Here is a 72,089-nt window from a genome sequence, read left to right on the forward strand (position 1 = left end):
TGATTTCTCCTTTCCTCAGTGTTTTCTACTTTTCTATGTTACTGTCAATTTGCTCTTCATGCTCTGGATTCATTCCTTCTATGCCACCTCTTCCTCCTGGGAAGATGAGATAAACAGAGTATTAATGGGGAAATATGCAACTCTGCAAGAGAATTCTAAAATTTGCATATAAAAGATGACATTATAAAATGGTATTCCAAAGAATAGGAGAAGGGTGTTGGTAAGATTTCTCAACTACTAGTTATTTGAGACAGCATCACATTCTAGGAGAGATAAAAGAAATGGTGCCTCCTCTGTAAATAAGAGTAACTGAGAAAAAGGACTCTATCAATAAAATGCTGTGATGGGCTGGGGAGAAAATGGGGGGCAAAATCCTGATAATTGCCCTGTACCTCATTTTCCTCCCTGTACTTTTTGCCACATGTGAACCAATTTCTTCATTTCTTCTTTGGTTATTCGCTTTCACTTGCTTAGACTGGATACCATGATTTCACACACGTAAACCTTTCCAAATGTTCATTGGATAATAACAAAACAAGAAAGTCAGGAAATGTGTATGGGTCTATGAAGAAAAATAATATTGATTTAAGGGTAATAGTTACACAGTAGTCTGCCTAAGACTACAACAGCCATGATTAATGACAACTTCTCTAGAAAAGGTCTAAATCAATCACGTGTGATCATGCCAGAGTGTTCCGTAAGTTTTGGCTTCTGTCCTTTGGAATACATGTGTATGTTACATTCTTCCAGAGAATTTGGAATGGGGTAATAGCAGCTCAATTATTACAAGCCCTTTGAACGTTCTGGACCCTTGATATCAAGGTGTTTTCTTGGGTCTGATTTTATGGGCAAATAGAAGAGACGTTAGCTCAATGCCCTTAGGAAGAAGGCTATATATCAATATATCTTTAACTACACTTGTATCTCTCATCTATCCATCCACCTTGTCAGACCAAGACCAACTCAAGTAGCCAAGCTCACCCTAATAGCCCATTAGCCCAGTTAGTTAATAAGGACTAGATGGTTCCCAGAAAAGATGGAGTATGACTAAAATATGCAGGGTGCGTGGAGAACTATTACCACTAGCTGACAGGGTTTGCTTCTCTGTGAAGCTAAGGGAAATCAAAAACTCCATGACTTACGGAGTTAATCTTTTGACCTCTCAGCCTTCTCAGAGGCCTCTTCCCACCTGTGAATGAGCTTTAATAACTCACACACATACACATACACACACCACACATTATGTCCTTTACTACTGAGCAGTCAGACTAAAGGCAGCAGGAGGAGATTCCTGTCTAGTACACTGTTAAACTGATAAAATAATAATATCTTGTGATTGAGTTTGATACTGTTGTCAAAGAATATTCCATAGTGCCCACCCAAGTGTCTTGAGTGTTTTATGGGTGGAAAGTCAATGGAGAGATCAATACTGACAGGGAAGCTCAAAAACATTTGAGGTGAGTGGAGATTGTTTTCATGGAGCAGGAATAATGACCACTGACCTTCATGCCCAAGAAAATTGACTACAAAGGCATCTCTGCTACAAGAAAAAGAAGAAACAGTACATTTCTAGGCACTGGCATGGATCGTATCCAGGTGGGCCTCTTGCAATGAGCAGTGGTCTCTAGGTGTACTTGGGCTGCAGCGTTATCCTTACATTGTGCTCACTGTGTCCGTAACATCCAGCCTGTCACTGCCTACATTTGATCAATAATTCAGTGTGTACACTGGTGTGACCTAGGCTACTTTGGAATCCACTCTTAAACCATTATCAACATAGCCTTGAAAAAAGTGTTTTTGAATTCAGCTAAACTCTATGACTGCATTTAGCAAACTTAGGGGACTACACTGACTGCAGCCTGCTTATATATAAATTAAGTTGTATTGGATCAAGCCTCTCCCATTTGCTTCTGTATTTTTCTGTGGCTGTTTTCATACTACCATAGAAGAGTTTAGCATTTGCAACAGTGATTTTATGGTCCTCAAAACCTAAAAGATTTACTGTCTTGACCTTTAATGAAAATGTTTGCTGATCCCTGTTCTTTTATTAGATGAGAAGATGTCACAGATTTGTAACAGAATTGGTTCTCAGCTGCCTTTGTGTTAGAAAGACCGTTATACCTGTGATGGATATGTTTCTTAAAAATTAATTTAATACACAAATGAGGAGGTAAAAAAAAAATCACCTTTACCCTGAAGAATACCAGTGACCTTCTGAAACAATCTATCTTCCAACCAGTTTCTTCAGGGCTCCCTTGACATCTTTGTTTCTCAGAGTATAGATGGTGGGGTTCAGTGTGGGAGTGATGACATAGCCAAAGATTTGTAGTGGTGTTACCAGCACCTCACTCAAAGAGGGCTGGGTATAGATGAGGGCACAGGGCACAAAGAACAGCGTGACCACTGAGAGGTGGGAGGCACAGGTAGAGGCTGCCTTGCGCCTCCCTTCCGCAGACTGCATCTTTATGACTGCAAGGACAATACGGACGTAGGAAACAAGGATGAGCAGGAAACATGTCATGGGTATAACGCCGATGTTGGTGAAGCTCACTGTCTCAATGATGACGGTATTCCCACAGGCCAGTTTGACCACAGGGAAGATGTCACAAAAGAAATAGTCTACTTCGTTAGACCCACAGTATGGCAGTTGGAAAGTCAGCGTAGTTAGAATCGTGGCATGAAAAGAGCTGGTGAACCAGGTACCAGCAGCCAGCAGGGCACACACCCGGTGGTTCATGATGACGGTGTAACGCAGTGGGTGGCAGATGGCAGCAAATCGGTCATATGCCATCACCGTGTAGAGCAGGCACTCAGTGCTGCCTAGGAAGTGGTAGAAAAAGACCTGACACATGCAACCACCCATGGAGATGACTTGGTTCCTCACCAGCAGGTTAGCCAACATCTTTGGGATACTCACAGAAGAGAAACTGATGTCCAGCACAGAGAGGTTACAAAGAAAGAAATACATAGGAGTGTGGAGGTGAGAATCAGACACCACAGCGACAAGGATGAGCAGGTTTCCTAGCAGAGTGCAGAGGTAGAAGATCACGAAAACAGCAAAGAGCACAGTTTCCCATCCCTCTGTGTGGGGGATGCCCAACAGGATGAACTCTGTAACCAAAGTCTGGTTCTTTATCGCCATGGAAGTAGATTTTGTCCTGGAAAGGAGGAAAAATGAGAGCAAGTTAATTAATCAAGGCATGAAATTCCATTGCTTGCCACCAATATATTGACAAAAACTAAGAAAATCATGCACTGTACCAACGAAAGAAGAATGTTTACTGTGGCTCAGACTGTAGGAGCAGCGTGCACCCCAGAGGGAGGTGCAGTCTCTGGGGTGAAGACTGAGTTCAGGCAACTTGACTGTTATATGCACAGATAGTACTTTACCATTATCTCATAGAGAAGCGCAAATTACAAACGGAGTAGAATATTGTGATCTGGGGAAGGAGGAAAAACTCCCTGTGAGGACAATGAATAGAGAATAGGAAAGAGAGCAATTAGGCACATTTATAGTTCGCATAGAATTTTCATAGACATTTTCTAGGTAAGCCTTAATGGGTTCCTATATGATAGACACAGCAATCCCCTCTTATCTTCAGTTTCTCTTTCAGGTTCAGTTACTCTTGGTCAGCCACAGTCCAGAAGCCTAAGATCCTCCTGATGTATTTTCAGAGTTGAACAGCCACTTCACTCACCTACTTCATCTCACCACATAAGCATTTTGTCATCCCCCATTATTAGAAGAAGAATTTGGGTACAGTACATAAGATATTTTGAGAGAGAGAGATGTTTGTTTTTATATTTGGATTTCTTCATAAACATCCTTGCCAAGCTGTCTTGAGTTCCTCCCTAATAATTCTTGTACTAATTCCAGTCTTTTTGTCTTTACTGTTAAACCCTCCAACCAGTTATACAATGAACAATATTTCTATCACACTCCTTCCTCTATTTTGCCAATGTCCTCAAGCATTTCATAGACTTTTAGAAAACACTGAGAATGCTGTGATCTGACATGGAAGTATTTCATATGTAAAACCATAAGGATGCTCTCTTAATTGGAGAGGTTGGAAGCTAGGGGGTCTTGAGCATACTGCCCAAGGCAGTCTAAAAATTCAATGCAATCCTCATTAAAACACCAAAGGCATCTTTCACTGAACTAGAGCAAATAATCCTAAAATTTGCATGGAACCCCCCCAAAAAAGACAAATAATCCAGCAATCTTGAAAAAGAAGAACAAAGCTGCAGGTATCATGCTCCCTAATTTCAAACTATACTACAAAGCTATCATAATCAAAATAGTATGGTATCCACACAGGAACAAACTCACAAACCAATGGGACAGAACAGAGAGCCCAGAAAGAAGCTCACACCTGTGTGGCCAACTAATATTTGGCCAAGAAGGCAAGAATACACAATGGGGAAAAGATGGTCTCTTCAGTGGATGTGTTGGGAAAACTGGGCAGCTACATACAAAAAGAACTAAACTGCGTCACTGTCTTACACCATACCCAAAAATAGACTCAAAATGGATTAGAGACCTAAATATAAGACATAAAACTGTAAAGCTCCTAGAAGAAAACATAGGCAGTAAACTCTTGAATGTCAACATTAGCAGCTTTTTTCTGGATATGTGTCCAAGATGTCTAATGCCACAGTATTTCTGGATGCTGCCAAAGACCTGGCTTCTGACTTGTTTATGTTGGAGTGCTGATGGTACTTGACATTATCTAAGCACCTGGGAACAAGTCAGAACAAAAACAGATACATGGGCTGGCAGTTGCCAAGAGCCTCATTCTCCTTTTACTATGGGAAAATTTCCACAGCTCACAGCTTCTCTCAGTGGAAAGAAACAGTTGGAAAGAGCTTTCAACAACCCAACTTTTCTGGGGAATGCCCGACAAACTGGCTTCAGTCTCATGTGTCTCTGATAGGCAGATACCAACACAGAGAATCAAGGAAAATGAAGAATCGACCAGAGATATTCCAAACAAAGAAACAGGATAATTATGGAGAAACTGAAACAAAGACAATAGAGTTATATGATTTACCTAATGTAGAATTCAAAGTAACTGTCACAGAGCGACTTACCAAGGCCAAGAACAAAATGTATAAACGAAATGAGAATTTCAACAGAGATGGAAAATACGAAAAAAATACCAAACAGAAATCATAAAGCTGAAGAACATTGTAATTGAACTGCAAAATATATGGGAAGGAGTTCGTGACTGATTATATTAAACAGAAAAATGTCGGCAAAGACATGTCATTGGAAATAATTCAAACTGAGGGAAAAAAGTAAAAGAACAAATAATTAATGCAAATTAAATATATATAACATATACTGTTCTAATTATAGCATTAGAGGTATACATATGATATAGTTATAAAACAATTAATGTTTCCTATTGGGCTTTTGAGAGAAGTCTTCACAAAGGAGGAAGTTCCGGGGTCCGCACTGTAAAATGTCCTATAGGAAGGAATAAATTTTTGGATTGTAATCAGTGGTGCAAAATTATGAGCTTCGTATTTGAGATAAATTATTTTGCTAGCAATCTGTAGGGTTTTACTGGGTTTTAATGTGTAGTCCAGGGCTAGAGAGAGAGATAAGAATCTAAAACAACCCCCCAGGTAATGGAGGAATAAATGATGAATTCACATGAAGTAGAAATATCTTAGTAAGTAATAAAAAGACAAGGTGGATAGTAGTGTCATTAAACAAGATACAGAATTAAGTGAATTATAGAATGAACATTTAGTTTTTTCAAGGTAAATAATAAGACTGCTTTTGTATCTGTTGACTTTGAAAAGCCGATGGACAAACCACCGGTAATGCCAAAAAGTAGTTGGATGCATGACTCTCAATCGCAAAAAAGTTCTAGGCTAGACACATAACTTAAAAAGATGGAAGATTACTCCTTGAATTTATGAAGAAAGAAAAATTCTGAAAACAGAACACAAGGAAAGAACTGGGAGCATTTGCAAAATCTGGGAAGTTTGGAGTCTCTCCTTCCCTCCTTTTCTTCACCATTCCCTAGAATGCGCTCAGTGCACTGTTAAAATTACCAGATTTAAATAAATAAAAGTAACTAATACTTATTCAGACTCACTCTGAGCTAGAAAGACACTATCCTAAGCCCTCTGTGTGCATTAATATATTTAGTCCTCCAAAGTACCATCTGTAGTGGATATTACTATTATTCCCAATAGTATTTCTGGAGCTAAACAGAGAACTTGTGAGGTCTTGGGCTATGTGTGTGTCACAGGATTACATTTAGTCTATTTTGAGACACAATTCAGGTTTTTAGAGTCTCAGTCCCAATTCCATGTTAGAGTCAAGGAGAGCCTCATACAGTGCTGTGGCTGCAGTTTTATAGGATGAATCAAACACTAAACTTGACATGAAAAAGACTGTAAGGATGAGTATTTGCTTCAGGTATGAAAGTATTGAAGAGAATCCCAGAAAATGACACCTTGAACAATGCTAGTCATGTGAATGATGATTGAGGGATGCGAACACTATAAATGTGTCAAGATGGTGATTTTAAATGTCTTCATTAAGCAAGTACCCAAATCCATGAAAACAAGTATGCCATGGGATACGGAATGGTCCAGGAGCCCAAATCGTAAGGTTCCAGTGGGTAGTCCTATGGCACAACTCCTTAACTACAGATGCGTCTTTACCATTATTAGATAAAAGAGGGCCAGAAAAACAGACTTATATATTGGAGCTAATGCAAAATAACTCTTAGATGATTAAATCTGGAAGGAAACAAAAAGATGATCTCAGTTTATGCTTCAACTATTGTAGGAGGAGATGAAGGTCAAGAGAGAGGAAACTTGCCCCATACCACAGATGCAGGATCAGAACTTAGGTTCAAGCTATGCTATAGTAATTCTGAATCCATTCTACCTAATCCCTTGACATCACTTTTATCATTTTGTGGAGAGGAAGAAACACACACAGACACACATACCCACACATTTTTCTGGGTAAAGTTCTAATAGTATTGTTGTGTTCTTAAAAAGGTTCACAACTATTGAAATGGGGAAGAATAACTACTCAACAGAGTAAACTAGTAAAGTAATACATGATACCTACAATTGAGCAAGTTAACACTAAGGTAAACAAATTTCTGTTTATTTGCTATAAAAAATAGTGAAAATTTGTAATTAGTCCACTTAGAGCAAATGGTGAAAGAAAAAACAGAGTATGGAAGAGATGCAGCAGAGAGAGCAGAGAGGAAAGAGATAGGAAAAGATAAAGGAAAAGAGGGAGAACACAAAATATGTAATAAAGTGTAGACTTAACACCGTCATGTGAACAGTGTCCTGGTCCAAGTCAAATGCAGGCTTATTCACTTCTGTTCTTCTGGTACCACTATGGAGGTGTTTCTGTGTCAGTTGATTAAGAATGGATTCTGCAGCCTGGCTTGGTCTTGGGGGTCTTTAGACTTGTGGCATTTTTATGTTTCTGCCCTTGAGCTAGTCAAAGTCTGTGCAAATCAGCTCCCAGCATGGACCCCATCATTACCTGCTCCTTTCTGCAGGCTCTAAAGCCTCCCTCAAGAGTGTGTATCAGAGGCTTAAATAGTTGGCATCACAGAAGGACCAGATTCCCTGAGGTCTACTTTGAGTCTCTAAGTTAATGTCATTTTTTTCTCACTAATTAGTTTGGAGAAACTAGTAGTTTTTTTTAAAGAAATGGTTATAACCAATTGATCCTTGTACACAAGATGATGAAACTATTGCCAAAGACTATTCTGAAGAGCTACCACATCCTTGGAGAACATTTAACTTATTATCTCTAAAAAGCAAAGAGACAGTGCTACTTAAAAAGGTTTCATTCCTGACATTAACAAAACTCTCAATGGCTGATTCTTCCCCAAACTAATTACAGAGTTTGTGATTGTTGCATGAGAGCCAGAGAGTAAGATTTTAAATCGTAATATATGGTTTCAAATCCTGACCATGCAGGATTTGAGAATGAGCCAGTTACGTAAATTGTCTGATGCTCACCGAATTAACCTATCCATAAAACTGAAATGATAATACCTCTAACATTACATTTTAATGAATTTTAAATGAGATACTATGTGTGCAAAGCAGTTTTAACAATGTAAATATCTGTAAATATGAAGTATCAACACCACTTTGATTATTTTTATTTAGTAAATACTATTAAAAACCTTAAGTACTATGGCTGGTATAATAACTTGGTGACATTTCGACTGTCAGCCTTTTTTATTAACATGTTTATTGACATGCAATTCAGTGATTTTTAGGGAGATTAACAGTTTTGTGACCGATACCACAATGCAGTTTTAGAACTTTTCCATCACTTCAGAAAGATCCTTCATCCCCATTTGTAGTCATTGCCTGTTCCCATCCACAGCTGCAGGAATCCACTAATCTACTTGTCAGTCCTTGCAGATTTGTCTTTTCCAGATAGTTCATGTAAGTAAAATCATTTACTATATAGCCTTTTGTGTCTGGCTTTTTTCATTAATAATTTCAGTGCTATAATGTTTTCAAAGTTCATCCATGTCATGGCATCTATCAGTATTATTTCATTCCTTCATGATCAAATAATATTCCACTGTATAGATATATGACATTTTGTTTATCTATTCACTAGTTTATGGAGAAATGGGTTGTTTCTACTTTGGGCTCTTATTAATAATACTGCTATGAAAATTTATGTATAATTTTTCAGTTAACCTGGATATATACCCTGAGGTGAAATGCTGGATCTAGGCTATTGGTATTTCAACTTGAGTTATACTCAAAAGGGAAAAAAATTCATACTGACATACGTTTTCCTATGTGTTACCTTATCTCAAAAATAAAACTAGTTATGAGCTCTTGCTTACAACCCCTCTGCAGTAGTAAAACAAAAATGAACTACAGAAAGATTCCTATAGAACCAATAACATTCTAATAGCATTAATGTGATCAAATGGTTTATGCTGTTTTTCTGAAACCAAATAACTGATACTGAATTTAATCAAAGAAATATATTTATATTTGTGAATCATGTGTATTTCAGTTTGATTCTATAGTTCAAGATATATTCAGCTGTCATTTGAATTATCCTTTTTCCTTGATGTCATCTTACTTTTAAAAAAATGACATTTTGACCTTACAATATATTATTTTTACCAGTAACTTAATTACATTTTAAAGGAATGATAACATTTAAATTTTGAACGTGAGTCATCACTTCAAAGTGTACTCCAGTTTCTGATGGGGAATTCTGCAAGGGCAAATGGTATTGGACGTCATTGTGGGGCCACAGAGGAGCAGGTTTAATCCCAGAAGATGCTGAGATAGACACAGATGACCAAGTGCCATCACAGGATGTTATACACATCAGGAGGCCAAGGGAAGGTGTGTCAAAGTAGACAAGTGGACATTCCTTTTCACCAATGCCATAGTGTTATGTAAATTCCAGAGCTTAGAATCAGCTCTGCAGAAATGAAAAATGAGAGCAGAAAGTTCAAAATTGAATGGGTTTCCTACTTGAATGTAACAACTTTGTGACTTGAATATGACAAATGTAACTTGAATCTCATTGACCTGAATTTCAGTAGAATACTGTTTGCTATCATTTGGTATAATGGAAGCTCAAGATAAAAGTAAGCTAAGTTATGGGGGGATAAAGGAAGTTACATCTTGCATGTCAGAGTTTGTGGCAAATGAACAATAATTTATCCACTCTATATTCTTTTACTGTGTTTGAAATCACCATCAATTGAAGCTCCTCATGAGATAACACAGTGACATCAGTTGCACATATTTATCAAGGTGTGAGTGAAGAGCCTGAGGGTATGAGGGCTGGGAGTAGAATTATGGGTGGAAGATAATAGACCTGATTGCATTTAATGGACTTTGAAAATTCTTAGACCACTATGTTATTTTACCTGCAACTTTTTCACTGAGCTAAAGTTTATACCTCATTTCATAGGACTCAGAAGCCAGCTTTGGCCTGTGGTTGACTCACAGGGGCCTCTCTTGAAGGTCTCCATGGAAACCAAATGCAGACAGAAAGTAGAGCCAGAGACCGCCTACCAATTTTAAGCCTTGTGTTTCTTTTTCCTTAGATTCTGACAAAAGAGCCAATGCTTTTGATATGGCTTATGCCAAATGAATATAAAGGTATGTTATATGATGTTATGCTACAAACATTTTAAATACTACAAAAATACTGTTAATAGTATAAAATAAAAAATGCATATTATTTTACATGTGTACATATTATATATACATACACATACATATATATTATATATAATACAACATTATATATAATAACATATGCTATTGTCTAAATAAGATATATTATAAATACATAATATTTCATTTATAAATTGCTGATATATTTTTAATAGCATTTTTCTAATTTTCTTGACATTTCTGTGCCTTAGCTTCCCCTATTTTCCTCTAATGACCATCCCATTCCCAAATTTTCAAATCCTGTGAGACAAAAAGGCTCAGTTCACATGTTCTTTCCTCCTACAGGCTCACCCTGATATTCCCAGATCAAATTAACCTCTCATTTGAATGCACTTCATGTATTAAGTATATATTTTTTGACAGGTAATACATCATTTGTTTCATAGTTAATTATGTAAAGACCTCTGTCTGACTAATTTTCATTCCCCATAGCCACTAGCTGACTTAGTCGCCTCAAGAAATGTTTGCTAAATTAATACGTCAATTAATTAAAATAGGAAGAAAATGAGTTCAGCTTCCAATCCCTCAATGGAGAACAGAACTGCTAATGTAGCATCTCATCTCCATGCATTCTTCTAGTAACATAGGCCTCTTTTCTTATTTTTTAAGAGAGTTGTTTATGTAAGGGATATTTGAGGTACCTGCCAGATCAAAGTTTCTATTTAATAATCATGATATAAAAATAATGTATGATTATGGTACATGTAGACTGGCATGTTTTATGGGCCTCATCTACATCTTTTCCACTAGTTTTGGTCACCATTGGCTTCCAAGTAGTGGCCTGAGCTCTGTAAGTAATGAAACCAGCAGAACACTGAGGGTCTGACTCCATAAGGGTATCGCTTACAAGAGGCTATCCAGTTCAGTATTATAAATAGCGATGGACTTCCAACTATGCTAAAGCCTGTTCTGAACCACAGCAGGGAAAATAAAGATGGGGTTAACAGTACAACATATACGTCATACAGTGCCTGTTCTCAGGGACTTTGCAGTCTGTGAGATGGACAAGTACAAAGTGAATAGCAAAAACTTATTCAAAAGCAGACCAGATCAGTAGAAGATTTAAATCTCAAAGTAAATACCAATCCATTGCTTTAAGTGAAGTGACACTGGATCGCAGCGTAGCTCGCTTTGTTCTTACTTGTCCCGTGCTATTTTATGTACGCTGTTTGGCCTCTCTGAGGCCTGTTGTTTCCTCACATACAAAGTGAGATCCTTGCTTTATATGCTATTTAAGGTCTCGTCCATCTAAAAGGACATAAGAATTTATCTCTTTGTTTTGATAGAGATGGTTTGTTTATTGGGGACCCTGAAGGATTTTTACGGTATTTAGTTAAAAACAACAGAATTCATTTTTTTGGTATGGTCATCCCCATTCATTACAGTGTGTGTGTGTTGCTTTGTGTGTAGTTAAGGTAATTAAAAATATTCCTCAAAATAAGAATGTGAAGTATTTGGAAATTTTAGATTTCAAAATTGAGGGTGGGGGAATATGAAATATGATAAATCTTCACTGTAGGCAACTCTGGAAAGAATGAGCAAGTATCTGGTTAATTTAAGCCATGAGAACTGTCACAGTTGATAAATTGAGCCTTCTGCATTCCCTTTGCAAATTCATTCTGAATCTCAAATTGCTAACCCTGGCCCTGCTACTCAGTCTAACTGCCTTGTTTTAGTTATGCTTTTCACCACGTGCTGGGCAAAGCCAGCTCTGAGCACTGAAATATGATTGACATTTTCCACTGACAAATCTTTGGGAGTGATAAGATCCCACACTCAGAGTATATAGTCATTTGAAACCTTGACATTAAAAGCTCCATGTTTTCACCAGTCTCTTAAGGCTATTTAATTGCACTATAACTGGCAGGTAGCATCTTTATTATAAACTTTCACTGGAAAGGTAATATCATGGGACTTCTCTCTTCTTCAATTCAATGTTTTAGTAAGAATTGGCCCCATCTTGGAAATGCTAGAAAAACTGATGTGAATGAAATTGTGCATGAACATGTGTGTGGAAAAGGGGCTGTGTGTTAATATGTGTGTGTATCTGCATACACACACACAGGTGTGTTACGTTCACACTTAGTTTTTCTCTGGAATAATAATCACAGAGAGAAATCCAGACCATAAACACTTTAACAAGCCTTCTTGAGCTTCATAAACCAATTCCCAATCTTATTAATCCACTTTGCCCCATTACACAACTCACAAGCGGGAAACAAGAATTTGAGGGCGAAAAAGCCATGTCATAATGAGCATAAGAAACATCTCATAGGATGAATACCTTTGAGATTAATTAACTAAGAAGTTTTCTTCTCAATAACTCCTTTACAGAAATCTTATTCTTTGATGAAGTGGTAAGAGAAGTTTTGTAAATGTGTTTCTTATCTGAAGTTTTCCATGACCTACTTTGAAAAAAAAAGTCTGAATTTCAGTGATGTTGATAGGAATGAGCATAGAAAGAACATGCTATTCTCAGTAGCGTAAATCATGCATTTTACATGATAAGCATTGGGGATTGCTGGGCTTGCAAGTGTTTTAGTTTACTAAGGCTAGCCTAACAAAATATCACAAACTACATGACTTAAACAACAAAAACTTATTTCCTCACAGTTCCAGAAGCTAAAAGTCTAAGATCAAGGTGCCAAATGACTGGTTTTCATTGAGGGGACAAGGGACAGATGAAACGTCCCAACACCGTCCATAATCAGACAGACCATCTCAACTATCAGGGTCTGATTTCAGGCCAGATTTTAACAAACCTTTGTACCTCTCTCATGCCCATCCAGGTAAGGTTGTATGATAAATGAAACTTCCACTTTATTCCTAATTGCTGCACCCATTCTTGAAAATGGGTGTCTCGATCACTTCAGTTACCTGAGGTTGGCCGTAGGCTGCAAAGAGACAACTAGGCCTCTTCTGGTCTAAAAGTCCAGCAGCTGTGTCCACACAAGTCATGGCATATCAGTACTCTTCTAATATGGGCAGAGGTCTGATACAGACTATCTACCACCTGACAAGGGGTATCAGCCCGTTAGCTATTGTCCCAGGTTGCTGGGAGACTCAGTGTAAATCCCTTTTAGAGCACACAACACACTCCTGCCAGGCTTTGCTGACTTCTTCAAAGGTTAAAGGCAGGCAAAACCATCAAGGCCCACATTGTCTTTTGTCTTGCATGCAGCAAGTGTCAGTGTAACCACTGGGACACACCAGAGGCAGGCTTCCCTTCTAACCAGTGTACCTGGGCCAATTTATCTGCTTCATCATTCCCTGGCCATGCCAGTGACAAATGGCCTGTCACGTGATATACTGTTTTAGTCTGGCCAGAGGCCCATAAGTCTTGTCACAACTCTTGCCCCCAAAGGGGTCAGTGACCAACCAACCAGTTGGCATATTACCATGTCAGTAACCACAGAGTCAAGCCCAAACAGATGGCCCAGCTGTTAGTGCAGATAACTAGTAGGGAGGACCCCTCGGTGATTATGAGCCACACTGCCCGCAACTCTGTCCATTGACTGCTCTTCCCCTCACCATCTTCCATCCATATTGTTTGAGTCTGAGGACAGAAAGCTACAGCCCTCTATCTCAGGAGCTGTCCATGGCTGAAGCCATCTGTAAACCATGCATCTTCGGGGATAGGGGTTCTTCCCTCCCAGTAACGGCTCTCTGTTACTAGTGGTTTTAAGGCAGGTTCCTCCTGCCTATCACTGGTGTATGTCACTGGCTCCAGAAAGCGTTGGAGTTCTCTGCTCAAGGGGCTAGTGGATAAGGTAGTACACTGCTGTCGGTGTGTGTGTCCCACTTGGTCAGTGTAGGTGTCTGTGCTGTGCCACTCTGCAGTTTTTGGGTCCAAGCTAATACCCACGCTGTAATGGGATTGTTGTTTGTCACATTTATTGGAGCCACTCGGGTAATGGGCTCCATAAAGCCATCAAGTTATAGTACACGGCTGCTAATTGTTTCTCTATTATGGTCCTGTAACTCTGCTCCTTTCCAAAGTTGTGACCAGAATCCAATAGGTTGGCAGGTTCATTGAAGCCACAGCCAGAGGCTGCTGCCATAACCATCTTTGGTCACATGGACATCCAGCTCACAGGACCTTGATGGATTTACCACACTCAAGGCCTGCACAGCCTTGACTGCCTGTTTTGCACCAGTAAAAGCAAATGCACATGTCGCATCCTAGTCCCACCTGATGCCTTTTTGCACCAAATAGTATAGGGGCTTTAGAATTTGTACCAACTATGGGATAAACACTCTCCAGTAGCCTAAAAGACCCAAAAACTCTTACAATTGTGTTACAGTCACAGGGGTAGGAAAGGCCTGGATTTTATCTATGACTGCTTCTGGTATAACTTTAGTCTTACCCAACAAAACAACTCCCAAGAATTTGACTGACAAACCAGGTCTGTAAACACCACCACATAACTATCCTTGTCCTCCTCCACCAGTGAACTGTCTGCAGCTTCCGGGGCTGACGGCAGCTCTCTTGCGGCTATGCGGAGTGCCACCACCTTGGCCTCCAACATCCCCTTACCTTCTCCCCAGCGTCTTGCGTCATGCATTCTCATGCTAACTTTTCTTGTGCTTCTTGCAGAAGTGCATCCTTCTCACTATAGCCTTCCTCAATACTATGAGGAAAAGCCAGCCCACAGTTCCCACCACCATACAGTCACTCCATTTCTTCAAGAATTCCCTAATTTTGTGGAGGACCTCCTTAACTGCCTTAGGCATGCCCTCCACTTCCCCCCAGTCCTGGGAAAAGGCCTACACCTCTAGGAGGATTGCCACCTTTGACCACATGCCCACTGGGGGCTATCTGAGTATCCCCCAACCCATATGGAAGCCTGCAGTATCCCCCATCCATGGGGGTAACCTACGCCAGGTTTTCAGTCTGGGGCGAATCCTGCCAGCTACACCAGCTGTAATGCAGGAGCCCAGCTCCTGGCAGGTTCACAGTGGATTCAGCAAGACTGAGAAATGACAATGGAGCATTGGAAAGAGGGTTCATACCAAACTTTATTATTGCAGCAGCAGGTTGAGTGCTGAAATCACATCCACATCTGCGATTTGTTCACAAGTGACCAGCGGTCACCCTTTTATTACAGCATAGACAATAATGGCTCATTGCCAGCATGTTTGTAAGCATGTATCTGCAAAATGGGCCAAGTATTATATAAGCATGAGACAGCGTTGCATCTGAGTAGTGGGTACAGGCATGAGACAGCATAGTGTGTGTGCAGTGGGTCAGGTGAGCATCCTGGCAATAGTGTCTCCATTTCCCCTATGAGGGGTAATAACAAGCATTTACTTCCTAGTGTTTCTGTGAAAATAAAACAAGGTAGGAATGCAACGGACCCAGCACAGTGCTCAGCACATGAGACTATAAATCTCTGCTGACCACGACAAAACTTTACACTTTCATGGTACCTTCACCAAACACTTCCTGCGTGTAGCTTCAGTTTATTCTTTCCATCTTCAGTTATAACTTCATAAGTCTTTCTGTTTGATTCTTTAATCTAAGTCATATTCAACCTAACATAACCCTTAATCTTATGTTTTTGCTTCTTTTAAATTGCTTTGATTATTTCTTAATTTCCAGTAGTAGTTGAAAGCAGCAACAGCAGATTTTCTGATATTTTCTGAGAACTTAGTATCTTATTTACTTTTTTTGGGCAAATTAGGGATAGGGTATTTAAAAAAATTTTTTTCTTTTGCTTTTCCTTTATAATCTTTGCTTATACCTGCTTACATCTTGGTGGCTACGGCCGAAGCCCAAATATGTGTTAGGTTGAGATAATTTTTGTAATTCCAGTATTGATTCCCTTACCCATTACCTTTGAGGGACCATATAGTCAAGGATTGAGCACTTTGGTGACTTCATACAAAGGAAAATTAATTTTCTTACTGGGAGGAAACTGGCCCAGGAAACAAAGCCTCATCCAATTTTTGTCTAAATCCAAAATATTATATAAGTATAAATTAAGTATAGAATGAGTATTTTATAATAAATTAAAATGCTTCCTTTTGCACAACACTAACATTTACCAGGTGTTTATTCTATAAATGTATTTATTATTATAAATGCAGTGCTTAGCCCTGCACTAAGCCCTTTACATGGACAACGTCATTTAATCTTCACAGGGACCCTCTCAGCTGGGTACTTTTGTCCTTTGCATAATGCCTTTGAAGAGAGAGTGCTCAGAGAGTGTGCCCACCACCACATGAACGACAAGTAGCCAAGGAGGAATCTAAACTCTGATCCGTCTGGCTGCAAAGCCTAGCACACTCTTGAACACTGTTCTCTGTCTCTTCAATATTCTTGAAGAACTATTTCCAAAGAAAAATCTTTAAACTGAACATTGCTTTTCTATTGCATTTTCTTTGACTCAAAGATGTACATTTCTTAGGATACAGAGAAGAGGAGAAGATAACATGCTTATCAAATCTCTATTATGTTCAAGATACAGTGTTAGGTGCTCTCAAGAAACATCTAAGTCAATCTTCACAATTCAGTTAAGTAGGTTTAAATATCTCCATTTTAACAATTAAAATATAGTAATATAAGTTTGTTAAGTAACTTGTTAAAAGTCATAAAGTGCATACATGTCAAAATCAAATTCAAACCATATATCTGTCTGATTTTACTTCTCTCAGCATAAACTATTACTATTATTCTCAAAGTAGAAAAGGGATCTGTTCCTAGCAAATGCTTTATAATATTTAACAACTATAGACTGATGACTATCAACAAAATGTCATTAGAAGTCACACTTTCATTTATTCATTCAACAAACAAAGCACTGGACAATGCTGAAATGTAAGTACCCAACTGTCCCCTTTTTTCTACTTCTCTGCACCTATTTAACTGTTACTCTTGAGAGTCTCTTTGCCAATTTTGTTTTCACATGATGAACTGATGCTTTATGTCATGAAATGAAATAGATATATAAGAAATAATAAGAACTTAATGTGTTTGAGATAAGGAAATTCACAAAGAAAATAACTGTTCAGCTTCAGTTTTGAAGGATGAGTGTAAGTTTTCTAGCAAAGGAGTCAGGGAAGGGCATACCAAGAGGAAACAATAAAATTTATAAAGGTACAAAACTATGAATGAATATGATCTAAATGTAATGTTTTTTGAAATCGTCTTTATCCTCTGTAGGATTAATAATTGGTCTTCATTTTACTAGTCCACTTTACATATTTCCATAAAATTTTTGTTACATTTTATTTTAATCATGTGTACATCTCCCTCTCATGCTTAACTATGAGCTTCTTAAGAATTGGACTCATGGATATTCACAACTCCAGGGCCTAGTATAGCAATTACTCAATAAATATGTTTATTAAGATAGCAGGGCAACAAGTGAATAAAAAATGCAAAGAGGCACCTTTAGGGAATGGTAACACGGTTAGCTGTATAGCAGCGTGTGAGAGAGATGCATGTGTTGCTGGGTCAACACATGGCTTTGAGAAGATGAAAGAGGGAGTTTGGGTCTGATTGTTAATTCCACAGATACTATGGTAAGTTATTAAGTTATTTAAATTCAGCCAATAAGTAACAATCATTGAAGATCCTATAGAAGCAGAGTTGTATCATTTTGAAGCGGTAGTTCACGTTTTGGAAAGATACTAGTGCAAGAAGTGAATGAATTATGACCATAGTATTTCTTAGGACTTCTGTCTGCATCCCCTGAGCCCACTCCAGAGGTCACCTTCAGAGAGGGTCCTTATGTCCTGAGGGCTCTGCATATTGTTTGCCTGGGAGTAGTCTCTGACCAGGGAAGTTTTTTCAGTCTACATATGTGGGACATGCCAGAAATGTCTGATAATTAATGCTCTCATGAGCATCTACCAACCAGTGTGGGACAGGAGTTGGCATAAAAATGTTTCCTTTGTAGCTCAGTGGGACAACGTGGGGTTGTTAAACACCATTTTTCAGAGGATCCCTGGTGCAAATGGGCACTAGTTCCACGTAGTGGTGAATCATCACTTGCTTAACTGACTGCCCTTTCCCTGTCTCACCTTCCCACTCCTTTATCCCACTTCCTGGCATCATCTTCTAAATACATTGCTTTTACCCAAAACCTTGTCTCAGTTTTTCCTTTGGGACAAATCCAAACTAAACAAGAATTTCCATTTTCTTTTTTCCCTAGTTAAAGGCTGATGATGGTACCTCTGTGTCATATCTACACATGTTGATAAGTATGAAGAATCCATGGAGACAGTGGGGCTACTTAAAAGAAAAGAGTTCTTACATTCTGGAAATTCATATTTATTTATCAATAAAATAACAACAGAAAATAACTGCTCATATATTCAGACTGTGGAATACTATGCTTTGGTGGCCATGAATTAATTTCAGACACATTCAATGACATAAATGTAAAAATGAAGGGCATTTAACTGAAAAAATGAAATTTCAGAAGAATTAAATTAATATAAAGTCCGAAAACTTGCCATATAGTGTTTAGTGACACAAATGTGAAGTCAAACTTAGAGAAAAACAAGGGAATAATAACCACATATCCAAGAGAGTGATGATGTCTACAGAGTGGAGGGTAGGGAATTGTGCAGAGGTCTACTCAGACCGTCCAGCGCACTGACATTGCTCTCTTCCTTAAAACAAGGTGGACCCAGGTGGTCATTGTATCACAGCTCTTTATACTTTACATATTTTTATTAATATTATTTTCTAATCGCTTACTACTTCATAAAAAACACACATCAGGACTTTGAAGAATGCTTGCTGATGTTGTCATTGTAGAGTATTATTGAAACGAGCATTAAAATTATATTTTTAAACAACAGAATATAAAATAAAGGGATGATAAATCGTACAGTAGATTGTTTCTCAACAGTTTACCATTCCCGTAATCACAGGAATTATTGTACCTCCTACCCTAAGTGAACTAGCAAAATGTAAATAATGTCATTCCCTTAGCTTGAGCAGTTATTTTTTAAAGGTGAAGTCAGTATTCCTGAGCCAAAAAAAATGCAAATCAAATGTTGCAAACATTAATTCCTGCCTACTTATTCATTCATTTCAATCAATTTGATTTAGAACAAATCAGCAGGGTGCTGGGGAGAGAAAGGAATGCTCCAAACAGGCGTGTATTCCTGGGAATACTCCCTTCACAGTCCCCCCCCTATGTGAGTAGCCATTATTTCAGCTCCACTGTTAACGTCTGTGTCAGAGTTTTCCACATTAGATACCCACATCATTTTTCTCTCTTGGGCAGCTGTAGGTAAAATAAAATACTCGGGTAAAATTCAGAACAGGTGCTGGTTATGTAACACATTTAGGGAGGAGCAGTGCCTGGAGATGACAATGGATGTTACAAAAGTGTTGGGATGAACAGAGACGCCTTCATGGGAACTAGAATCCACCTGGAGTCGGGTCTTGGGTGTCATGCCTAGACCATGCCTGAACCCTGTGTTCCAGGAAATGCTGTTGCCATAGCCCACTCTGCTCAAAGCACACTCTGAACCTCTGCTTCAATATTTTTGTTCTTCTCTGGCCTCCATGGTCTTGAGCCTTGAGTCTCTGTCTTTGCTCAGCCACTGCAGAGTAAATATTCTGCTACATGATCTACCTGGTTTGGAATTTCTCTGATTGACATTTTTTTCTCAAATTCTTCTTACATTTCCCTTTAATGAGAATCCAGAAAAGTTTTCTTCCACCATCAAACCCAACCTGGGCCTCCACACTGGAGGCTGGGCTTCACATTCCAGGTTCCTGCTGAGATCAAAAAAGAGCTCAGACACTACCTGGAGACATGAGACCTGCCAGCATCTCTCAGAACCCCTGGGACAGGGGATCAGTTATTTAAATATCAATTTCAGGATTGAGGTCCATTTATTTAAGGAGATAGAGATATAGACTTCTTTTGTGCAAAGCATTCCTCCAATCCAGGAATGCTCCCAGGAGCTGAGTTGGAGGGAGAACCTGAAAACAGGTCAAATAATTTTTGTTTTTCCTGAAAGAGCATTCGCTCATAGAAGGCAAAGATTACGAGGTACCCATCCAGGGAATTGTCTCTCACAACCAATCCCCTAAACACAAAACAAGAGTGTAAAACGTGTTTCATGTGGTTTCTTTATTTGGGAAGAGGGGGGATACAAAGAAACAAAAATCGCTTCCAAACTTCAGCACCTCTTCTGTGAGGTCCCTCCCCAAGCCCAGAAAAATATACTGCAGAGAAATTTTCCTGCTTTATTTCAAATCTTGATCACAGTCTTTATCACAGGCTGTCCTAGTCAGCTCTGTATCTGTTTATTTTCTCCAGCAACTATGATTTAATTCAGGGGGGATCATGTCTGTTCCCCTCGGCATTCCCAGCTCTGAAACAAAGATTCCTCAGATGACATCCCAGTGAATGAAAATGAAAGGGAATTGGATCCTGTCTTTTATCCTTACAAACTGTTCTGTTTTTACCATCTGAACGGCAACAACCAGGCAAAATTGAGGGACAGGAAGAGCTCCTTAAATGGACTCACAGAGGCTTGGGGAGGGCTTGGGATATATGAAATTTGAAATGATTTCAGATATATTTCTACCTTGCTCTTTAGGCTCTTGTTGACTGAGAAGCAAGGGAGAAACAGCACTGAGAGTTTGTAGGGGCCCCAGAGGGGTGATGAGGGCAGTGTTGGCCTCTGCACCAGGAGCCTGGCTGGCTCACTTGCGGCCGGGGGTGCAGACCCTGGGAGCTCCCGTGCTGGTCTGGCCTGGCAGCCTCCTCGGCTGCTCTCTGTTTCTGAGAAGTACAGACAGGAGAAAATAACTGGTCTCTGCCTCTGCCCCCTCCTCTTCCATCGCCTTCTCTCCATTGTTCAGCGTCCTTTGCTCTCTCCATCACTGCTAGAATAAACCTCACAGCAACTATGTGTCCTAGTGTTCTCAAAGAATTCAGTACATCAAAACAATAGTTGATAGGACATCTTTCATTCTTAACACATTTCAGCCAAAAAATATAGAAATTTAAGAATGGGAACCAAAGCCAAACCCTTTCTGTAAACAGAGAAGTCAAAGTCACACGCAGCAGTGACAGCTGGGGACCAGCATCGCCTGCCTGGTTGTACTGAGCAGTAGAAAGCCAAGTCTATAGTTTCTACCTGCAGTGCGGTCACCTCTCTGTGGATTCTCCCATCTGCCTTTCCCATGTTCTCAAACAACTGCTGCATTCTATAACCTGCTTCCAGGTCCAAACCCAACAGGCCTTCATAGGTGGGATGGCACCCCAGTACCTCAGCTTCACTCATAGAGATCTGCTTCAGGTCTCAGCCAGAAGTCCTTCTTGTTACACAACTTCTTCATGTATCTTAGGGTGCTACTTGAAGTCTTGGGAATGCACCTCTCCAGTTTTTTTTTTCTAATAACTCCTAGACCAATAAAATGAGGGTTTATGCAAAGCAGGCATTTGAGGGAAAATCATTGCAGCTAAGGTGAAGAAGTACCAGGGAGAGGGGGAGAAGTAGAAGAGGAGACATAAGAGGATGAAGAAAATAAATATTGGAAGGCAGAAGGTCCAGATTGTACCTACCGGGGAGACCTACCGCCTTCCCTCAGCAGCAGTTCAACATCCTCAAGGAAGCACGGGTCCCAGATTCAGAAAACCAGCCCTAGAGTTTTCACTCTGCCATTCAGTCCTTACATGTCCTTCAACAAGTCACATTAATGCTTCAAATATAAGTCCCCACATTGTAAAATGGAGATAATCATAATACCTGCACTTTCCAATTAAAAAATATCTCTGCAAACCACACAGGAATGTTTTATAAGCTATGCAGGGAGGGTGAAATGTTAGCTACTGTCCTTTCTCCACAGCTGCTCAGGGAGGAAGCCCACCTGATGCAGGACCTTCCTCAGAGATGATTTTACCTCCTTATTCCTGAGGCTGTAGATCAAGGGGTTCAGCATGGGAGTGACAAGGTTGTTCAGGATCTGAACAGTTGCATCCAGCCAGGGGCTTGGGGTTGGCCTTAGGTAAATGAGGACCACTGGCATATAAAAAAGCAAGATGGCAGTGAGGTGGGCACTGCAGGTGGAGAAGGCATGGCGTCGGCCCTCTGCAGAGCGGATCTGCAGGATGGAGTAGATGATGCGGCTGTAAGAGGTGAGGATGAGAAGGAAGCAGCTGAGGGGCATGAGGCCCACACTGATGAACCCCACCATCTCCAGGGCTGAGGTGTCTGCACACGCCAGCTTCAGCATCACCGGGATGTCACAGAAGAAATAGTCCACCTCATTGGGGCCACAGTAAGGCAACTGGAAGGTGAGGGTGGTTAGAAAGGTGGCCTGAATACAACCGAAAAAGGAGGTTCCCACGGCCAGGAGGGCACACACCCTGTGGCTCATGATTATCGTGTAGCGTAGAGGGTAACATATGGCAACAAAGCGGTCATAGGCCATCACCGTGTACAGGAAGCACTCAGTGCAGCCCAGGAAGTGGTAGAAGAAGAGCTGGGACACGCAGCCTGCATAGGAGATGGCTCGGCTCTTCCCCGCGAGGTAGAAGAGCATCTTGGGGGAACTCACGGAAGGGAAAAATATGTCGCACACAGACAGTTTGCACAGGAAGATGTACATGGGAGTGTGAAGCCGGGTGGAAGAGACGATTGCCAGCAGGATGAGCAGGTTCCCCATAAGAGTGAAGATGTAGAAGGACAGAAACAGGATGAAGAGCGTGGTCTGCAGTCCCTCTGTGTGCGGGATGCCCAGCAGGATGAATTCAGCCACGACTGAGCGATTCCTCATACCTGTGGGAAAGTCAGACTTCAAAAGGGACCCCAGAGACCAATGTGCAAACACCAAAATCAAATTATCAAGTTTTTGGCTGGTGAGCACTTTGGCTATGTTTTTAACAGGTAACAGCTAGCCTTCTTGTGAATTTATATAATAATGTCTGGTACAAAGAAATGCCTATGGCAGAGCCATTCTCCATCCAGCTGCTGGAGGGAATGTTTGATGAGTCTGACGGCTGTCATGACAAGATCAGAAGTTCAGAGATACATCCAAAACAGTCTCATGTTAAGTTAAACACCTTTCAACAGTTAGTGAAATCATAGATTTACTCTCTTTATTAGCCATATTTATATTTGAAACTCTCACAATAGCTTCGAATAACAAACTCCCATTATTCCTTCTCCTCTGAAAAATATCAGGAGGGGAAAAAAACCTCATCTTAGAAATCAGACCACTTAATTTGAATCCTGGCTTTGCAACTTGTTAGCTGCAGTAGTTAAAACAACTTATACAACATCTTCCATAGATAGAGTATCATTGTCCACAAAATGAAAGTCACATAACAGCAATAATATTAACAACAAAAAATACCCTGGTATCACAGTAAAGCTCCTGAAGTGCCTGTGGAAGTATCTGGCAAAGACATAAATCCTGATGAGAAGCGTTCCTGTGTATGATGCATCTTCAATTTACTTTTTAAAGTGCTTTCCTATATAATGTTGGTCTCCCAAAATTATTTGCAAATAAATATTTTACCAAATGATGTTTTTGAATACACTTAGATTATTTCCTCTTCAGAGTACATCTTTCCAGACATGGGAGGTCTCCTGTCTCCAGTCTGTCAGGAGGTGCTGCTCTGGGTCTTCTCGTCCCTTTAACCTCTTCTGACTCTGAAATATTAAGCAAGAGAAATAAGAGCTGCAAAGAAAACCTCAAATTTAGGTTACTGTGACAGAGGGAAGTACAGTAGCCCACAGGGCAGAAAGTCAAAGAGCAGCTCTAAGGAGTAAAGTTAAGCAATTCAAGAGCAGGGTATATGCCTGGAAGACCTCTTCCTCTTGTTACTTACTTTAATAATCATAATGATAATACATAGACACATGTATATATAGATACCATTTAACGAATATGTACTGTGTTCCAAAGACTGGGCTCAAACCTTCAAAAAATGTTCCTTTTTAAAAATAAGCCTGTAAGAAGAAACTATTATTACTATTTCCATCTATAGATCAGGAAACAAACATAGAAAATGAAACATGTGGCCCAACATTTCAAAGGCAGAATGTGACAGAGCCAATACTCAGACCTGTTTAGCTCTTCTGTCCATGTCCTCGGCTCGCCACTGCTTTCCGAGACAGTCTGTTCCACTGCGAGGCAATGATACCCCTCTGGATGGGTTCACATCCTGATTTTACCCTAAAATGGGAAAAGTCTTCTTGCCTTACTTATTCCGGGCCATTTCCAGGCTTGACTTTAGAGAACGCCCAGTTAATGTCTAATTGAGTTTTAGAGATCAGACAACAGGCTTTCTCCATCCTTTTGACACTGATGCTTAGTATCAACTCCAGTATAAGAGCTGTCAAGTTATAGAGCCACATTCAGCATGGGGATTCTCATCATAGACTATGGCAAGTGTCTAAAGGGGATAACCAAGCCAAAATGAGTCACTCATGTACCACCTTAGAATCAGGCATAATGAAGATGGCAGAGGGAGAAGCAGTGACACCCTCGGGGAGCAATGCTGGCAAAGACCTGCTCCTTGTTACTATTCTAGCCGCACCTGGATTGTGTCTCTGGGCAATGCCAATTTCTGTGAGCTGGCACCCATCTCCCTAGGCCACCAAAGGCTCTCAGAGGTCTATGGTCCTTGCCCATGATCAGACACCATAATACTCTATAATCCTGCTTGAGTTTTGAAGGAAACCCCAAGGACCCAGAAGGTCCCTGCGTGTGAATCCATCAGCATGTGACGGAAGAGGCTAACAGTGACACATGGGTAGCAGTTTGAACACACATATAATCCACCTGAGAACACAGCCACATCTTCCAAAGTGTTGTGACAATACCTCACAGTTAGTGTTTCTGAGCAGAGCACAGAGTGCTCCAGCCAAAGGAGCTTCGATTCTGCTTTTATAAACAATGGAGTCTCCCAGGGTTTGTACAATCAGGATCTGTGCACACTCACTCTCCCAGGCTTATTTTCTTGGAAACTTTCTCAGATGCCCTAAGCCCCACCTGGGACTCAGATGATAGCTCTGAGGGGGCACTTAGCACATTGACATTCATCACCCAGCTATGAAATAATAGCAGCAAGAGCATCAGAAAAGGATGCTCTAAAGTGGAAATATCTGCATTGCTCCAAAATTACTGACAGTAGAATGGGCTCCAATTCTAACTTTAGATAACCTGTAATGCTATCCCTTTTTTTGGTTGCCTTATATACCTTCAAGCCTTTTTGCTTGTGATACCATATATCCATTGTTTTTTAATTATCCATACATCCATGTGGCTATATAGTTATCTCCAATAAACAGTACTATTCAAGACAGAAACTTAATCTGTTGGTAATCATTTATTATGCAGCTACTATTATTACATGTCCTTCAGGTCGGTACTCCTAAGGAGAGATGGTCCATAACCTGGGCACATTTGCAGGAGGACGACCAGTATAAATAAAGGGGCAGGTTGTACACCTTCTCAAAAGAAAATGATTAACTGAATAATTAATCAATTAACTCAAAGTAAGCATTTTATCACAAGTTATTGTATGCTAAATTTTTTAATTCATTATGATAATCTCCAAAAGAAACCTTTAAAGTAGGTGGTATTCTTTGACATACAAAGAAACTGGAAAAGAGATGAAATAACTTCAGGATTACACAAATAACAAATGGCTGAGTTAAGGCTTTAAATTTCAAAGCCAAGGCTTCCAAGCACTAAGGTGGATGAACTCGAGAGAGTTGAGTTTTGCATGAAGAGAGAAACAGAGAAATAAGGTAGTCTTCAAATGCTGGCAGGGCTGGTAGACAGACTTGAGGCGTGGCGGCTCAGGGACCATGGGGTGATGTGATAGAAAGATAGATTTATTTTCAATGTGGAAAGAAAGTGTTCAATTACTAGAAAATGTACACTGGTGAAATAAGTAATCTTATGATGTAGTTAGCTTCTTGCCACTGGATGTATTCAAGAAGGTATAAAGAGAATCATCTTTTAGATGTGTCATTAAGGATAGTCTCAATTTGAATGAATAACTTGAGCTAAAGTTCTTACTAATTCTGAAATTATTTGATTTTATTTATATGGTAAAACTTTTCAATGATACTGACCTAACACCGTGAAAGTGGAGCTTTAATGATATCTAATTCTATGCTAATCCCTACATAAAAGAAACTATGAATATGAATATGATTATAGTGGTTACAAAAGTAACTATAGTAATGCCAAGACTGTTGTGAAAACAGTTTTAAAAGAGGAGAAACGCAGGCAATGGTGGGAGTCCCAATGGTACTCAGACAGTGTCTCACAAGATGAGTATCCTGTTGAGATGACTTAGTGAATAAGCTGTAGTTTTAATAACAGTCATTATTTATTGTGCATTTGCTATATACTGGAATTGTTCTGAGTCCCCTATATCTACTGTCTTTCAATTCACACTAGAAATCTATCAGGCAGATAGCATTATTTCCCTTATTTCTAGTAGGAAATCTTCAAAGAGTTTAAGCAACTTAACAGAGATAATAGAGTTGGTTAATTGTTTCTACCCAGAAAGGAAAGAGGATAAGAATTACAGCAGATTTCTTGCCAAAAACTATACAAGCAAGAATATTTAAACTGTTGAAATATCTAAAATACAGGATATAAAATTCTATATCCAGTAAACTTATCCTTCAAAAGTGGAGAAATAAAGACTTTCCCAAATGAAAATTAAAGACCTGTTATCCAAGAAATGTTAAAAGTAATTCTCTAGGAAAAAGAAAATGATACAGGTCAGAAATTCAGATTGACATAAAGAAAGGAAGAGTGTTGGAGAAGAAATAAGTGAAAGTGAAATAATCTTTCTTAATTGATCTAAAAGATAACTTTTCAAATTAATCACAAAGCATTAGATAATTATAACATACGGTAAGAGAAATGAATGGTAGCAATGCCACAATGGATGGGAGGATAGAATTAGGAAAACTGTCATAAGGTACTGGTACTACACAGAAAGTGGTATAGTGTTATTTGAAGATGGACTTAAGGTTAGGTTTAAATGTAAATAGTTAATTATTCTAATATTACAAAAATTAAGAACCACAATTATTATATTAAGAGTGGAGATAAAATAACACCACATAAAATGCTTAATTAAAATCAGAGAAGACAAAATGAGGGAAAGATTAAAAATAATAAAGTTAGACATGGTAGATATAAATTCAATATAAATCCAATATATTAACAATTACTTTAAATGATATGAGCACATCAATTAAAAGATACTGTCTGAGTGGATAAAAAAATATATGTTGTCTATAAGAAATCTACTTTAAATATAAAGATTCAAATAGGTCAAAAGTAAAGAGATGGAGAAATTTATACCATGCTAACACTTATCAAAAGAAAGCTGGAGTGGCTATATTCATTTCAGATGAAGTAGATTTCAGAACAAGGAAAAATATCAGAGATAAAGGCAAATATTACATAATGATAAGAGAGTCAGTTCTCCAAGAAGATATAATCATCCTAAATGTGTGTGCACCTAACAAGAGAGCATCAAAATATGTAATGCCAGAACTTAAAGGACTGAAAGGGGAAATACAATACATGGAGTTAGCTCTTTGCATGGAGTTTTTCTTAGTTTTCTTCTGGTTGACCAGATATGAGCAGATGAACTATTTTTAAGAAAGCAATGAGTTGGGAGAACAGCAGCACATGCTAAATGATCCCCAGGGTGACTATGTTGGAATTGGGGAAAACAGGTGATAGGTTTCATTAATAAGTCCAGGTGGCCCAGAGTACACCGCACTGAAGGCACTGGGCTGTTTGAGTGGGAGAATCGAGAGGCATTGCTACCTGCCGTCCTACTTGTGACCGAGTCTGCAGCAGCCAGGACACAACTGCAGGGTGAAAACAACCAGAGGGAGATGGAAGCAGCTTCCCTCCCGGGCTCCTTGCCCAGATCATCAGCTCCTGAGAGCACAGATGGCTGCTTTGTATGTTTTTAAAACATGGAGCACCAGCCGTGAAAGTGGGCTTCAGTGATGTGTCGAAACATGCTGCTGGTTATGGAGACCAACACTTGTTTAGGTTTGAGGGATGTACAATTGGCACAATATTTTCTTTCATGAGCTCAGACAGAAACACAAAACCATGCAGCTTTAAAACTGTCGTTGGGTTTGTATTTTAAGAGGCAAAAGTAAAAATTGTTGTTGTTATTGTTTGTGTTACTTTTTGCTTTAGAAGTCCCCATGCCCTAGCATAGTCTGGAAGCTGAAGGGTGAGAAAAAGGGAGATGAACAATAAATATAATGTGATCCACATAATAAATGCAAAGGGTCACCTTTCTGTGGGCAGAGGGCAGTTCTACAAGTTTCATGGTCCTTAGGAAGCTGTCTCTTCTGCCATTACATTGAGAGGGCCAGTCTACATGGCAGACCTGGATACAAGCCTATTTCATGAAAAGATTAAGCCCTCACTTCTCAAATTGCAATGTGCATAAGAATTACCTGGAGACCATGTTGAAAAGCAGACTTTGACACAGCAGTCCTTGGAGTTTTCTAAACCCCTGCATTTCTAACAAGCTTCCAGGAGATAACAGAGCTCTACTCTACAGGGCACACAGCCATAAGCAAATTTGAAAGACAGTTCGGGCACCTCAGTCGCCACTACGCAAGTCAGGCAAGTCTTCCAGATGCCAGTGTCCTCAGCGGTTTAACAGAGCTCAGATCCAGGTCCTCTACCTGAGTGAACACATGCGGAGGGCCCTGCTCAGAATCTTTGGATATTCAAGATGAAAGTGATGGTGAGTTCTAGTTTAGTCCCTTGTTCTACAGATGGGGATACTAAACTCATTTCATCTGTCCATCATCACATGACTATTTTAGTGAATTGTCAGAATTTTCTGACCACTGCCCTTTATTTGCCTCATATAAAACAGAAAAACCAGCCTATGCCAGGAGGTGTGGGCAGAACACAGTATGAACAGTGGAGGCATCAGGAAAGATGGAAGAAAAAACAAGGATTAAAATTTTTTTTAAATGCCAGTTCAGTAAATAAATCTGTAATAGATCAGATACAAGAAAGTGCAATGTATAGATAGTCAATTTAACATTGATACAATAGTATTTTAGGAGACAATACATCAAATAGGGTCATTTCCAGTAGGAGAGAGTATGTGGGACGTAAGGGTTCAGATGTAATCACAGGAGCTCGTTGCTTCGTCATGGGGTAGTGACCCAGGTTCAGGTCTTAGGCAAAGTTGCCTTTAAACCCACATTTTCCTTCATTTTACTAGATCAGAAACTGACTTAGGGGCCTCAAGGTTTCATGCTAGGACTAAGATATCATTATCGCCCTCTTACTAAGAGTTTTAAGATTACAGGGAAATCTCTCTCTCTCTCTCTCCCAAGTATGAGTCAACCCAAAACCCCTTAGGCAGGAGAGGAAAGACCTGTAGAATTGGCTAGTAAAGCCCCGGAGAGCCAGTCAAGAAGGTCCCCAACAGTGCCAGCTCTCATAGCGGATCCCTCAAATCTCTCTTTGTGGTCTTGGGGTTATATTGATCCCGATTTTGGCTGTCAACCTCTCCTCCAACTCTTCATCCTATCTAAGAATAGATAATTGCATAGTTCACCAGTCTGGTCCTGAGAAGTATATCAGATCAAAAGTGAAGCAGTGACTCTACAGCATCTTACTACACTGATGGAACAGTGACTGCAATGGGGTATATTGTGGGGACTTGATGATGTGGGGACTAGATGATGGGGACTTGATGATGAACCACAATGTTGCTCATCTAATTGTAGATTAATGATACCAAAAAAAATGTGAATAGGCAGTTATAAGGCAGAGGATTCTTTGATTCAGGCATATTCCCTAACATTAATGTTGCAACCTTTAGTCTGAAGTCCTTGTCACCTGTTTAGCATGTTGCTTATCACTCTGGAGAACCTGGGAGGAACAGTACTGCCTGTGAACGCTTTGAAATCCTCCAAGAAAGGGAGCACGTCTGGGAGCCCTGACACCCGGCTGCACGACGTGCTGGGAGAGGAGCATCGTATCCGAAGGGAGTCCGGGACAGAGCAGCTCGGAGGTGTGGGCACCCTTTACTTCTGTGACAAGCTGATGGGATTGGTGGAAACAGGAAACACGTCGCAGCAGAAGGCAGGGGGAAGGGGAGGTCGGGAGCAAAGGACAGGCACTTGTGAGTGTGGACAGTGTGTTCAAAGGGTGAAGACGGCAGGGTCCACCGATGACTTGAGGAAATCAGTGGCTGCCTTCACAAGCAGATGTACGATGGAGCCTGTTACGGGGAAAAAACAGAATTGGAGCTGAGATACAGTGGAGAGTGCAAACGCTCTTCTCCCAGGCTCCCCTAAACTTCCCTGGTCATCTCCCCTGAGTCCTGCTTTTATCTTCCCTCAACTCCCTGACTTTTCCATTCTCCTGCCCAGATTCCCCTTAATCTCCTCTGGCCCCAGAAATACTCAGCAGCCATGAGATAATCGACACCAAAGGGGTAAGTGCTCAAGTCCACTCTTGCCCTCAGCATGGTACTGAGACAAGGAGGAGGATGGGTGCCACTTCATGTCCTTCTCCCAATTCACACTTCCGACCCATGCCCCCTTTCCCTCTTTACTCCTCTCCCCATCCCCAAGGATGAGACTGCACCCACATCCTGCCAAGGAAGGAACTAGCTGGGAGACCAACAAGGGGCTGCACCAGGAGGGATGGCAAAGGGGCTCCGGGGACCCTGTCCTTGGCCACCCTTTATCAGGCCTGAAGGCTTCATGCTTGGGAAGATGGCTAGCTTCTCAAGGAGGGAGGGAGATGGGTCTTGGGATCACATTCTTACCTGTGTGGCTGTGAATCCAGGCCACAGCCTTCCTTTCCAGAAGCTCCCACTCACACTTCACGTCCTTACCGTTGGCGTGCAGCCAGAGCACCGCCAGGACCGTGGCCCAGCTTGAGGAATCCACACTCTGTACAATGGAAAGAGCCACCTGACGCCTCTAGGCTGGGGTATGAAGTCCCTCAAGGGCTGCAAAGACTTTGCTCTCTCCTCACTTACAATCCTCCCAAGTGCTGCTAAATAGGACCACCTGGTCTCTCTTTACCTCATCTACTATGTGCAAGGCAGAGGGCCAGGCCCTGCACCTCAGGGCAATAATCCATCAACTCTTAGGGTAGAAAGGTTTTAAATCCAGTGTAACCACCAGGACAGTGCTTAAAACTCCTAAAAGACTCCCAACAAGGATTACCCCTGTGACAAGAGAAACACATGCATAGCTGCTTGATATTTTAGAAAGTATCTTCACGTTTTTTTTTTAAATTTGAACCCTTATGAAAACAAACAAACAAGAATAAGGAATTATCAATAACCACATTTTTAAGAGAGAAAACTGATTCCAACAAAAGTAAAATGATTTGCCCAAAGTTAGCTTTCTAGAAAATGATTAAAATGGGACTGGAGGCCAACATTCTGATTCGAGTCATAGGTCTCATGACACTCAACAGGAAGTCTCCACCATAGGACAGGAAACAATCTCCTGTGAGTTTTCACCCACACTCCCAACTTCAGTTTTTAGTGTCAACAGATCAAGAGAAATTCCTCCTTTATATCATGACCTTAAAATTTGGAAACAGCTATCATGTGTTGAGTAGTCTTTTTTTAGACCAAAATTCTCAGTTCCTTTACTTCTTTCTCAAGAGGACTTTTTATGTCAAAGCAGTAAAAATTACCATGTGCTCGTTCTCCTAGTCTAGAAAAAAACACCACAGTGATTTTTTTTTAAATCTCCTTATCTGGTCATATCTGGAGATGAATGTACTTATGAAATTCCATGGCCACAGCCCCCAAATACATAATACAGACAACTTAGTACTGTTGCCATCCACTAATCATGTTTCAAATATGCTGATTCATATTGCTTGCGATCATCTAAGAATCTCTGATTTTCACGTACAACAACTCTTAAATCATTTTGTATCTGTTTTCTGTACCTGAGATTTTAGAATCAAACACCATATTTTTATTTCTAAGTTGTTTTTATTGTTTTTTCGGGAAAATTTCAAGTCATTGCTCAAGGTCTTTGGGGTTTCTGATTTTCTTGCCTAATACTCCCAGTTCTTTCCTACACAAATGGGAAAGCCTTGGTCTGCATCTTCATCTAAATTTTTATTGAAAATAGGGACTTCCAGAGAATTCAGAGGCAGGAGGATCTAAAAATCTCTTTCAAGTTTGAGTAAATTCATTATTTGGTGCGGTGGGTTTTCAACTTGTTTGTATTCAGTGTATATACTGATCATTAAAAAAAAAAAAATTCAAATTCCTTACTGAAATTCAGAAACACCGTGGCTCTTGACTCCCCTGACTTTATTGGCCCAGCTGCCATGTCAGAGAAGGACATATTAGTCTGACATGTCTTATTCTCAGAAACCAACTTAGAACTTCATGATTGTTGTATCTTCTTTCAATTGTTTATAAATAAATCATCTTTTAAATTCTTTGTTCTAGAACAGTGTTCTTTGATAGAAATATAATGCAAGAAGTACATGCAAGTTTCAATGTCCTGGTAGCCATATGTTAAAATGTAAAAATAAAGAGATACAATTATTTTACTAATAATTTGTCTAGCCTAATAATTCAAAGTATCATATTAGCATGTCATCAAATAAAAATAATTATTGATGAAATATTTTACATCTTTTAAAATATTTAAATTGTCTTTGAAATCAGTATGCATCTCACAATTAGAGCATACACCAATTCAATTCAAAGATCAGCTTCTCATTTGTACGAGCCACATTTCAAGTACTCGACCACCATATGTGACTAGTGGATATTACATTGGATGGTGCAGTTATCAGATATCTGAAGTTTATTTAAGCACCTTCCACATTTTGAAAATTCAGCATGGCACCTGTCCTTCAGGCTTTGGTATCTGTCTCACATGTAATCATTTCTCAATTTGAAGACTTATTTAAGCTGCCTTGAAATTCTGGAATATCATTTGTTCTCACCAGCTTTCTTGAACACATTCGAAATAACTAGTTCATCCCTATTAATACTTCACCTAAACTGACTTTGGTGAAATTTTGCTAATTTCTGGCCTCTTCCTTTAGTATGGATAGGAGCAATAATGTTGAGTTCTGAAGATAGACAGTCCTAGATTTGCATCCAGCACTGACTGCCACCCCCAAAAAACATACCCAATCATTTTTCTTCTCTGAATCTCACCTCAACAGGGATTGCAGCCAGTATGTTTTCCACACTCATACCTAGGACCACAGCCAGACCTTCGTTCAGATCCCAGGAACCATCTGCCCTTTGGAGGGAAATCAGCTGCACAAGATGATTATCTCCGAAGACTTTGGGGAAGAAATAAAGAGAGAGGATAGGAAATCATGGAGCTTCTGGCCCCTAAGCATACCTGAGAGAGACAGGCCTGAATTCAGAGACAGGCTGTATAGGAAGAATGCAGGCCAAGCAGATGCTACCAACATCCCCACTGCAGTCCCTCCCCCAGGTGACTGGCATTTTCTCTGTGACAATGTAGGCCACCCTGAGGGATATACTGACCCTAGCTTCACATAAAAATCCAGCAACAAGTGAAAGATATGGGGTACTATAGGACCCACGTGACAGTGTTACTTCAACTCTGACGCAGTCCTTAAAACGGGCCTCAAAAATTTAGGAATTAAAAAGTTCTAGATAAATAAAGCTTGAATTTTAATTATCAAAAATATCAAAGGGAAGGAGATATAAATAAAGCAGTCAGCAGTCTACCTCAAAGGAGAAGACTAGTGTCTAGTGTCTAATCCTGACGGTATGACAATCGCTTTTTAAAGACCACACTTTTCACAGACAGTAGGTCCCATCTGGTTACCTATCATACAGGATGATGTGCTAAGAGCAATTAAGAAAGGAATAGGCAAGAAAAAGTGTAACTAGAAAAACAGTGCTACTCTAATGAGAAAAACAATCTAAGGCTCTGAATTTCAAGTCTTAGGTTGATCTCAGCTGTGCTAACTCTGAAAATGCAACCGTTATTTAACCAATGGGAATCTACAGCCTCCGCTGTGAATCAGAGACAACAATGCCTAATGCAGGGAAAGAATGTAAAGTACCCAGAAGACCCCTAAATGACTCCCTAATAGTAGTTAGTAATTCCTAATCAATTCAAAAACTCCAGCAGCATAACACTGCTGGGTAATTTCCTTCTACTTTGGTAAGGGGATTCATGCAAAGCTCCGAGTGGAGATATTCTCAATTCCTGGGATCTGGGACATACAGACGCACACACAGAACCTGCACCATGGGCAACAGTTAGAAGGCTCTCATGACAACCCTATGAGGTCAGTAGTCGTGCAGCTGAGGGAACTGAGGCTCTGGAAGTGAATTAATTTGCCCAAAACCCCAGAGGATTTAGGAGAATACAGACATCTGAGTCCACTGTAGACCTCGAAGTCCTTGCTCTAACTGGCAGCCTGAGGAGAAAGAATAAGTAGAGTACGTGGCAAAGGAGATGCTTAAACAACTTAACAATTGTGCACCACAAACTCTTGCTACAAAAATTGGACAGACTAGAAAGAAGTTGTCTTTAGCCTACTTTAGTACAGAAGGCACCCCTGAATGGTGAAATGTGTTTTGACCCGGTTTCTCACATACACGAGAAAGCCCACTGCTTGGAATACAGGGCAATGACCTGAGAATGCCCTTTGGTGACAGAGAGAAAGCCATCAGACAGCATCAGGAGGATCTTTCTTCAAATCCAACCTGTGAAAGGCTGATGAATACAAGAGAGGCCCAAACAGCGGGAGCAGAGCTCTGCAGGAGGAGGCGCCAGCCCCTAGCAAGGTGTGTGTGCTGAGGTGCAAAGGGGGTTTGTTTAACTAGAGCTCAACCCAAACTCCCCTGGGATAGATCTCAGGCTCCTTTGCCGTGGACTAATGAAGCTGATCCGACCCTGGTAAATATAGGGACTGGATAAATCCCACCTTCTGCTTGGCATCTGTCAAAGAGATTACCTCCTGGGTAAAGAAAGGCACAAGACAACAGAGGGTTGAAGATTAGTTCTTCAGTCCCCATAGATCAGAGAACTGAGGCCCTCGCACCTGTATGGTGAGCTTCCAAGCTGGTCCTGTTGGTGGGAGAATCAGCCCTTTCCATCTCAGGAGAGGTCTTATTGGGAGACTTGCATTTCTTCTTTGAGCTATGACCAAGAGCTTGGGGTTCGCATAGTCCTATATGTGTGACAGATAAATACTGGTGAGAAAAAATTACTGGTGAGAAAAAAATCCCTGAAAAGATACTCACCTAGAGAGTACAAGCCCTTGTCAATCATGGATCTAGAAGAATCATGACTCTGTTGGTATGACATGTCCAAGCGATGTATGCTCCTTGTGGGCCGAGATGCAGGACAGTAGGACGAGGCCTTTGCATGAGCTGAAAAACACCAGCAGAGACACTGACAGTGAGCTTCCCTCTGCTCTCTGCTACAGGCAAAGGGCCCTGACAATTTAGAAAACACACCCTCTCATCCATGTTAGCCTCAGTCACCATCTTTACTATGAATTTTTGCTTCTCCCACGAGCCCATCTGCACATACTCTCACCCTCTGATCCCTTTCTACCATGTCCTCTGGAACCCTTGATCCGTGACAATGGTCTTCTCTGCATCTTAAATTTCATTACAGCAGGCTTCTCCCAGTTACTCATCTTAACTTAAAACTAATGTTTCCTTGCATAAACCTGTTCTCCGTCTATCCTCAAATGGTGGTTTCTCAAGGTACCATATCCCAAGCACCCATATTTGGGAGGGGGATTGGCAGCATCTTCAATTCCAATATCCAGACCATTACACCACCACCCTCACCTGGCTTACCAACCTCATATCCTCACTGCTGTCAACCTCCAACCACTCTGTCACCTTTCCTTAGTCACTAAAGTATCTGAAAGCTCAATTCCAGACTTCATTACAAGGCCTGCCATCATCTTGACAGATTTCAGTACCATGTAGATAACCTATCCAACACCCTAATTCAAAGCTTCTTGACCTCCTCCAGTTAAATGCCTACAGCCTCCATTTTACTTGAGCCACTCCCTCCCAAGCCAGGATCTTGTTACCAAGCAGAACTGTTGCACCTGTACAAAACAAACAAACAAAAAAAAGACAACTGCTTTTTTAATACAATAACTAATTTTTCCAGGTTTCTTACTCAGAGATTTCTATTCCACTTGCTCTTTTGACCTTATCTGGATTTTTGTCTCCTCTGCTTTTCTTCTAATACATCAATTTCCTTCTCTTTACTTTCTTCTCTAACCTAAATCTAAGGCCCCACACTCTATCACTCTCTTACCAATATTGCCAATTCCATGGTCCTAATTCCCCTTCCCGCACACCCAGCTGGCAAAACCTCAAAACTGAGCCAGCACCCTTCACTCTACTCCCCTCTTCCTCCTGCCAAGTTGCTGAGTACTGAAGAAATGACTCGTGCAAACTGTGATTCCCCTTTGTAGTTTGGTGCCACTAAAAAAGTCAAGGGATTGAAACTACCCAGACCCTCAACACTCCTTGGCAAATGCTCTATTTCTCCCTGGGCATTTCACTCTCCAACTGTCCTTATTGCTACTTGAAACCCTTCCTCAAATTCTCTCTTTTACCACTTCTAGGCTCATGCTCATTCTCATCTTGCTGTCTCCCTCATTGAAATTATAGAAAAACTATCAGAGACCCCAAAACCTTGCTTCTCAGCCACTGAATTAAAATCGAATCCCATCACCTTTCCTCCACCTCCTGGGAACAGTGGGAGAATATCTAATACTTGTCCTTTCACAGGCTAGTCTCTTCCTGCCCGTGGTCTCATCCTCTCTCCATCCTCACCCTTCTCAGTTCACGACCCTTTTTTCACTCCAGTATTGTCAACTTTCTCTACTGGCACTTTCCTTTTAACCTGACAACATCCTCAAATCTCTCCCTTTCTGAAATTTCAAGAGATAACAACCCACAAAAAAACCCTCTACTCCACAACCTCTTCTAGAGATGCCATCTTTATCCCTTCCCATTTTCAGCTTAACGTTTATAAAAAGTGTCTATACCTGCTGTCCTTCATTTCCCGCCTCTCATTTACTCTTTAACATTTTAATTTGCGATATGGATTCTTTCTTGATCTAACCCAATGAAATTGTTCTTGGTTACATTAACAAGGATGTCTTTGGTGTTAACCCAGTAGTCCCCTCCCAGTATTTTTACTTCTCTGCAGTATCTGATATTTCATAATTCCCTTGGTATCTCACAGTTTCCTTTTCCCTTTTTTTAAAAAATATGCATCCACTTCTTTCCTTCCTACTTTACCCCTTTTCATTCAGGTTTGGGGAATCCTCTGCTATCCATCCCTAAATACTAGGTATGCCTCAGAGTCCTCTCATCATTTTCATCTCACTATACACCTACCCTATGAATAACTCACCCATTCTTATGGCTTTAGTCATTACCTAGATGCTGAATATTGCCAAATGTGTATCTTCACCCCTGACCTCACTTCTGAATACCAAAGCCATCTATCTCCCTTTCTGCTGGACACCTTCATATGGCTGTGCCATAAAGATTTCAAGTTTGAAATGCTCAAAAATAATTCAACATTTTTACCCCCTAAACTTGTTGCTATTCTTTAGTTACTCTATTTAAATAAAGAGTACGATCATCCACCCACATGCACAAACAAAAATCTAGGTGGACCTTGAAGCCTGCCTCTAGAGTTGACATCATACATTCCGCTCCAGCTACACAATCCCGACACGAGAATTTTTCCGCCTGATGAGTCAGGTGCCCCTGGACTGGCTCCTAGAGAACCTTGTTGATGGCAAACCTCAAGTCCCTAATATCTGTAACAGGCCTGTGTGACTTACATCTGAGACAGTCCCAGCCATCAGCACCCATTCCTTAAACTACCAGGTTGTTCATCAGCCATCTGGGTAATTATTAACCATCTAATCATTAGCCATCAAAGGATAAATCAGCTTCAGATTGAGACAGTGTGACTCCTCAGTGTTTATGTGCATTTTCCATTTTAGTTTTCTGTGTTTTCCATTTAGTTTTCCTTTTTTTTTCCCTTGGACTATTTTAAATCTTGCCCATGGGATACAGTCTAGTTGCCTGGGACTGAAAAGTTTAACACCAGTCAGAAATCCTAGATGTGGGGGAACAAGGAAAAAAATGCAACTCAAAGACCTTTTATAAACTCTTCCTTTAAATTATGTGTTCAGATACCCAGGGTACCTTACTTTGTCTGAGCTTAAATGGGGTTAAACTCACCACTTCCAAAGGATTGTGCCATCACAGCAGTAGTGCTGAACAGAACTGGCCTTGGAATATCCCGATGGGCCAGGGGCCCCTGGACTGGCTGGTTGAGCTCCTTGTTGATGGCGATGAAAGCTGTGTGGGAGCTTATGACTCCACACTCGAGGCTGACATCCAGCACATCTTTTTTATCCTTTGCTGGGGTCTTCTGGAAGCCCACGTCCTTGGTCTGGAGGAATGACTTGGCAGCAAGGCGGTGAATGGTAAGGCTGAAAGACAAAACCTCCTGTGACTTAGGGAAAAGCACACATGTACCAATTACTCAGGGCCCTCAGAAGGTAGGATGGCAAATGGGAAGAAAATGCTGGAGAGGGGGAGAGACAGGACTTGAGTGGGTTAGAAAGGAAAAGGGACTGTCAGGAAATAAATGAGCCCAAAATTAAGAGAAGAAAACCAACCCCCAAGGATGGCAGAGAAGAAAAAAGAAAAGGAAAGGCTAAGGATAAGGAAAAAATGGAGGAAGGGAGGAAGGAAGAAAATAGCAAAGGAAAATTGAATTCTCTTACTTGTCATCAAGCTTAGGTTGTAGAGGAAATGTCACCTTATTCTCAAAACTCTTGCCCTGGAGTGTGTACTTGAGGCAAACTTCTCCTGTTGCCTCTGCAGACTACAAATTAAAGAAAAGCAAAAATGATGGAAAGCAGAGGTTACTGAGAAAGGTCAGGATGGGGGCAGCAACCCAACCCAACACGTGATAATTTCTAACTAGGAGCCAGGTAGCTCAGGAGAGCAGAGACTTGAATGCGGGAGAAGAGGGTAGGCGGGCTCCTCCGAGCATGGGTGATCTCTTGATGAGACTCAACCAGCTTTAACTCTGCTCTGAACAGAACGTACCTCAGGGAGGGAGCTGCTCGCACTAGAGGTACAAACAACAACAGGAACTCACCGGCATCACCCCAGTCAGCTGGGCATAGATGATCAGTCTCTGGCTCCTAAAGATGACGGTTTGTTCTGGGGAAAGCATTGTAGCAGACAAGCCAGGAGGCAAATCCCATCTCAGAGAAACGTCGTCTACCACAGGCTGTAGAGAATGTTTCAGGGCCCTAAGGGCCTATGGTCGGAAAGAGAACAGAATACATACAAAAAATAATAATGGCAACAATAACCGCTATTAACTGAATATTTATTAGGCACCAGGTGCTCTGCAAAACAATATATATTATGCCTATTCCTTTGCAGACCCGGAGACGGGCATTACTGCTCTTGCTTAACACGTGAGGAAGAGAAAGCCAAGAGATTTAATAGCGAATGTGAAGGAAGGAAACGTCTGGGAAAGGAGACCCTGGGGAAGTAGGAATTAGATAAGAGATGGCGCCACTGGGGATGAAGGACTTAGAAATAAAACCAGAGGTGGAGGCTGCCTTCCCTCCTGCATGCTGATCAATTGGAGTTGAGATTTACCCCCTCTGCCAACCTACCAAACACATTGCAATTGCTCCTTCTCATTTCCTTTGTATCATTTGCATGGAGGACAGGTTATAGTACCAAAGAGTACAGCCTACAGTTTCAATCGTGGCAGTTAAAATTCTTCATTTCTCTGCTTCTAGTCTTGAAGGCCCTAAGCTCTTCCACCATCTTGTTTCTGGGCTTCCAACTACTGGATGTGCGACTTCTCCAGAAACCACTGGGGGGGCCCCTCTTACATAAGACCAACACTAGCCCCACCAAGTTTACAGCCAGAGGCTGTGGGTTTTAGAAAATGAATCCTGATAGCCTGTGGCTGCGTCTACCCTTGCAGCCGCGTCCCCCCCCTGCTCCACACTTATTCTGGATCACCCCTCACCTTGGACTGCATCCTCTCCTTGCCTGTGATGAATTCTGAAGTGCCCCTTGCTACCCGGGCAATGCCTTTTATTAGGCTGGTGGAGGCTCCTTCTCCAATCCCAAATGAAAAACATCTGTGATTGAACAAGAATAAGAGGTTAGAGACAGGCACTAAAGAGTGAAATTATGAAACTAATGCATAATGGTCAAAAATACATAGTCTACTTCTTAACTCAAAGACAGTAACTACCATTTATTAACCATATTGTATTTATCAGGAGGTCGAACACCTTAAATTAATGATGCAACTTGATCATTAAAAGACTCCTCAGAGGCAAGCTTATGCTTCATTTTGCAGATAAGGTACCGAGGCCCAAAAAATTTAACAAATCTTGTCCAAGATCACACATATATAAATGGTAAGATGGCATTTGAGCACAAGTGTATCTGACTGCAAGATTCCCCCTGGCAAACCATTATATATTATGCTGATTCTAAAAGCAGAAAAAAACAAAATAATACTACATACTCCTCAGTTATCTTAATAATCAAGCCAAAGAATTGGTTAATCAGAAAATGGGAGAGTTAGGAAATAATATACTATCAGCAGTGCTTGGCTAACATCGTTCTGGAACCACAAGTGCCCTGGCATGGCTGGTCTTAGGGTGGGCAAGAGCCCCTCCTGTTCTTCTGGCTGGAGAATCGCCCCCTGCCCTAGGCCATGAGCACCAAGTTGCTTTTTCATCACAATTTGGCTTCCCCAACAGAACTGCCTATAAACAGAGAATAACGTGTTGGCAACACTAATACAAGCATTTATAGAAGGCACAACAAAGATAGTTTCCATTGTAAACTAACACACAAGCTTATGTCTTCTGAACTGGGTTAGTGTGAGTCATTATCCCCAGATCTAGTGACATCAGCATCAGAATCAATGCTCTAAACTTATCGGGCTAGGAACCAGATCTCTAATTGGGGCGACCTAAGTGTGACAGTGCTCCCTGGAGCCCTTAGCCTGCCAACATCTTGATATTATCACCTTTAAATGACCAACAATACCTTTAGACTGTGGCTTATGCTCTTCATGGCTTATAAAGGGCTTTAATGAATGTGTTTAAGTGTTTTTATGTATAAAATTAAAGCTAAACAATATTATCGATAGCTTACTATATGTCCAGAATCTACTTAAGTGCTTCATGCAGATAATAAGGATAATGAATTACAATAATGGCAAACATTTGTATAGCACTTCTTTTATGTCAAGCACATTTCCTAATGCTTTACCCTCACAGTAAACCTACAAGTAATACTACTCTCTCCCTTTTCAAGTGAGGAAACTGAGGCTTAGAGCATTTAATTTAGTTGATTTGTCCAAACAGCTGGCAAGCAGGAGAACTGAAACCTAAATACAGGATATCTGACTGAAAGTGTAACACCCTGGAAGGTTCTGCTCACAGCAAGGCTAGAGTAAATTGTTTCAAGCTGGTAGAGAACTAGAAAAGTGGTATACAAAATTTTTAATAATCTCTTTGGAAACATCAATATGCTACGAAGACAATAAGAATCTGTGTGCAGAGAAGTGGGACAGGAGATAAGTCAGGAGAGATGAGCCTGCCATCTGGGTATCCCTTTACCCCTTGAAGCAAATGCCAAGGACAGATGGATGGCTAAAACGTGGAAAAGTCAAGCAGTTTCACTTCGGGTTTTCCAAAGAAAAGTTGCCCTTGTAGACACCTTAGGTTTTTTAATACAATGATGAAGAACTACACCCTAGAGGTAGAGGTGAATCAGAAGTAAGTCAGCCATCAAATGACTGATGCTCATTATAACTGGACTAAGATTATCTGCTGTGGTCAGCAACCTGCCAGAAGCAAAAAGTAAATCCTCACAGAGGGAAAAATAACATCATCCATGGGCTCCAAGTATTTGTATAATTTTTCATAAAAAATATCTGACCACTGACAAACAGGAGGTCCCCAAATACTAGAATATTATATAACATGCCTTTGAGTAACATAGGTTTTAAAGAAAAATAAAACATAATGATAATTAGACAATATTCTCAACTGGATACCAATGGAAAATGACATATCGAAATTTAGGATTCAGCTGCTGATATGCCTACATTATCAGTTCTAAATACATATGTTAGAAAAGAAGAAAGAAGTCTAAAGGTCAGCCATGTGGGCCTCCACCTCCAGATGTTAGAAGAACAGAAAAGAAATCCAAAGAAGTTAAAGTAAAGAAAATAATAAGCATAGGCACAGACATCATCAGTGGAGAATCACATGATCGGGAGGGGTGACAACTCAGAAGTGCTGGTGTTTTGAAAAGATTATTAAAATTGAAAAACGTTTAGGGCCAGGAAAAAATAGAGAAAGTCCAAATAACCAACAAGAGGAATGAAAAAGTAAGACTATCAACAAGTCCTACAAAATGTAATGACATAATAAGGCAACATCAGAGACAGGCTAATGCAAAGAAATTTGAAAATTTGTGTGAAACATACAGACTCCCATAAAAAGCAAGAACATATAAAAATAGGAATAGTTCTATTTCAATTAAAGAGATTTAAAAACCTTCCCCCAGAGAATGTCTCCTGGCAATGTCTAGTAAACATCTAAGAAAGAAAATCAGATTATAGAACACAGACAAGGCTTCTCTACACATTTTATGATGTCATCGTAGTGTTGATATCAAAACCTGACAAGAATATTAAAAAAGAAAATAGTCATGAAAACAAATTTAAAAATCCTAAACAAATATTTGCCAGCTGACTACAAAAATACATGAAAAAGGTTAATAGATCACAACTAACTTGGGTTTATTTCAGAAATGCAAAGTTAGTCTGACATTTAACAATAGTCATAATTCACACATTGAAAAAACAAGGGATAAAATTATAGACTCAACTCAATGCACATATAAAGTGTATTTAATGAAATTCAACAACAGCTCATTATTAAAAAAAGAAAGAGAAAATAATGTTCGAAACATAAGCCAAAGGAAATTTCCTTAATCTGATCAAGAGTATCTACGAAAACAAAAACAAAAAGCCCTACAGCAAATAATCACAGTTATTGGCACAGTGTTGAACACCTTCCTTCTGAGGTCCAAAAAAAGATGTGGATGCCAACCATGACCATTTTTTTTCAGGTTTATACTAGACTTCCTTTCCAGGGCTTTACAGAAGGAATACAAATAAAGACATAAGGGTTGGAAAGGAAAAATTAAAACTGACATTATTTGCAGACATGATTACCCATAGACAATCTAAAAGAATCTACAAATATACCATTTGAATTCATCGAAAGCTGGCAAGGTCATTGATGACAAGGTTAATATAAATTTAAAGAGCTATTGTAATCAATTTCTATAGAAATAAACATCCAAAAAATAAAATGTTTAAAAAATAATACTTAAAGTACCATCAAACACCTAGAGGAAAATATCGAATGAAAAATGCATGAAGACCAATACACAGAGAATTATAAACCATTATGAAGACATTTTGTGTGCATTGTTAGGTTAAGGAAATGATTAAACTCACTGATTTTTGTGGGAAACCAGGTTTCTCACCATGAAGGAAAAAAGAGACAGATATGAGTAAAGATTTAGGTTGCTATCTTGGAAGTCGGGTTATCAGGAAAAATGTGTGTATTTTTAAACATCTGAGAGTTCTGTCTGCTGAAATGCCTAGAATTAATAACAGCCCAGTAGTAAAGAGTTACACCAAACAATTCAAATACTGACTTTGATTTATCATTTTTCTAAAAAGAACAAGGCTCCTTGTAGAAATGGTTAACTACAAGGATGGGAAAGAACAGATAAGCCTGAAACATTTTTTTTTTGTAAGAAAGAAAGGAAATATTCATAAACCAAAGAGACATGAAAAGACATAGGAGCACGTTAAAAGGAGCTTGCATTGGCCAAATCCGGAAATTTTGAGAATCTAAATCAATAATGAGAATAATGCATCTTAAAAAGTTGAAAAATAACGAATGAATCCAAAAGTATTTTGATACATCAAAATCAAGAGAGGGAAGGGAGGAAGGGAAAGTTCTTTACAGTAGGATGCCAGCCAATATAGAAAAGTTGACAGAATTTAAAAATCACTATTTTGTAACCACTGACAGTAATAACATATGGATAATAACCATCAGTGAATGTTGAAACTACTGGCAAATTGTTTGTTAAGAACAAGACGTTTACGAATATTCCAAGTTATCTGTCAGATACCACCTTTAACTAAGTGGTCAAATTTACTACCAAGCACATTACTTTGGAAAATCGCTTCCAAAAATATTTAATATTCATCTAAACATGAATTTAAATGGCCCAACATAAATTGAGATTCTACAAGAATAACTAGCTAGTACCCTTTCATCTATTATGCGTCATTTCGGTGTCATGAAAGAATGAAAAGTTAAGAAACTACCCCTGATTAAAGGAGACTCAAGAGAGGACAATGAAATAAAATACTTGTTTTTGGATTTCCTCTAAAACAAAAACAGAAAAAAATAAAAAACTATAAAGGATATTATTAGGAAAATGGATAAGATGGCCTCTTTTTAGTATCAACTCAACATTAAATATCCTGAATTTAGTAGTTTTATTGTGGTTATTTATCAGACTGTCCTTGTTCTTAGAAAATGAATGCATAATTACTTGCATCTGAAGTGTCACATCTGTGGGCTGGTCTCAAATATTCCAGACAAAAAAAATTATAGGAGAAGCAAACATGGTAAAATGTTGATAATTGTGGACCTGGGTGAGGGGCAGATGAGTGTCTATTCTATTCTGTTTTTGCAACTTCTCTAGAGGTTTAAATTTTTTAATTAAAATACTGGAAACACACATCTAGAAAAATCAAGAAAGACCTAAATAAATGGAAGGATTGGCTATGTAAACAGATTGGAATACTCAACATAGTAAATGCTAAATTCTCCCAAAACTGATTTATAAAGTCAATGTACTTTTAGTCAATATGCCAAGAGTTACCCTTTTTTTGTAAAATTGATAAGCTAATTCTAAAATATAAACACAGTCAAGAATAACTAAGGGAATCCTGAAAAACAACAAAGTTGAGGAATTAGTCTATTGGAAATTAAGACTTATCAGAAATATGGTGTAGTTCTGGCACATGTCTAGATACAGAGACCAAGGGAATGGAATACAGGATACAGAAACAATCTACACGTGTGTAGATGCTTATCTGTGACAAGAATGACATTGTACATTGGTGAGGAAAGGACAAACTTTGCAATAAATGGTACAGCACCAATTTGGTATCCACAGGAAAAGAAATGAAACCTGACCCCTACAACATACTAGCAAAGTGCTTATATCTAGACCACAGAATGAACTACAGGTCAGTAGAAAAAGAAAATCTAATAGAAAAAAAAATAGGAGAGACGTGAAGGTATATTACAGAAGAGGACATCCAAGTGCCAGTAAACATGAAAAGATGCTCAACTTCATTAGTCAGCAGGAAAATGCAAATTGAAATCATAATTAGATGCCACACCCACCCACAAAGTTAACTAAAATTTAAAAAGACAACAAATGCCAAATTTTGGATAAGGAATGTTGCAGTTGGAACCCTCATACAATACTGCTGTGAATTAAATCAAAACTTGGAAACTGTTTGGCATTCCCAATAGATTCCACAATTACAGCAACTCAAAGAAATGTATATGTGTATGAAAACAAATATGTATACATGCACATATAGGTACACACATGTGTGTGCAAAAAAAAATGTACAAGAATGGAAGCATTATTTTTAACAGCCAAACTCCACCAGCAGTAGAATCAAACAATAAATTACAGTCTAATCATCATACAGAATACTACACACCAATGAAAATTAACCACAGCTCCATGCCAAATATATATGAATCTCAGCATACTGCTGAGGGAAAGAAGCAAGATACACAGAAACAAAAACATATTGTATAGCCCCTTTATTTTCATTCAAAAACAAGAAAAAATAATCCATAGTGTTCTATGTCAGAAAAGCTATTTTCCTTTAGTGAGGAAAAGGTAGATAGTGGTTAAAAATGGCATGTGATGGAAAAGGTAGAGATGGAGAGGTACTGGTGATACTCTAGTCCATGACCTGTGTGGTGGTTACACATGTGTGTTCACCCTGATAATTCATCCAGCTGTATGTTTATGATTAGCATTGTTTCTTGAATGTTTTACTTTGATAAATACATTTATAGAAAAAAATAATAATATCTTACTATTCAGTTTTTACCTTCATTATGATTTACAGAGTATAAGGGACAATGATCTTGCTGTATTGTTATTTAGAAAATTAATTTTATCTTAGTAGAGAGGGGAAAATGACAGAAAAAATTTGTCAGTTGGTAAGACCAAAATTCTTGAATTAGTCTGTCTTCTGAGAGGTATATCAACAATGTCATCACCTGGATTACAAGTGGCACTGGATTACATATGGCACTCCTTGGGTCAGTCATCCAAAAATCACATTATCTTCTTACCTGTGCCTCAGACCGTTGCTCTTAACTTCTTTAATTACACTAAATGTGTCTGTAACTTCACCATCTGTGAAGACAAAAAGCTGCAGAAAGAAGAAAGACATTCATCAAGTCTCTGTGAAGTTCGTTTTTAAGACACCAGAATCTACCCTTAAAAAACCCAGTTATCAGCCACTCGGATGCCTTGAGACAGGCAGGAGATCCTTATTAATATTCTGTCACCTGCACCGTGTTCTTACATGATTTGCTCAGAAACCTGGAAATGTTCATCGCTTCCTCCTACGAGTTTCATCTAAGGCTTCTGTGGCACGCCACAAAAAAGTTTCCATTGTCCACAGTCAAGGAAGAGGAATTCTAGTAAATGCACGTCATCTTTTTCTCTTTATTATAGAAGATGCAAATTATATATCATATTTCAACAATCCTACAGTGAAGCTCAAGGTTATGAATTCTTGAACGGAGATTTGATTCTCTGTCTCCTGTTAGATCTGTTCCAACTCTTACCTGCAGGGGGTGGCCTGGGATGGAAGGACCCCTATAAATGGTCTGGAGTGGTGTCAGGATTTCCGTTCCGCCTAGGTCGGCCCGCATAAGCTTAACCCTCCTCAGTGCCTCCTCCATGGTGTGCTGACTGTACTGCACACTATTGCTGAGAAAAACAGACACACCCAGTGACCTGATAGCCACTTGACTTTGTCCCGTACTGAGACCCTGAACTGAGACACTCTTGTTGTCAACAATCTCACCGAAAATCCCTAGTGCCAAAGTCAATTCTGCATTAACCTTTTTAACAATCTAGTCCATTCTTTAATTCTCCTTTTGGACTCTATGGCCTTTCTAGAAACTTACGGAAAGAACGCCTCATAAGAAGATCCAAATCCATAGACATTGAAATAACAGCCTACAGGCAAACTCTTCAGCAGTAAAATCAGCGTTTCCTGAAGGAAGCGAGCACAAGGAGACAGTGAGAGAGACCCTGCCACACGCAGACCCTGCCAGTCTAACTCGAGGATGTGCGCCCTCACCCCTTCCCACCTCCAGGTCCCCATATTCCAAGGCCAGCTTCAGAGTGGTCATGTTAGCCGCAGGGTCGGTCAGACGGGGAACGGACCCAGAGTTCCCAGTGGAACCTAATTTAAGCATGAGATTCATCCTCACTTGAGCATGTGACCAGGAAAAGGAAGGAGCTGGTTTTACCTTGGCTGCATCTATGCGCAGCTGAGATCTATCCTCTTGACTCATGGGGCACTGCATGCTTCCTGAGCGGTCCATGAGGAAGACGAATTCCCCGCAGGTAACTGGTGGCTGAGCTTCCGGGATGTTCGGGTAGAAACTCACCATTGCAGAAGGATCTCCCATCAAACTACCTACTCAGAAAGGATAAGATGAAAAGGAAATCAACAATACTAAAGACCAAGAATCAACTACAGCCAGTTACATGGGGAACTGAGAAAACCTGCATCTAAAACACTGTTTGGTCTTAACTGAATCTGATCTTATCTATATCTGGGGTCAAAGGGTTCGAGGTAAGTTATAAACACATTAAAGATAAAGAAACAGAACAGAAGAAAGAACGTAGAGGTTACCGGGCATAAGCAACAACTGAAATACTTATAATTGGGTGCTAGTTTCCCAGCAGCTAGGCAAATGAGTGAAATACACGAAGGTAAAATGTTCCATCGTTGGCCAGAAATTTTAAAGCTAGTTTATTTGCCGAGAGACCCTCTCTTCATATCTAATCGATGGGAAATTTGTAACATGGGTCCTTGTTTAAGTCTCTAATTACAGCTCTGGAAAAAGGATGCTCCTGTGGACAATTCTTATGGTGACAATTTATAAGAGCACAGAGTGTGACTCTTGCATGAAGGAAAATCCATCTGCTTTGGAACATCCATCAGTATAAAGCACTTACTGATATTTTCCAGAACAAAGAAAGAAGCCCAGAGATATGTGCTGGACCCTAACAGTATCATCCAAACAATAATGTGGAGGAGATCACAGGATTCTAGCCTATGTCACCATTCTGTCAAAGCCATAGCTGTGGCTGTATTCTGAGAAGCTTGTAAAATCAACTTAGGAATTGAAATGTGAGTATTGAGACAGAGATGAAATGAGAATGGCTGAGTTATATCAACTCTAGTTTTACAGTTCAGAGACTATAAAAGGTCATAGAACTAAATTCCAATATCCTATTTTAATGAAGTGATTCCAGGATTATAGGTCCAAATTCTTGGTAACCTTGGGATTCTTTAAGACCACACGACCTACGAAGTTTAATCTCTTACCCATGGGATACCCCAATAATCAAACTTGCTTCCAATTAAAATGACTGTGACTTGGCAAGTATTTAATAGAACACTGACTAAAAAATAACTTCTACAGAGATCTCTGGATATAAGGTAGAAGAGCATGGTTTTTTTAAATTTGTTTTGTTTTTTAATAAGTGAGGTACATCCCTTTTCATTCTGAGAGACAATTATTGTGGGACTGGCATCGTACTGATAAGTCGGAAAGGTTGTCATGAGAATGAAATGAATTAAATGTCTAAACTGCTTAGAACAGTGCCAGATATGTTGTAGGCACTAAGTATTATGTATTGTAATTCTTTTTCCTGGCTCAAATTACTTTCACCTCCAGGAGTCTCTGCTTCCTTGCTTTTAAACGAGGCATTTAAAGCCCTAGCACCTCTACTTCTAGCCTCAAATTTCCTTATCTGAAGAATCCAGGTAGAAATACCTACTCACGATGATTTTAAGGGTTAAGTGACACAATGTTTTTAAGGAACTCAATCTAGGGTTCAACTTGAATGAAACTCTCAATAATTTTATGAAATCACTTAAGATTTTTGTTTTTATACTATTTTTATTAAAAATCATGTTCTTAATAGAGTAAGTACATTCCAAGTTTTTAAAAAACATACGTTGTATTTTCATCATGTAGTGGTATGCGTCCTTGACAGAACTCTTAACATTTTTAGTGAGTGCAGCCTGCCAGTTGTCATTTGCTTCTCTGTATGAATGGGAATAACCAGTTATCTACACCAAATATATGATCAGAAAAGCGGGTCTGGCAGCCCCACTGGAAGGGATTCACAAGACTTCTAAAGGCTTCCCCTGATGTCTCCCTGTGGCCTGCATCTGGCCAGGGAAACTTCTTGGAAAGAAAGAGACTGAAATCTCAATCCTTAACCTTTTACAATCCAAGCTTATAAAACTTTCTCTGGTAAATTAAAACAATCCTGACTGAAGACCAGGCCACTGTTGTGGGCGTATTTCATGGGCACCCGAGGGGGAACTCACCAAAACCAGACAACTAAGGCATAAAGACAGGGCATGGAGCTGCACGGAAGAGGACCTGGAACAAACCTGGCTGAGGCTGGGAGCCCCTCTAATGGCTTTAGCATGGACACTTTGCCCTGAGGAAAAACGACGGAACAAGACAGCAAACTAAGGCCTTGCAATGTGTGAGCTCCAGTTTGAAGCTACGTCGCCAAACGTTAACAACGGAAGGGAAGGATGGCCTCCTGAGGACCAGCCACAGAGAACTGCCTAACCCAAGGCACAGGATTTACTCTGACTGTCCCGAAGGATGCTTCCACTCCACCAATGTGGGAAATGCTTCAGGAGTGGCTGTATCTTTCCAGTGATGCAGTCCAGGGGGCATGGCCACCCGGGAAGGCCCCAAGAGAGCAGCAGACTGACATGGGTTACAACCAGTTATATCCGAAGAAAGAGTACACATGTATTAAGGAAAATTTAGAAAATAAAAGAAACTGGAGAGATTAAGAAGCTAAACTTATTAAGAAACTAAACTAAGTCCTAGAAGTATGATGCTAGAGCAAGACGAAAAAGCTCTGGACATGGATGGTGCTGATGGTACATAAAAACGTGAATGAGACTTAGGGCAACAGAACTGTATGCTTAAAAATAGTTGTAGTAGGAAAGTTTATGTTATAAATATAAATTTCACCGCAACCAAAAAAAAGAACTCCAGATGAGATTACATGTGAAATGAATCAATGAAAGTCATGTATTAGATAAAAAAGGAAATAAAGAAAGCACACTTAGTTTTAATCTAATAACAATTAGTACTTAAATACATCCTTTGTTTTTAAAAGGTTTTCCTAATGCATAGGTTATTTTCTCATGGTAATTTGTCTGTGTAACTTAGTTTCTTTCACTTAACATTTTTTGAACGGCTTTTTCCCATATTATTTCAATCTATCAATACACATGATTTTGGTGCCGCGTAACAACTCATCAACTATACCTAGTATAGTGAATTTAGCTTCTGTAAGACATTTTGACTGTTTACAAATCCTTGATATTACCAAAATGGCACAGGACATTTCAGTGCATATTTTTATTTACATTTAAATTTATTTTCTTAGGTAAAACTCTCAAAATTGGAATTAATAAAATGGAAATTTATTTTAACACATATGGCCCAATTTCTTCTTAAAAGTTTGATACCAAATTATTTTGCTACAAGCAATCTACAAGAGTGCCAAACCTGCCACACCTTATAACGCATGAGGCATTATCAGATTTGGAAATCTTTGGTATTTTGAAAAGTGAAAAGGTGACATCATTATTTTTATTTTATTATATTTTGCATTTGTAGAGACTGATTGTTACCATGTTTGTGAACTAGCTGCGTTTCCTCTGTGAATCATCATGTCCATTGTCCAATTACCTTCTTACCCACGTAACTTTGCCCACAAGACATAACCACGTGATATTCACTGAACCTAACCATTTTTGCATGCCAAAATGTAAGCTCCTTCAATGCTTTCCCCATTACTGGATAGAAGGGAAGAAAAGTGAGGGTAATTCGAGGAGTTTCCCTTTCAAAGGGAAAAAGAAAATACCTGGCTTGGTTTTAGGCTTCCCCATCTCCACAGCTACACTGGGCATATGCACCTCACTGTAGTAAATCAGGAGTTCCACATCTCGATCAAATTTGTGCCCACCAGCCAAGGAAACCTGAGTTGGGAACAAGCAAAAGAATGGTCACTGCTTGCTGCCAGGGGCCAAGGTCAGAGCTGAGGACTACAGACTCCTTCCACACTGGGCACAGTCAGCAGCGGGGGCAAGACTGCACAGCAGGCTCTGGAGATTAAACAGGGATAGAAAAGGAACACAGTGCAATTCCCTCTGGTTAATGGGGCAAAGGAAGGAACATTTAGGAAAGATTGAGTGGGGAACAAGGTCAGGACCCAAAGAAGAGGGATGCTGACAATAGTTAGTGCTCTTGTGAATCACCTGAGCAGCAGTCTTATTATCTCCAAGGTACTCAACAGGCCCCAAGGGACAGTTGGACTGGATCCTCTCGATGCCGTGCTGGGAACTGACGGTGGCAACCAGGCTGAGTGTGTAGGGCAGGTCCTCCAAAGGGACTGCAGGAGTCTTCATATCAAGGCAACTGTCCTCAGGAGATCCTGCAAAGAGCTTCCTTAGTTCTGTTTTTCCCTTCCCACAATTTTTGGCACCCCTACAACCTTGAGGGGCTTTTGCCAATTATGTCACCCACCACTAGAATTTGAAGGGACAGGTGACTCACCAGAGAGGTGGTATCGAGGATTCAGGATCGCTGGGAGCACGTAGCGCAGGGCCCCATCTGCTTCCAGGGGCAGCTCCTGCACATACTTCAGGGTGAGGGCCACCTTCGACCCAGGCAACAGGTTCCCCACATTGCAACAGAAGACATCCCCGGACCACTTGTCCTCCTCCAGCAGGAAGGCTTGGTGGCCCTGGCTGATGGCATCCTCATACTTGGCGTGGGCCTAAGGAGAATGAGGAAAGGAAGGTGGTGTCAAAGGTGACATGGTAGATGAAGACAGAAGTGGTACAGCAAACAAAGGGTGATGGGGAGGAGCTGTGGCTGGTCCTGCCAAATTCACAGCTATCCTTTGACTGCCTCTGATTGGTTTTTTTACCCTCCTGATGATTTTAGGCAAATAGTGATTACAGAGGAATGGAAGAGAGAGCCTTCAACATGAGCATTTTTTGTGAAGTTGCATTTTCTAGAGACCCTAAAGTGTATGCATTAAGGAAATAAGAAAGGAGGTGATAACACACTCATCTCTATACCTTCATTTTGTCCTGCAATTCTGCCACAATTTTCTTCCCATCCACCAATGCCTCAAAGCTGTAGACGGCTGAGTCTTCATCCATGGGGAACACAAAGAAGGCCTCCAAAGGAACGCTCTCCTCATTCTCATAGTTTAAGGTGGCAGACACACCAGCCACAAATTCCCAAATGGATACGGTCACAGAGATGCTCTTCAGTGGTACTGGAAATAGACCGGAGTTTGAGTTCAACAAACTTTAATAGAATGAATGCCTCCAGCAGACCAGACATTGCGCTAGGAGCCAATGATACAGAGGCGAGTGGGAGTCACAAATCAGGCTCACCTGGCTCCTCTTGGCACGTTAGAAGGCCACTGGGGCGCACCATGGTGAGGCAGGGCACTGCGGGAAAGACACATCGTGAGCAGAGTGACATGTTGGGGATCATCTATTCAAATGGTAGTAACTTGTGTGCTTCCCTCTGGCATAAGAATACAAAGAATGAATGATGGAGCTAGGAAGGAGAAAGACGCAGAAAAAGAACAGACAACGGTGCCAGTCGTTAGGCTCCTGCTAAGTGCCAGACCCAGGCAGAGAAGCCGTAAGATTCACTAAGTGCCCCCTAAACAGGAAATCTCTCAAACACACCGAGGCTGTTCAAAAACTGGCTCCACTTTTTGCAAAGTATGATATACTCCTCCTTAGGTAAATTGAGTCAGTGGAATTAGCCCCTCTGAACCTCAGTTTTCTGTCTAAAATGAGTACCAGAATACCGATACATGACATACACATGTATGGTTTAATGTATGTAAAGTCCCTAGAATAGTGTCTACCCATGGAAGGCATATAATCAACAATGACAGACATTAGTATTGGTCTGTTTATTGTTGTTTCTGTTGTGAAAGAGGCCTTGGCTGTTGCTTTAGATCATGCTATTCAGAGACCTGCAAGTAAGAACCTGCCTGATTCAAAACAGATCCCTGCAACTGAGATCACGGACCTTGTGACTTTATTTTGGAGTTCATAATTTAAACCACTGTTTGCTTCTTCTGCTCAAGATATTCTAATATGTATCATATATGCACCATGGCCTCTATTTTAAATCAGGCCAATCTAAATATCTTCCAGATTATAATCTTAGACAACCATTTCATGTGATACAGTAACAAAGAGATAAGTTCATGTACCTAGATTATGACTTCCGCATGATTCTTTTATCCAGAGAATCATCAGGTGGATCTGACCCAAGTCACTGGCCCTAATAACACTCACTGGAAGCCACCTTTGACCACCTGAACTGAATCACTGGGGACCTTGCTTCTCTCTGTTCTGTCAAAGGGTGACCTGAACCGGAATCTCCAACACCAGGCAGGGGAGTTTTCACTGAATATACACATTGAGCTAAAACAGAATTGCCTGGCGCAAAGAGAATGCTGAAATAAAAGTGAAACTGATTTGCTTACCTAGAATCCTTGGGGCAGATGAGTCACTGGGAACTGCAACCTTCACTCACGAACCTACAGACCAGAAAAACATGTGGGCTCTCAAGAAAGGGAATTTTCCTGCCTCAAACAACATCCCCTTCAGGGATTCTCAAACTTTTGGCAGGACTATTTCTGGGCCTTCCCCTCTCATCCCAATCACCACTTAAAACATCATACCCTACTCCAGTCCAGGGTTTTGTGTTTTGAAAAACTGGATAAAAACCGAATGTGGAAAAATGGCTCACATTTAGTAGAAACAAAGGACAGGAGCAGCTGTGGGGAGGGACTGGCTCCGGGAAAAGGTTTTGCATGCAGACGCTTGACTGGGTTAAGGGCTCTGGCAGGACAGGCTGGGCTGGGGGAGGGAAGAATGCCTGATAGCACCAGCAGGGAGTTTACGGAGGGAGAGAGACCACCACGATACAGAGTGCAACAGCTGGACAAATGTGTCAGGTAGCCCACACCCTAAAGGCTCTGCCGTACTCCCCAAGGGGGACTTTAAGGCTCAGAGACGGAGTCCCAGGGGGTCTCCTACAGAGAGCTTTAGTTCCTGACTCGAATCCCAGAACAAATCCATCACTGAGGGAGATGTGTTATTCTGCACCTTTTCCTTCACCCTGGTACAAACTATGCTGGGTCAAAATTAGTTCTTCATCAGGATGGCATCTCTGGAATGCACGGAGCAACAGGTAGGCAAAGACGGGCACAGCAGCTGACGATCGTCAAAGTCTTGAGGCTGAGGCAGTTGGGAGAATAGGGGGCGGCTCGCTGAGCTAGGGGTCTGCCTGCTAGGTGGACCCTCAGGAATCCGGACGCCGTGGAGACTAGAGACAAGCAGGGGGAAAGGGACACGCGGCTGGGGCAGGGGCACAGGACCACACCCCTGTAGCCTGTTGGAGGGAACAGTAAAGCCCAGGATCCAGACTAGGAGCCCACCTGAGTGCGGAGTGGGGCTTGGACAGAAACGGAGGCTGATTTAATCTTTAAATTTTCAGTCCTAGATTTTTATGGTCCACGTATTAATGTATTAATGTAAGGGATCAGAGTCGGTCCCTTGAATATCTTTTTATAAGGGCGTAGGGGCTGCATTCAGATGGGGGCTGGGGGTGTGGGATGCCTCAAAGCTCCATTTCCATAGCATAAAATGACAAAAAAGTGAGAAACCATCAACTATCCATATGAGCGGGAGAGAAGGGGCTGAAGTAAAAGAAAAGTAGGAAAAGGGACCTTGAGATTATTAGGATGGCTTAAATCCCCTTTCTAGACCCCGCCAGATTCCCTTAAACTGCTAAACCTGCAGCACGGCCCCCGCCCCGTCCCCCAGGGGATCACACGCAGGGAATGAAATCCCCACCCCTAGGGAATGCAGTTAAAACCAGCCCCACGGATATGGAGCCGGGGCAAGGGAGTTAGAAGGGGCGGCTCTTAGTCCCCAGGAGCCAGGGGTGACATGCAACCCCAGCACGGCGGCCGGGGCACCTACCTGCCGTTGCAGTCCCCGGGGCTCACGGTCGCAGCGCAGAGAAAACAGTGCCGTCAAAATTTCCCGGAAGACTCGCCTCCTTCTAGGGATCGGTTATAAAGTAGCGACTCCGCGACTAAGGGACCGATGGCAAATTCTTGAACAAGTTTTCTAACTTCCGCTTTTCTCTCGACCAAAAAAGAAAATTCTTCAACCCTGGAACATCTGCTGTTTTCCTTTGCCTGGTATCGGCTAAGGAAGAATCAGAAAATAGGCAAAGGGAAGAGATTTTTTCTTTGTTCAAGCGAAAATGCCTTTAGAGCAACATCCACAATGATATCAAAAACGACGTAATTCCTTAATAGACTTAATTACCAAGGGCTTACCGTGCATCAGGCCCTACTGATAACACTGTGCTGGGCCCTGAACTTCACGGGCCTTATATCAGGGACTGTCATCTCTAGTTTGAGTCATTTGTCCCAAGACTGTACCCTCCTTACAGCCCTGAGCGGAGGAAGATGAGGAGTCAGACAACCCAGACAGGGACCAAGTCTTCCAGCCACGGGTCACTTGTGGGGTTTTCATCAAGATCCTAAAATCAAGTGTTGGCGGGTAAGAAACTGAGAGAATCTGTGCTCATTTCCCTGGCTAAAGGGCCCCAGAAATGATCCGGTTTCCTTTACCTTTTCCATTTCAAAATAACCTATTAAATCCAAGGCTTAAAGAAAAAGTCCTCTTGCTGTTGAGAATCTGTATAGGGTAAGGAAGGTATGATATGTATGGAAGTCTCAGCTTGATTTTGGTGTCGCAGTGTAATCGTTGTGGCAAGTTTACTCTCTCAGAGTTTGTTCTGCCATCTGTAACATGGGGGTAATGCCTTACCTACCTCCCTGGATTGTTTTTTAAAGATCCACTGCATCTTAATGGATGTGAAGTATACCCACACTCATGTACGCACATGCACACACACACACAGTAAAGCACAAATTCTATTTCATCAGTATTAGGCCCCAGAACCATGTTCTTTACTTGTACCAAACCAATCATAAGAGGGAAGGATCCTTTCTCTTGGTAGGAATCACATCTGTCACTGTCTCTCCCGGCTGCACCTTCTGTCTGCTGGCAGAAGCACCTGGGCAACCACAGGGAGAAGCTGGAAGGGCGGCTGAGCCCCTCACCTGACCCAGACAAACTGCAGGGGTGAGAAGCAGAGATCAGCCGCAGACCAGACCCGGCAGCTTGGTTGGAAGGCACTGTATCAGGAAACACACACACATGATGCTGGATATTGGAAGGACAACGATACGAAAAATCACCGACTGGCACAACATACACCATTAAACAGACCTTTCTAGCTATTGAAAATATGGAAGCATTTCATTTATCTGTTTGTTCATATTTTGTTTAAATACAATGAATACTTTCACTCTTCATTTAAACTATTTAATGAATCCAGTGGTCAAACTCTTGAAGAAGAAATATGTAATTCTTATTTTAGTCAACATTTATTTTTTTGGCTTCTACCATATGCAAGCCAGTGTTCTAGACATTGCATTACAGCAATAACAAGACATATCAATACTGAAGCTTACATTGCAGGGTCAAGAAATACTCAATAAACAAATAAGCCTATCAGTACACAAGAAAATATCTGGTAGTGAAAATGCTTGAAGAAAACAAGATACATGGTATAATAGAGAATGAAGAGAGGCTACTTCAGGTTAAATGTCTCCACCCAAAAATCTATCCTTGGGACCTAATGTTGCTAAGTATTCCCCAATATCACCTCCCAACTTTAGCCAAAGTTTAGCCAAGTCTATGGGTTTTCAGAATAAGGACATTTCCCAGCCTCCCTTAAAGCTAGGTGTATGGACCTTATGACTAAATTCTAGCCAATGGGATACAAGAAATGATGTGGACAACACCACATTCTGCCCTTCCAAAGAAAGTGGGTGGCCTCCCCCTCCTTCTCTCCTCTCCCTCCTCTCTGTTGGGCATGCAGATATATGCTGAGCCATTTTGGACCATGGGGACTAAGGCAAGGAAAATAACCTCTTTGGAATATAAAAGCATATTTGCATAAAATGGAAAGAGAGATCTGTGCATTATGAAAATAGTATCCAATTCATTTCACCACCCACCAATGTAACACATATGCCCTATATTATGCCAGGGTATGTTGATCACAGAATACTGCTAATTTTCATCCAGTTCTTCTGAGAGTCATTTCCCTTCCTGAAATAAGAGCTATTTGTGTACCACATAGAAATATGTCACACTTGTTCAGAACAGACTTTCAATAAGTTTTTTTCTCATCTTCTCATTTCCTGTTGCTCTCTCACTATCTTTATCATCATGGATTTTCATTTAAGTCCCTGTTCTGTTTGTTCTCTGTCTTCTGATGTCTCCATAGCAATTCATCTAAAATTTCCTATTGTCCTTATCATGCTTGAGCCCTTTATGTGTTCTTAAAACTTATAAACCGATAGAGAAATACCCAAGATGCATATGATTAACACTGGTGGTTGTATATATTCTTAGGCCTGGTGATTGCTATGCACTGTAGATGTGTAAGAGGGATCACAAAAATATCAAATTAACAAATGCTTAGAAATGTACACAAGTCTTATAAGCATTTATTATCTCACTTGTTAGTGATAACAATTACAATCACTAGCCATCATTTTCACGTGATCACTGGTTACTTACAAATTTTATGTTTGGAAAGTTCACATGAAAACTCAGCTCACCAGAAATGTACCATGGATGGACGAACGAAAAAGGACGGATGGAAAAACAACACATATCTACCTACTATGTATATAGATCTTCCTCTATATACAGATCTGCTTCCCTGTATGCTGTGTCCAGATAAACCCACTGTAAGTTGAGTAGGATTATTCTAAGTTGAAAATGCATTAATACACCTAACCTACTGAACATCATAGCTTCGGCAGCCTACTTTAAACGTGCTCAGAACATTTACATTAGCCTACAGTTGGGTGAAATGATCTAACACAAAGCCTATTTTATGATAAAGTGTTGAACATTTCCTTTAATTTCTTGAATACTGTACTGAAAGTGAAAAACAGAATGGTTGTATGTGCACAGATGCCTTTAACTGTGTCAGTTGTTTGCCCGAGTGATCATGTGACTGGGAGCTGTGACTCACTGCCCAGCCCCGCATCATGAGTGAGGATTGTATCTTGCATTCCTAGCCTAGGGTAAGATCAAAGTTCAAAATCTGAAGTATGGTTTCTAGTGAATGCAGTATCACTTTTGCACCAACGTAAAGCCAATTATCTTAAATTCAACCACCATAAATTGGGGACCCTCTGTTATTCAGTTCTTCTTAGAAACCGGTGATAAGCATTTTACATGGTAAGACAAACAGCTTTAATTTCAGACAAGAAAAATGGTTTATTATTCATCACAAAAACCATTTAGTTGTTTGTCAGAAATTCCTTAGAGGTTGCTGATAATTGCTTGGCAGTAACCAAGTGTCATTCACTACAAGCAAATATACTTTGGGCAAATCAAAAGTAGATAAATAAATGAGAAAGGAAATCAGAAGGAGAAAGCCCAAGGCTCTAAATCTCTGAGGACTGCTGAGGGGCATCCCTTGCTCACCCAGAGGGTCCAGACTTGTAGTGAATCTAGGAACCAGGTTTTGATATACAGCTGACCCTTGAACAACATGGGTTTGAGTTGTGTGGATCCATTCATAGGCAGATTTTTTTCAATGAATGTGTTGAAAAACTTTTTGGAGATTTGTGACAATTTGACAAAAACATTTTCTTTTCCCTTTGTTGCAAGAATAAAGTATGTAATACATATAACATACAAAATCTGTGTTAACACATCAGCAAGGCATCAACAGTAAGCTATTAGTAAGTAAGTTTTGGGAAAATCAAAACTTAGATGTAAATTATTTGCTATATTGGGTGTCAGTGGTCACAAACCCCCACATTCAAGGGTCAACTGCATTAGCATCAGCTTGGTTCTTCCATAGGTCAGTGAGCTTTAGATTCAGCTTCTGGGGCTCAATTTCTACTTTCTCTACCTAATGATTATGTAATCTTAGGAAAACTACTTACCTTCTATCATGATCATATAATCATTTGTGAAGTGGACTGATTATACCTACCCCATATGCATGTTGTAAGAATTAAATGAAATACTATTTTTTAAGACATTTGTCAGAATTAGGCACTCTTGAAATGTTAGTTCCACTTTCTCTTTCTTGTTTGGCCTGATATTTGAATCCCAAGAATTTGGAAATCTCATATCATTTGGATTCCATAGAGAACCAGCTATTATTATTAGAAGGATTCCAAGTCTCTCATTATTTTTTTCTAACTCTAGAATATTAATTTGCTTTGTTTTGTTTTTTTTACTCACCATCTCTTTCCTTATAATTACTGCTAGTTAAACAAACAACACTAAAACCAACCAACCAGTCAAAGAAAAAAAATATTCACCTTAAAACTGAGTAGAGAAGAAGAAAAAAAAAAGAAAAAAGATTCTCACAATGAAGAGAAATCTATGTTCCATCCAAATTCAGTAAAAATCATAGAAGCGAGTAGCATGTGTCAGAAAATGTATAAGCATTATCTCATTTAATCCTCACAATCACCCTGTGAAATACTTTTGTAAATGACAAATATAAGGCTCAGAGAGGACCACTGACTTGCTAAAGGACTTACAGCTAATGAGAAACAGACTTGTCCTTGACACCAGAAGGTTCCGGGTCCAAGGTGGGTCCTCTTTTCATTATGTTACAATTTCTTCCATAACCGTAATAGATAAGGGAACAGACGGAAACTGGAAAAAATGCCAGAGAAGCAGGCTAAATCCCTTGTCTATAGACAACAATAGGGCCCCATGGGATGTCTACCCAGAAGAGAAAACTGGGGTGGCCAGGGCATCCGCAAGCTCTTCAGTTCCCAGCTCCTTTAATGATCGTCTTGCTTACTGCGCACTCTTCTCCCCACAAAGGCCCTCAATTCCCAGCACTTCCTTGCCCCCTGAGCTCAGAGGGTTCCTGCTCCCTGAATCTTGTGATGTCACAGATGGCCTCCCATGGGACTTTGAGACCATTTGAAACTCCACAAAAAGAGGAGGTCTTGTTACTTCCGCTGATTCTGAGGAAGTCACCGAGGTGATGGGCCAGCCATCACATGTGTAGCATGTCCCTCTGTGGGACTCTGAGTGAAAAAGACTATTTGGGTTTGCGGTTACAGGACCCAAGTCCAGCCCCATGGGGCTAGGGAAGAGAGAAGTTTGGGATGGAGAACTCACAATTCTTATGGAAGAAACTGAGGATAAAGGAGGGAAAACAATTTATTTTCCTCACTTGAGCCATTATGACTCTTTTGCCCATGGAAGTGCTCAGAGCTTTCCCCCATCTATTCTCAAATTTGGCTTTTAACCTCACCTTGAAGTCCTAGGGAGTAGGGATTGTTGGAATAAATCAGAATTAAAGGCTTCCTTCTCATTTTGTGTAATGACTAGAGGCCTTTCCTTCGTGCATGTTATCCAACAGCATCAGGAATGCATCGCTATTCTTTTTTGTTCATTAATCATTAATTCAGCATCTATCATGTTCCAACAACCACATAGTTGCTTAGGATTAAGAAATTAGATGGATGTATTCCCTGGCATGGTAGAAATATATTGCTTTGGCATGGAGAAAAGAATAATCTTTATAATACAAAGACATGTAAAAGGCATTCAAAATTCTTTGAAGAATGGATACATTTCATCATGTATGGCTGCCTTTCTTTCTCCTTTTCCTACAATGTAGTGTTTCTCAAGGTTTTGGCCTTCAGTCCTATTCTTTGCCCTGTCTCTCCTAGTGACCTCATTCAGGTTTAAGGAACTGACTATCGTCTTCATACAGGTAACACCTTCTCAAATTTTTAGCATGGGACTCTCTGTAACAAATAAAATGATAATGAATGATTATGTAGCATCTTATGATTTATCAAAACCTTTGAATAGCAAATATAATAATGAATGAGTATATAGCACTATTATCTATCAAAATCTTTCATGAACATTGTCATCTTTAATCTTTATGGTAATTCTGTAAGGTGAATATTATCTCAGCTAATCAAAAAGAAATACTTAGAATCAGAATGAAAACTTTACCTGACTAGTTAAGGCTAAGGCTACTGTTACAGGAAATGCTTTCTTCTGGAAAGATGAGAAGCTTAGTTTCAAAGATTTTAAGTTACTTGTCCATAGTCAACACCACCAAAAACAGAACTGGAATTTGGGTGGTTAGACCTATAATCGATGTTCTTTTTTAATGTGCATGTTGTCTGTTTCCTAGACAAATGTTTGAATTTGAGCTTAATTTTCTAGGAAAGCTGTGTCCATTTCTATTCAGGTGCAACCCTAAACTGTTATTTGAATTGTCATTCTTGGTTCCATGTGTGTTTTTAGTGCCTACAAACCTTTCTGGATGTGGGTCTATAAATGCTGAGGAGTTTGAATGTTTAGAGTAATGAAATCTCATTCTAAAATGGTGTTATTGTTATAGGATAGTTCTCATAGTTTTTCTTTGCTTTCACTTTATTTTGCTCTAGAACTAACAGAAATGTCCTGTTTCCCCTGCATATCACTGATATCATACATTAGCATGAATCATATTTTACTGTGATTTGAATGTTTAGAGAGGTGGGTGCTTTCTCGTAGAGTGCAGGAGGGAGAGGAAGATATGTAGGTGTGGTTCCCAATCTCCTCCATCCCATGTTTTATTTATGTACCCCAGTAAAATTAAGAGGAGGCCACCATGAGTACCCAGGGGTATTTTATAAACTCTTCCCAAAACTGTTAGCTGTTTGGCACTGGCTATGCTCATAGTAACATTAATTCAGCACACTGCAAGAGTGGTTTTACTCTCGCCCAGAGCAGAGGAGTAAATCACATTTGCTGGGCACCTGCAAAATGGCAGACACCAGATTAGCTGCCTTATGCTTCATTTCCCCCTAAATTTACCCAACAATTCTTAGAATGTAATACCATCCCTATTTTAGAGATAAGTAAACGGAAGCAGAGCATGGACACAAATAGTGAGCAAGAGCTATATTTATAACTAAAGGTGCCTGGCACAAAAATCTTGTTTATCGCCATGATCACCATTCCCTATAGCAGTTAGCCTATCAGCCCTCTCTGGTCATTGAGCCTAAGTGAACCTGTTCACAAGCCGGGAAGGAAGCTTATGCAGAGATTTAATCCAGAGCTTGGGAGCCACCCAGTGGCCACGTATGATTTCTTTGACTTCAGCACAAGTATAAATTATCTTCAGGACCAGATGACCCCTCACTAAAAGCAAATAGTCTGGGAAAAAGGTGATGAAAACTGGCTTTGCCCCCAAAAGAAATCCCAAAGGACCCAAAACTCAAATAACTGCATAAAAAAAAAGAGAATCTCTATTGAAACTTGATACTGTAAGACAATAATAACAAAATCTGTCAATTGCATCAATATATTGTGATAATGCTATTCTGGTTCTAATTATCACATGAGTTAAAATGCATGATCTAAATCTAGGATGTATGTTATGTGAATAATTTTTTGTCCTATTCCAAGAATTTTTACACTAGTTCCTTTTTACATCCTTTTGTTTTTGCTACAGAATTTTCCACTAATCATGACTATCTCCTTTTGAAATACTTCAGGATTCAGAAATTCCAACAGTTAGCAAAGAGTAATCTACATTTTTATATAGGATGTAATTCACTAAAATATACCAGCTACATAATTCACCTTAGCTACAAACCTCTAAACAATTTAAAACCTCAGGATAATATCCAGATTGGTCCCTGTTGCTTTCTTTTCAGCCAAATGAATACTGTCAAATAAGAAAATGCTCAAATTAAGGAATATATCCAATTAGGATGATAGCAATACAACCCAAACCTTAATGTCCATTGACAACTCTTAATGCTCATTGAATTGTATTACAATCCATTGTTCTCAGCAGAGGTGAGGATGCCCAAATTGACTTTTGATAGATGCTTAGGGTATTTGACCACTTCTGTGAATCACTGTGGACATGCTCTGAAAAGGAATCAAGAGGATCAGACTTTCACTTTGGCTTTTTTTAGGGTATTTATTGTTGTAGAGTTGGTGGTGAACATTATACATTATGCCCATCTGTCCGCTATTGTGATCTTTGTTCCCTTAGCGCATCCAGTCTTGAACCATGTCAATGCGTCCTTTTACTTTGTATCCATATTCATAAAGACATATGATATCTCAAGAGTTGAAGGCAGAGATTTGCTTTACTAGCCCTTGGAAGAAATTAGAATTCTCACTTTCAACACCATCTTTACATTTAAACAAAGACTGGTAATGATGAATGTAATTGTATTACGTCTGTCACCGATCAGCCTGCGCGTTCATGCTTCGTGTCTTCTGCCCCTACCAGACCTCCTCTCCAGGAACATGAGCAATCACACAGAGCTGAATGAGTTCATTCTCCTGGGGATCCCTCAGACAGAGGGACTGGAGACTCTGCTCTTTGTCATCTTCTCATTCATTTACCTCTTCACCCTGCTTGGCAATGTGCTCATCCTGACAGCGATTGTTTCTTCCCCCACCCTTCACACCCCCATGTATTTCTTCCTGGGACTCCTATCTATTTTTGACATGTGCTTCCCATCTGTAACCTGTCCCAAGATGCTGTGCTCTCTCTCTGGCCTGAGCCAAGCCATTTCTTACAAGGGATGTGCTGCACAGCTCTTCTTCTATCATTTCCTGGGTTCTGCTGAAGGCTGCCTCTATTCTGCGATGGCGTACGATCGCTTTGTTGCCATCTGTCACCCACTGAGGTACAAGCTCATCATGCGACCCGGAGTCTGTGTCGGCTTGGTCGCCACAGCCGGTTTGGTGGGCTGCTTTCTGGCCACCGTCCTGACCTCCTTCACCTTTCAGTTAACCTACTGTGGCCCCAACCGGGTGGACTACTTCTTCTGTGACCTTCCTGCTGTCTTACCCCTGGCTTGTGCCGACAGCTTCCTGGCCCAGAGGGTGGGCTCCACTAATGTTGGCTTTCTGGCTTTAATGCTTTGGCTCAGTGTTTGTATCTTCTACACCCGCATTGGCATTGCCATTTTGAGAATCCAATCAGCAAAGGGCAGGCAGAAGGCTTTCTCTACCTGCAGTGCCCACCTCACTGCCATCCTCTGTGCCTACGGACCCGTAATCATCATCTATCTGCAGCCCACACCCAAGCCCTCGCTCGGTGCTGTGGTGCAAATATTAAATAACATTGTCTCACCCATGCTGAACTCGTTGATCTATTCCTTAAGGAACAGGGAAGTGAAAAGGTCCCTGAAAAGAGTGTTGCACAATGTAATACTTAATTCTGTGAATTAAAGGATGTGTTCTGTAATGGATATTAGACACTGATTGCCTCTTAACATCATTCTGTTTCATCTTTTTAAATCAGACAGTAGAAAATGTTTCCTCTAAAAATTATGTTTTATTTGCCTAATTAGATTTTTATGTTTGTGTGTCTCTATAGTCCCTGATGACCCATATATAACTATAATTAATATTATCCTCAGCGCCTTATTCCTGGGTAAAGAATCCAAAGGACATGGCAAGTAGTAGGGAACAGATTTCTGATCCTTAGAAGGGGTAGCCAGTTTTGTCTGATTGGGAATAATGAGGCAGCCGTCCAGGAATCACTTTTCAATCATCCTTCTGTGCTGAATCACCTTGCATTTCATTTTTCTTGCTCTGGGTGGAATGTTCCCCTTTTCTCCCTATAAACATTTCAGTTCCTCCAGGTTGCTAAGAGTAGTATTAATGTACATTTATAGAGGATGACCTGTTTTCCAGGCAGCATGATGAGTATTTTATAGATACTGTCTTACTTAATCTTCACATCACCCCCATAAAGTAGAGTTTCCATTTTATAAAACAGAACATAGAGGTTTAGGAACTTCAAATAAAGAACCTAAGTTTGCACCTTAAACAGCAAATCAGTCCTTGCACTCAGATCATTAGCTCCACAGCCTCTACTCTTAATCCCGCTACTACACGACTGCCCTAAATGACCTACTTGGCAATTTACTCATGCTTATTACCCCTTTCCAGAGCTCATGATACATAGAAGGTGTTCAATAAATAACTGGTAACATATGCACTAACAGGTGATGTTTTTATGTTGACTTTACTTTTATCTCCATTTATTCTGTGTCACTATCACTGTACCCATCTTTAGATGACAGCACTGAGGTATAACAATAATTGTCTTGCCCTTTACAACACATCTAATTATGCAAAGCCAGACCTAGACCCCAGCCGTCCTACCACGTACTGTCATAGTTGTCCTGCTGCCCCATCCTGCCAACATCCCAAACTACTCTTTAGTGTAAAAGGATTGGGAAAGCCTTCCTGTCTGTGTTGTTTGAAGAGAAAATGGCCTAATTAAGGGGGTCAGTATCCATGCTGATCTGGGTGTCCCTCTGAGTTACATTTTCCAATTCGACCTCCAACAGTATGGAGTTGCTAATTATTTCTCAACTTTATCCAGAATCTAGAGAGAAATAGAAGGGAGATCTCACAGGTACACCAACCTTTAGTTTTCAGGACATTTTAGTGATTTGTAGTTTGGTATTCCATTTTTACACACAAAAGTTTCCATCTTAAACCACCAAAACAAAACAAAAAAAGTGAACATCCCAAATAAATAAATTGCTATGCTTATAGATGCTTGACAGAAAAAGTACCAAAGGAGGCCCTCTGAAGCATAGGTAAATGGTCTGATTGCAACGTGAGGGTTCTACGGCCCCTCCTAACCCACCTAGCACCATCTAAGATCACAATGAATCTCATTCCCATAATACATGGCATCAAAGCATTTCCGGTACCAGTCTGCTGTCCTACTAATGCTGGGCATTGGTGGAAGGACCCACATGCCACAATATCTGGTAAAGCCTGAATAGTGTTTATGGGCATACACTTATCACACTAATATTTAACTTGTTCAATGGATTTCTTTTCCATAAAGTGGAAAACATTCCATAAGAGTAGAGATCATGATTGTCTTATTCACTGTTGTGTCCGCAGGACACAAAGCAGTGACACAGTAAGCATCCCACTTAAGTTGGTTGAATGAATGAATGGATATGACTTAGACTTTCAATGGTGGTGTAACTGCACATATATTAACATTAAAAAAGTAACCTGAGCAAAATGATTAGGATACAGAACAACGTGCACTAATTTAAGTATATACTTCCACATTTAAGTAAAATTGAAGATATATAAAAGCTGGAGCCTGAATGAACTCCAACCACTCTCTGGTCCGTTCTAAATCAATGTAATGGTGGAGGTGGGGTGGGGATGGGGACTTTTAAAACAATCTTTTCTATATCTAAAACTTTAGTAAAATACCCAACACGTTATTTAAAACAGATGTGCACATACACACCTGCACACACCACTTCTTAAAATCTTACCCCATCAACAATAAAATAACAAATAATTAAATTACAGCCAAAGGACTTTAAAAGACATTTTTCCCAAACAAAATGACCAATAAGCATATGAAAAAATACTATCCTTAATCATATGGAAATGCAAACCACATTCACAGTGAGAGATCATCTCACACCCACTAGAATGGCTATTATTCTCTTTAAAAGGTAAAGGAAAAAAATGGATGGCTAGGATGTGGAGGAATTGGATCCATTGTGCACTGTTGGTGGGAATGTAAAATGGTGCAACCACTGTGGAAAACAATCTTCTGTTTCTTCAAAAATCTAAAAATAGAATTACCATATGATCCAGCAGTTCCAGGACTAGGTATACATCCAAAAGGGCCTTGAAGAAATATTCACATTCATAGCATATGCATAGCAGCCTTATGCACAAAAGCCAGGCAGTGGAAGCAATCCATGAGTCCATTTATGATGAATGGATGAACAAAATGAGGTCCATAAATACATGGAATACTATTCGGATTTTTTAAAGGGAGGAATGTTTAACACAGGCTTCAACACAGATGAACCTTGAGGAGATTATGTTCAGTGAAACAAGCCAGTTACAAAAAGACAACTACTACATGCTTCCAGTTAAATGAGATGATTAAAGTAGCCAAATTATAGAAAAAGGAAGTAGGGTGGTGGTTGCCAGGGACTGGGGGAGGGGGAAATGGGCACTTGTCTAATGAATATGCAGTTTTAGTTTTATAAGAGGAAAACTTTCTGGAGACTGGTTGTTCAACAGTATGAATATACTCAACAGTACTGAACTATATATTTAAACAAGGTTACATGGTTAAGATAGTAAGTTTTAGGCTATGTGTGTTTAAAAATAAGGCTGCTTATCTAGCATTTGCATATCCTATGGTTTTTGAGTTTATTAGTTTCTATTTCCCTATAACTGTATCTGCTATTGAGACATCTCAAATCACCGGTTCATTGTTAAATGCCTCAGTTTGAGATGGGCAGAGAAGAGTCTGAGAAATTAGCCTATGGGAGCCCTCAGTGGGTCTGCCTAGAGTGTAAATACCGTTTATCCAGTCCTTACTCCTTATAAAGCACTGTGCAACTGCTTCTATCTAATACAGTACCATTTATCTGTAAAAGAATGCTGTGAGATCATTTATAGAAGGTTTAGGAATGTCAAGTAAACTTCCCTAAGTCATGGAATTTGTTTGTAGGGAGAACTAGGAGTTCTGTGCCAATCCTCATGCAGCTTATACATAATACAAAACTTTGCTGAAGCTTTGAAAATAAATAATTGACCATCTACACACACATCTCCAAAAATCTGACCTCAGCTCATTTTCCTTCCAGTTTCTCGGATGCTTGATATCAATCCCTGTCTTCTTATTATTTCTTATCCCTGTCTTCAAGCCCTTCAAATGTCCTTTCTCTTAGCCAACTGTGACTCTGCTTTTCATTTTCCATAAGTCACTTTCTGTCTCTTCCATATTTCATTGATCTTTCCTTCCTAGCTTCTCTGGTTCTCTCCTTATTTACTTACTTTTTTCTATTTTTACTTACTTCATTCTACTTTTCTGCATTACTTTCATGATTTTGCAATGAGATTACAGCATTTATTTTTCAAAAAGCAATTTTTGAGGGTAAAAAAGGACACCTCAGTATGGGAATTATCTGAACCAGAAAGTTTTAAGGAGAAAATAATCCAGAGCAATTACTTAGGAGGAAAAACCAGACAGTATTATGTACATTATGTTGTTTATAAATTATGCCTGAACTAGTATGTCATGAAATGTTCCAGTCCCACAGAGTGGGGTTCTATTATTATCATTCTCATTTTGTCGCTATTTTTGGTTGTTTGTAATCTTCTACCCAGAAGATATCTGTGCAGGTGACTTATTTGATAATTAGAATCAATGGTTCCTAGTGTACTTTCAGGCATAGAAATTTAAGCAACAATTGAAGTTCTGTTTGATGTCATCAGGCTAAGTTAAAACAGGGCATCAATCCACACACATTCCCAGTAATGTTCCTCGGACCTGTTACCCTTTCTCCTTTTTTCCTGACCATGTATCTCACAATGCCAAGGAGCTTCCTGATTTGCTCCCTGAATATATTCGAGTTCCCCCAACCACTGTCCCCACCTTAGCTAGGATTGTCTCTCCACATTCCCTCTCTCTCACAATACACCCCAGTACAATGCTGCTTAAAACTCTCGCCAAGTTTCTGACAGCTCCTAATATAGAGACCGTTACCTGTAAAGTGAACATCCGGGCCCTGAGTAATTGTTCACTTTTCGATCTCTCAAGCTTTATCGTGAAATTCTGACGCAGGATTTAGCTGGGACGTAGGCAGCTTTAGAATCTGTGACCCCGGATTATGATTAGCACACGTAGTGTAGGTGGCTCACGAGGAAGGCAGTACAGCACAGAGAAGACAAGTAGTGACTCTACAGGATCTTACTAAGCTGATGGACGGTGACTGCAATGGGGTATGGTGGGGGCTGATACTATGGGTGAGTGTTGTAACCACAATGTTGCTCATGTGAAACCTTTATAAGATTGCATATCAATGATAATTTAATAAATAAGTAAATAAATACATAAAAATAAAAATTCTACTTAAAAAAAAAAAGAACTTGTGGCCCCAGTAAGGGGAAGGCAGGAGAGAGCAGGGACAAGGCCTCACAGTACAGAACGAACCACATCCTTGACATGCAGAGAAATCAGCGTGAGGAACAAGGGACTACATCCTGAAACTCTGGAGAATTCAGCCTGAAAAACAAATGGGTCTTTCTAGCAAAGAGGTCCTGCCAATCCTGTGAACTTCCATCTTTTTGACTTAAAAGCCCTAGACCCTGTAGCTCTGGGATCCCCTCCTGTTTAGAGGAAGTCTCTCTTTTTTTTTTTTTTCCTTTTCCTCCTTTTGAAAACCTTTGCTGGTTGCTCGGTACTCTTGTCTGCTGGCTTCCTTCTTTGTCACCTCGAAGACAGAACCCTGGAAAAAACAGCATCTCAGCCGGTAGCAATTCCTGTCCTCTCTTCGCTCGAGTTCTCACCATGCACGCTCCCCTCCAAAGCCTTGCTCACACTGTCGCCTGCTTAGCACGGGTATTGCTTCCCCTTCCCGGCTCTCTTACCCTTCAGGGCTCAGCTCTGATAACAGCCCTAAGGGGAGGCCCTCAAGCAACACCACCTCGCCGTACACATCATGACGTGAACGCGTACATATTTACTGACATGAAAGAGGAACGCGAGTGACCCGCAACACAAATACACTCCCTTTTTGACTTTTCAATCTGTTGAACTTTTCTTCCTAGCATGTACCACATTAAATAATTACAGCTTACACGTATGTCTATTTGATTAATGCCTTTTGTCTACTAGACTGTAGGCCACTGAGGGCAGGGACCATGGGCAATTGCTCTTTTTCCCCAGAATGCAGCAGTTTGGGCATATCACACAATTGGCTAATACATTCTTGAAGAATGAATAAATGACCTCCCTGGAACGTCTAAATCCATTTCACATAACATTCTCTTCTCTCTTCAGCCTTTTCTTATCTGTGCTTTGCTTCTTATCTGGGTTAGATTTTTTTTGACCACTGTTATAATTAGCTCCACATCAGGAAAGTCCTTCCCGTCATGCCTCCTGCCCAGTCTTCAGCGAGCGCACCTGCCTGCTCCATTCCTGCCCGTAATCTGTTGGGCCTCCTTAGAGCAAAGCCACAAGCCAGGCAGTTCAGGAACACTGTAATTCATTACCACCTACATCAAGTGTTTGTTAGTAATCATAATTCCTTTTCCTGACTGGTTGCTCTCATTCCCTATTGGAATGACTGTTGCTTATGAGCTTGGTGCCTAGCTTGCTACTCAAGTCTTGGGTTCTGCAGCTCAGAAAGTGTAGAAACAGGATCACCTTCAAGCACACTGAAGACCGAAAGATCAGCAACATCTTAATATTCCCCATCGCAGGATTCTCTGGAGAGCTGAGTGGGAAATACAGCTTAAACTGAGTCCAAGTGGAGACCGCTCCTCTTTGCTCTCTGAATTGGGAACGGCAGGGCCTGATTGCCCACCCAGTGACGGGCGGCTGAGCTAAGGAGAGCGTGGGAGGGTGGCTTTCTTGTCTCACCAGTGCCCTTGCTCCTTGCCCTTCCTCTTCCCATACTGAGGACCTAGATCAAGCACATCACTCTTCAATTTAGTGCTCCATTTGACCTTTACTATCAAGCACAGCGCTGTATGCATTGCAAGCTTTTCTGAATAAATGTTAGTCTTTAATAAATTAAATTTCCTAAAGGGTGAAATGTTTTTTTGTATGATCATTTCTTAATGTGCTCTTCATTGTTGAAGAAAATAAAACCCTGAGTACATATACTCAGCCTCGCTAAGTAAAATATCAATGAAATACTAATCTCGAAAGTTAAATTTCATTTACTATAAATATATGATATATTCAAGGTCTGTATAGAACCAACATTTAACACAAATAACTTGGGTACACAAATTTAGTTATGTAATATGAAGCTTTAGAGACCTAATCTATGGTATAGAGACTGTAGCTAACAATACTGTATTGAATACTTGAAATTTGCCAAGAGGGGTAAGCCTTAAGTATTCTCTCCACATAAAAAAGAAAGAGAAAAAAAGAGGAGGAAGGAAGGAAGGAGATGAGGGAAGAAGAAAGGGGGGGAAAAAGAAAAGAAAAATTGGTTACTGTGATGTGATAGATATATTTATTAGCTTCATTGTCATGATCATTTCGCGATGCATATATCAAAACATCT

At 40.3% G+C, this 72,089-nt stretch overlaps 4 protein-coding genes across 8 annotated transcripts; 1 reads left to right on the top strand and 3 right to left on the bottom strand.

Annotated features, from left to right (window-relative positions):
* Nucleotides 1–2,224: 2,224 nt before the first annotated feature.
* Nucleotides 2,225–3,142, bottom strand: LOC118968790 (olfactory receptor 10D3-like). The gene has a single exon (XM_037000802.2). The coding sequence runs from the start codon at nucleotides 3,140–3,142 to the stop codon at nucleotides 2,225–2,227; it is 918 nt and encodes a 305-aa protein (XP_036856697.2).
* A 17,197-nt stretch (nucleotides 3,143–20,339) lies between these two features.
* On the bottom strand, nucleotides 20,340–29,022 carry LOC108387154 (olfactory receptor 10D1B). The gene is made up of 2 exons (XM_073239564.1): nucleotides 21,487–29,022; nucleotides 20,340–20,996 (listed from the first exon to the last, which is right to left on the bottom strand). The coding sequence occupies exon 1, from the start codon at nucleotides 22,994–22,996 to the stop codon at nucleotides 22,043–22,045; it is 954 nt and encodes a 317-aa protein (XP_073095665.1). The 5' UTR covers nucleotides 22,997–29,022; the 3' UTR covers nucleotides 20,340–20,996; nucleotides 21,487–22,042.
* Nucleotides 29,023–30,269: 1,247 nt separating this feature from the next.
* Nucleotides 30,270–56,061, bottom strand: VWA5A (von Willebrand factor A domain containing 5A). 5 transcript variants are annotated; one of them, XM_037000858.2, is made up of 21 exons: nucleotides 55,852–56,061; nucleotides 54,973–55,192; nucleotides 54,348–54,401; nucleotides 53,230–53,365; nucleotides 52,906–53,108; nucleotides 52,376–52,598; nucleotides 52,078–52,253; nucleotides 51,684–51,798; nucleotides 48,011–48,180; nucleotides 47,663–47,751; nucleotides 47,318–47,462; nucleotides 46,817–46,896; nucleotides 40,327–40,441; nucleotides 39,430–39,594; nucleotides 39,050–39,150; nucleotides 38,499–38,752; nucleotides 35,502–35,630; nucleotides 35,300–35,428; nucleotides 33,423–33,553; nucleotides 31,038–31,164; nucleotides 30,270–30,485 (listed from the first exon to the last, which is right to left on the bottom strand). In XM_037000858.2, the coding sequence occupies exons 4-21, from the start codon at nucleotides 53,330–53,332 to the stop codon at nucleotides 30,406–30,408; spliced, it is 2,535 nt and encodes an 844-aa protein (XP_036856753.2). In that variant the 5' UTR covers nucleotides 53,333–53,365; nucleotides 54,348–54,401; nucleotides 54,973–55,192; nucleotides 55,852–56,061; the 3' UTR covers nucleotides 30,270–30,405. The 5 variants fall into 5 exon arrangements, with proteins under 5 accessions (XP_036856753.2, XP_036856754.2, XP_036856758.2 ...); XM_037000859.2 differs by having other exon boundaries at nucleotides 54,973–55,104; nucleotides 55,852–56,045; XM_037000863.2 differs by having other exon boundaries at nucleotides 53,230–53,286; nucleotides 55,852–56,044.
* An 8,226-nt stretch (nucleotides 56,062–64,287) lies between these two features.
* On the top strand, nucleotides 64,288–65,220 carry LOC108388045 (olfactory receptor 10N1-like). The gene has a single exon (XM_017646465.3). It carries the CDS (start codon nucleotides 64,288–64,290, stop codon nucleotides 65,218–65,220), a length of 933 nt encoding a protein of 310 aa, XP_017501954.3.
* Nucleotides 65,221–72,089: the final 6,869 nt, after the last annotated feature.

This window comes from Manis javanica, chromosome 6 (assembly GCF_040802235.1).
Source record: "Manis javanica isolate MJ-LG chromosome 6, MJ_LKY, whole genome shotgun sequence".
In the NCBI taxonomy this organism is placed as follows: Eukaryota; Metazoa; Chordata; class Mammalia; order Pholidota; family Manidae; genus Manis; species Manis javanica.

Coding starts and splice junctions, on each gene's coding strand:
- LOC118968790 (XM_037000802.2), bottom strand. CDS start 3,142: ATGGCGATAAAGAACCAGACTTTGGTTACAGAGTTCATCCTGTTGGGC.
- LOC108387154 (XM_073239564.1), bottom strand. CDS start 22,996: ATGAGGAATCGCTCAGTCGTGGCTGAATTCATCCTGCTGGGCATCCCG.
- VWA5A (XM_037000858.2), bottom strand. CDS start 53,332: ATGATCCCCAACATGTCACTCTGCTCACGATGTGTCTTTCCCGCAGTG. Junction 53,109..53,229: donor AACGTGCCAAGAGGAGCCAG/GTGAGCCTGATT, acceptor GTCTATTTCCAG/TACCACTGAAGAGCATCTCT. Junction 31,165..33,422: donor TGGCTGCAATCCCTGTTGAG/GTGAGATTCAGA, acceptor TCCATTGTACAG/AGTGTGGATTCCTCAAGCTG.
- LOC108388045 (XM_017646465.3), top strand. CDS start 64,288: ATGAGCAATCACACAGAGCTGAATGAGTTCATTCTCCTGGGGATCCCT.